Raw genomic sequence first — 72,089 nt, 5'->3', positions numbered from 1 at the left:
AGGGCAACCTCCTTAAGAATCCACATAACTTTTAAATAGAAGTCAGGGATGCATATGCGGTAGCATAATTCTCCCAATAGAGGTATGATCTTTGAGATGAATGAGGTCATAGGCATTGATCACTCCCGATAGAGGGTGGCAGCTCTCTTCTATCTAGAATCCTCGCAGGAACAAAAAATTAATCCACAAAAATTATCGACCCAAATTCAGATAACAAGAATAAACAATCAAACCTTTCAAAGTAAAACAAGGATCAACAAAGGCTGAAACATGTTACCACAAGATATGTGTGGTAACTCAGTATGTCCTATCAAACTTTCAAGTGTAACCCGGACATAACAGAAGGATGGTTACACTATCATTTCATTGTTCATTTATGAACACAGCAAGTTCCAAGCGATTTACGCAAGGAATCAAATCGAGGGGAATCTAAAGGTTTTGTAAAAGAATCAGCAGACTGATTATCTGTTGACACACAGTCTATTGACACAACCTTTTGTTCAACTAGATCTCTACCAAGATTAATAGTTCTTTTACCTCTTACATGTTTCTTAGTTCCATCACCAAGAGTTTCATGTCTACTTGCACATTTCTGATAGTCCTTCAAGTGCTTCGGATTACCTGTTATATACTTAGAACAGTACCACAAGTTACTAGCACAAGTATTAAGAGTAGTTGCAGCGGAAAAGCAATTAATGTCATCTTTTTTCACCCATTTTTGTTTTATATCAGAGTGTCCCATCTTAGGAACATGTTGCAACGCAGCGGAATTGGGTAAATGTTGAGACAAACTCTTATTTATCAACTTCCATCTTAAAAAACATTTTGGTCTGATGTGACCCAATTTATGGCAGAAGTGACAAGTTGGAACAAACTTTTTTCCATTAGTTTTACAAGAAAACTTTTGGTTTGTTAAGACATGCGAATTGTTAGGACAATCAGTTTTCTTCACAAAAGTGTTTTTAGGATCAACCTTTTTGTCAAACTTACACACATGTTTTTTCTTACTCGCAGGAGGTTGAGATTTTTTTAAATTTAACTGTTGTTTTAGTTTCTCAACATCTTTTGTAGCAGCATTCAATTTGAACAAAAGTACCTCTTTATCTTTCTCGAGCTCAGCAACTTGTGTCTTCAAGGACTTATTCATTTCATCTACAGCAAGACATGTTTTGAGCAATTCATCTTGTTGTTGCTGAATCATTTCTGCAGTAATCTCCTCTTCATCATCTGAGCTGGTTTCACCTGTATTAAAAGAAGAGTTTAGACTGACAAGGTGATCAGATAAAGAATGTTCATACCTGATGGATGATGTCTGCACAGGCACTGTAGCCTCAGCTATTGGTTGAATAATCGTGCTAGTTCCACAGAAAAGGTTTCCATCCTTTTTGTCTTCCTCCTCATTGGAGTCTTTCATGTCATCACTCTTGGCAGTAGTAACAGATTTTTCCCGCTTCTTTAGTCTATTGGTACACTCGTAATGAGTATGACCAAATCCTTGACATTCTTTACACTGAATTCTTCTTTTCTGGAGGCGTGTGTCAGCCTTTGAAGGATTCTCATTTACTCTGACCATCTTATCAAAATTTTCAGCAATACGTGCCATTAATTTGATAAGTTCTGCTTCAACAGCAGACACTGTTGGTACATCAGGAGAGGAAACAACAGTAGTCGGAACAACAGAAGTTGGAACATCAGTTGACTGCAGAGCTAAATTTCTTTCTTTGTCCATTCTACTCATACTCAGCTTGTTCTCAAATGTTTGCAAGTTTCCTATGAGCTCGTCAAGATGGAGTTCATCAACATTATTAGCCTCTTCAATTGCAGTTATCTTGTATGCAAATCGATCTGGAAGAGATCTTAGAACTTTGCGCACCAGTTTCTCTTCAGAATATGTTTCTCCAAGGCCATGAGCTTCATTAGCAATGTCGCACAACTTCGAATTGAAGTCAGCTACAGTCTCATCTTCTTTCATTCTGAGATCTTCGAAGCGAGTGGCAAGCATCTGGAGTTTTGACAGTCTTACTGAGGCTGTTCCTTCATACGCAGTTTGAAGAATATCCCATGCCCTTTTGGCACATTCACAACCAGATATCAATTTAAATTGGTTGGTGTCAACCGCATTAAATATAGCATTTAAAGCCTTTGAATTGGTATTTGCCACTGCCTGTTCTTTCTTGCTCCAGTTTTCTTCGTGTTTTTCATACTCAACACCTTCTCTGGTTTTGGCCACTGGTCTCGTCCACCCTGTTAGAACTGTACGCCATGAATCTTCATCCATTGATTTGATGAACATCTTCATCTTGGTTTTCCAATACGTATAGTTCGTTCCATCTAGCAACGGGGGTCGTGTAGTTGAACTGCCTTCCTTGTGAATACTCATCCTACAACAAGTAAAGCAAATAAATCAAATTCCCAAAATCAGACACTAAGTATATCTAGTGACCGGCTCTTGATGCCAATTGTTGATTTTAAATGCCTATGAAAGTCTGTTAACCGAAGTTGTAACAGTTGTTGTGGGAACAGTATGCAGTTACAACTACAATTCTTGTGTTAACACAGTTATAAACTACTGAAAGCGAGTAAACAAACACAAGAATTTAATGTGGTTCAGACACAAATGTGCCCTACATCCACGTGGACCTGCAAACACGATTTCACTAGTTCAGATTTACAGTGTACATTAATAGGACTTATTAAAAACACTAAAGACTCCCTCTTTATGTAATATGCCGTTCTTGTACACAACTCGAACTCCGTGTCTCTTCCAACAGCAGCTCCACACCGCGTGCCTCGAACTCCCTTCAGGCCTGAACTCCCTTCAGAAACGCGGCTGATCTCCCTTGAGATCTATACAGCAGATCTGTATATGTTGGCACAGTGCAACGATGGCACAGTCCTGCTCCGCAGAACGCCTTGGCAAAACTTCGATGCTATGAAGAGGTTTTTCTCCCAAATAATGCACACGGTTCTTGTATGTCTTGGAGGCTTATATAGCCACGAAAATAAGCCCTAAGACCTAACTTGAACCCCAAGAAATCTATTTAACTAGGTAATAAAATCCTAGTTGATTTCTAGTTCTATTCTAGATAAGTACAAAAGATACCTAACTAGAATAAAATACATGGAAATAAATCTAAGTCCTAATAGAAGTATTATAAAATAGGACTCTAATAATTTCCAAAATAAACATGGAAAACAAATCTTTGCCAATCTTTTAGTTCCAAAACTCGGCGGATTTCCTCGATCTTCAATACTCGGAAATCTGGCGCCAACAAAAATGAAATATAGTTCATATTTTTAAGGTGGCTAGAAATCGACCCCCAAGTTCCCAACAACATAAGAGAGCAAATAATAAGAAGGAAATGAAAAATGACAAATTAATTAGACATATGTAGGATAAAATAGAGTAAGAGATATTAAGTCTTTATTAGCCATCTTAATCGTCTATGTCATACCAGTCCTTTGCAACTCCAATTCATCATAAGACATAAGATTAGGTATTGTAAAAAATGTGTGCACCCACTTATTAAACTTGTTCCCAACTATCCGATTCTCGAATTATATAACTATTTCCACTAATTGAAATCACATTTAAATCTACATGATAACATAAAATATGTATAGGAATAACGACAATGATATATATATATATATATATATATATATATATATTTTTTGTTTTCTAAGCTTTATAAAACTATGGTCCATTTGATATACACCCCTAATATGGAAAATATACAGAGATAGTACACTCCTACAATTCTTCATTTGAGATACACCATTGGAGACGCAAAACTACTATTGTGCCCTTAGTGCAATTTTCGCCCAAATGCATTCAGTAATTTCGCCAGCTGCATTCAACATTCTGGCCAACTGCATTAGCATTTTCGACCTGCATTTATCATTTTTATAGATTTTTTTAATAAAAAATATAAATGTTTATTTTATTATTTTTTTTATATGTACCCTCTTTTTCTATTTTTTTTTTATAATTTTTTTATTATTTTTTTTAATTTTTTTTTAATTTTTTTTTTATTTCTATTTTTTTTTTAATTGTTTTAATTTTTGAACTTTTTTTCAAATTTTTCATAAATTTACTATACTGAAATTGACTACACATGACTATAGTATACCATAGTTATGTGTAGTTATATGTAGTCATGTACTATTTTTTGACCCCAAAGTTATGGTCGACCGATTATATAAAATGTTGATTATATAAAAAAATAATCTACACCAATAAATAAATTCAAGATTTGATTCTTCATATTATAAAGAATTTAGTGCCGAACAAAAAAGATGAAAAAAACACAATCATCAAGATCACTATACATCACAAAAGCAACATAGCTTGTATATAACTATATATAACTACATGGAACTATACATCACAAAAACAACATAGCTTGTATATAATATATAACGGGATAATTACAGTTTTGGTCCCTTAAGTTTGCACGTTTTTCACTTTTGGTCCCCCATTTACCGCTGTCAACAAAATACACATTAATGTTGTCACATTTTAACACATTTAGTCCCTCTGTCCATTTGACCGTTAAGTAGTAACAGTCAATGGTTGAATTTGAGGTTTTTTCTTTGAGAAAATTGCAATAAGACCCCTGTATTCTTTCAAAATATTCTAAAAACCTCTAAAATTTTATCCAACCATAATTTAACCCCAATTTCATCAATTAACCAATTTTACCAATGACCCCGATTTTTCAAAATTGGGTAATCCGACGTTGACTTTCTTTTTAACTTCGTTGACTCTTTTTTCGATTGATCTTTTTCTGCCGTTGTTGACCGATGTTGGATGTCGGGTTAACAAGGTCGACATTTCTTTTCTTGATTTTTATTTTATTTTTATTTTATTTTTATTTAAATTGTTGAGTAATTTGAAAAATATAATTTAACAAAAATTTCAAAGCTGATAATCGGCGAGAAAATAATATCATAAAAAAGGTCAAAATAAAGAAAAAAGGAAAAAGTCAACGCATCTCAATGACGGAAAATTTTTAAGACAAAAAAAAGATTAAAATTAACGGCCGGTGTTAGCCCAAAAAATCGTTGAACTAGAGTGGCTATCTCATTCCAAATTACCCTAAACATGCCTAATTCATCTTCTTCATATTTTTTTGGGAAGAAATTTGGGACGGACTGGCGGTTCCACGAAGAAAAAAATGAGGGAATAAATTATGGATTTTAGATTTTTTTTTCAATTGTATTTAGATCCTAGAACTTTAGATAAAGACTTTGTTAGAAATTTGTTAATATTACGATACTAGATATTAATATAGTATTATTATTGGGTTATACAGTAATTGTGTTGTTCGGAAAAAATAAGTCACATGAAAAAGTTTGAAAAAAATCAAGAAAAATAAAATTCAACATTGTGAATCGAGAATACAATGTCGGGGAATGGCGTCAAAAATAATATTAAAAACAAAAGTCAATGCCGAAAAAAAAACCAACGAATTTAGTGCCCAACAAAAAAGATGAAAAAAACACAATCATCAAGATCACTATACATCACAAAAGCAACATAGCTTGTATATAACTATATATAACTACATGGAACTATACATCACAAAAACAACATAGCTTCTATATAATATATAACTATATGGAACTATACATGACTATAGTTATCTCTACGACTAAATTTTACTCAAATCCCACTTGTCAGCATGAAAACCGCTTGTTTTGAACGACGAACACAATCCACTCCGCAAAAACTTACTACGTAGTAGTTCAAACATCAAGACCTGTGAAAAGGAAGAAGAGTTAAACAAACAATGAATTTTGCTTCAAATTGAATGTGCACACACACACACACACACACTATCACCTACTGATATACATATATACTCCCTACATAACTCATACATGACTACATGACTACATAGTTTATATATAACTATATATTACTACATGTTATTACACCATATATTAATGTATGTTACTACACGTGACTATATATGACTACATGTATATGACCACATGTGACTATATACATGTATGTTATCACTTTCAAGTACCTGACTTTGTTCTCTAGGCGATCCCAGACATAACTATATATTACTACATGTTACTACACCATATATTACTGTATGTTACTACACGTGACTATATATGACCACATGTGACTATATATACAGATATATGTGACTTTGTTTCAGGCGATCCGAGACAACTTATATTATCAAATTACAAACAGAGTATGCTAGTCATTGTTATTCGTATAACCAAAAGTCAAAGATCAAAGTAAGTTGAAGTGGAAAACCATAGATAAAATAATAGTTGAAACACAGGTATAGTAGTCACCTAATTCATTCTCGATAAATAAAATATCAATATCATATTACCAACAAAATATTCTCAGCACGAATCTACATATACTCCCAAGTATAAATGAAGGTAAACAAATCATTTGAGGACCAATAAACAGTGATTTAACATATTAAGAAGCACATTAAAATTCATCACCTTTTCTACGCCTTCAATGGATGAACTCTTCTGCTTCAACATAGTAAATACAGTCAGTTTTGTTGCACCACCACCAGGAACAAGTTTCGGGATTTTTTTTATTATGTTTCTTGCCACAGCAATCGCGTTTTATGTAAAAGCCTACTCCCAAAGTTAAACTCATAGCTTCACACCAAAAAAAGAAAAAAAATTAAAACAAAAACTCAAAAAATACCTGCAAAATTCGATGGTAGCGAGGACGTCGGCGACGGTGGTGGACGAAGAGAGGGAGCGGAACGGCGGAGGGCGTCGGCGACGGTGGTGCAGGATGAGTGGAAGAGAGGCGGCGGAGGTCGTCAGCGACGGTGGTGGAAGAAGAAAGGAGGTGGAACTGTGTTTTGCCCTAGGAAGATAGAAGATATGGAAATGCCGGATCTGGGAGAGTCAGACAGCGAGACGAAGATAGAGAGGGAGAGATTGGATTTGGGAGAGTTAGAGAGCGAGATGAAGATAGAGAGAGAGAGATTGGATCTGGGAGAGTTAGAGAGCGAGATGAAGAGAGAGGGTGAGATATAACGGCGTGTGAGTAAAAGAGAGTGTTATAGGGCTTAGGGCAAACTAAGGGAAAAACGGTCACTTCAAGTTGTCCAAGGGGGGTCTGCCAAATTAAGATAAAAAACTTAGGTTTTGTTCAAAAAGGTGAAAAAAGACCGAGATCTCCTATAATATGTTTTCAAAACTAGGGGGGTATCCCTCATTTTCCCATAGAACTAATTTTGAAGACAGCCGAAGGAACTTTACTCAATCTGCTTTGCTCTCGACTTTGCCTCAGCAGCCGAAACATGACCGATGATGTATCTCATAAATGATATCCATCCAATACTTTCGCACCAGTGAGTACTCACTACAAAAAAAAATCTTTTGAGTGACAACACCTATTTTTCACATAGTTAGGCAAAAAGTGTTATCATTATACTTGTCACTAACGGGGTGTCGTTAATGCTCTATAGTAACAATAAGTAAGGATTAAGTGACAGTAAAAAGAGCTATTAGTGACAATAAAACAGATGTTGTCACTTAATGTGTGTATTGAGTGACAACTTTTGCATTTGTCACAATTGGGGTGTTGCTAATGCAACTTTTTCTTGTAGAAATTAGGCTTGCCATTTCATCGTCACTACTCGAATCTATGACAAACGATATGTCTATAATCAAATGTAATATGTTTTATGTTCTTAAGATGAATTCGATTTCAAGATCTTGTTATTGAGTTTTTGCATAAAAAACATATGGAATAAAACTGAAGAATACAAATAGTTAAAAACCCGTGGAATAAAACTGAGAATACAAATAGTTGCAAAACCTATGAAATAAAACTAAATAATACAAATAGTTGCAAGCTTTTAAATAAAAGATGTACGTGCACCAACTGCAAAAATCAACAATTATTTGTTTATCCTTAATCTCAATTACTTATTGCCTTGAATGATTTTATTATAATAACTGTAGAGAATAAATAAATATAAACACAAATCAACACATGGACTATACAAAATATAGAATAGATAAAAATAATAATTTATATAACAAAATAATAAACTTATGATAGTACAAATAATTCTAGGATTTTTAAGACAGTGACATTAGTTAACCGTGGGACCTTAAAATCCACATAATTTTCTTCAGTGGAGGGTAATAGTTAGGCGTTGGATATGGGAGCACAGATAATGGGGTGGACTATATACCATGTATTTGTGAGTGTTACCGTTTATCATGCAACAAATACAAATGTTCTCTTGAAAAAAAGAAACCGTAATATTGGATTGAATGTCAAATTAAAGTTGTCATCAATTTGCAATTCCTTATATTACTTTTAATATTCTAGTGTGGATGGTGTCCATTTTTCTCTTTAATTAATACAAAAGAATCCCATTTTTCTATATTATCATTTATTATTAATTGTGTGTTAATCAAATGACATAATTGCCTTTGAAATCCTAATTATAAAGGATATTTTGTAGGGCAATTTTGTCCATACAAAAAAAGAAAAAAATCACATAACTATTCATACTTTTATAAGTAGTATAGACCTGTAAATTTGAATTGTGTGTAAGTAAGTGTGAGAAATGCACACTATTAATCACCTAATTAAGCAAATAATCGAGCAATTGATGAAATGTAAGCTTAAATTTCGTTGTTTTCTACACGGAACACTAGAGAAATTGCAGAAATATAAACGTTTCGTGTATATTACTGTTGAGTGTAGATATTACACTCAATACGTTTACTTTACGTGGATCTTTTGTTTAGATTTAATTGTATTTGTGCTTTAATTGATTGATTTTGTGTTTTATAAATGAAAAACGAGAATTAGGTGTCCATGAAGGAAAAAAGATCAAAAAGAAAGGAAAAAATTGCAAATAAGGAAACAAATCAAATTGGACGAAGGAATCTCGCCACAGCTTTGACAGTGTCCACCATTTCGAGCATATCTCTCTCCTAAAAACTCCGAATTAGGTCATTTTGACGGCATTGGAAAGCTAATTTCAAGGGCTACAATTCTTATTTACATAACATTCCAAAACTCGGATTCCGACATGGCACAAATCAACGAACAAATCTTGATGGGGGAAAGTGGCGGAAATTGATTCCTTTTAGGTTTCCACTACTTCCTTATCAAGAAAAGCCTAAAAAAGCAACATGTCTCTACACCATAAGGAAAAAAATGGACACCACAAAACGCGGAGAACGAAGATCAACGATGACTCAGGCATAGTTTTTCTTATTGATTTTATTTATTCTATTTTGTTTATCACAAGAATTACGAGTAGCTAAGTTTTTAATCTAGGATTTTATTTGAACCCCTATGCGGGGATGGTGATCCCGTTTTCTTGAGATTATGCAATTATGATTTTATGATTATTTCTTCTACTTGTTATGATTGTTAGTGCATGAACCTGATCAATTTATGTGCTTTATCTGTGATTATTGGGATTGACTCGACAGAGCTATTTTGATAATTAGATGGTAAGTAAAAGAACCTTCGAGTAGTTTTCACCGGATGAGTGTGTCAATTGCATGTGGTGTCGTAGACATACATATATCACCTTAGGTAGCCATTTACGAGACTTGTTAGTTAATGCTTTATTCATAATTGGTTTGCATAGACATATAGGGAACCGTTTATGAATAATAGACTCATAATACACGCGACAGCGGGTTATGAGTAAATTAGTGTCTCGGGTTAATAATCATGAATCATATATTTCATAATTGAGGGGTTTTGGGTGAGCAATTCTTGCATAGGGGGAAGATAAAATCCTAGATCCATTTTTATTGATATTTTCTCGTGTTTATTTGCTTTCATAATTAGTTTAATTATTTAGTTGATTAAATTTGACAACTTTGCATAGGCTGGATAAAAATCATAGTTGTTAGAATTTGGTACTTAGGATTAGCTAATTTGAGTATTCCCTGTGGGATCGACATCCGACTCTCACGAGTCCACTTTTACTACTTTTTTGCGATACGTGCACTTGCGTGTTAGGTATTTAGCCCAACAATTACAACGAAAACAAAGCTTTTATTTTGCAAGAAAACTTACGAAATATAAGCTTTAATATCGTTGTTTTCTACACGGAACACTAGAGAAATTGTAGAAATATAAACATTTCGTGTATATTACAACGAAAACAAAGCTTTTATTTTGCAAGAAAACTTACGAAACATGAGCTTTAATTTTGTTGCTATGTAAACAAAACAAAGTGGAAACCAAAAAATAACCTGCGCTTCTAGAAAAAATCACGAAAATAATGGTTTAATTTCGTGATTTATTGCCTGAAACGCATGTTTTTTCTCGGTTTCCTCTAAATCAACCTAAACCTACCTCTAATTAAAGCAATTTGTTACTAGACAACAATAAAACATTGGATTGACAAAATGAAATTCGAATTTCACCTCAAATGGTAGTCGGATTGCTCGTTTAATTTGCGGTAATTCGAAGAGGGTTTGAGAGAGTTTTGAATTTTTTTGACCAAAATTTACAAATGAAGAAAGAATGCACTACAAGGTAGTAAAATTTGCCCTAGGAATAGCATTTCAGTTTAGAATACTAGGGCTTTAATCTAATTCGTTTCTCCCTCCAACACAAGAAGGGAAAAACAGCAAAAAAACTTATATTATAGGTGTATGCACAACTGTTGGAGTTGGTCTCACACCCTCCAAATGATTTTCATTATTCACAGCACAACCTGAATCAAATAAAAAAAAAAAACCCAACTCTTATTTATGTACCGAGCTCAGGCCAATGTCATTCGCATATTCAATCTCTTCCACTGCAGCAAGGGCTTTTACAACCTCGGTATCAGCAGTATAATCAACAGCCTGCCAAATTTTCATTCACTTGATTTCTGAATCATTAAGTGCAACTGTAAAACTCACAGCCACAGTCTTTCTTAATTACCCCCAACTGCTATGTTTATGCCTCCTCAATAGCTTGCTAGACTTTTCCTTCGCCACCATATCCTACAAGCTCAACCACTCCGATTCCAATTAATTCCTCTTCGCTGATTTGATTTGGTTAAATTGCTGATAGAAGATGAAGATTCAGGCGATATATGGTTGTGTGTAGGGGTAACTTTTTATTAAAAAAATATTAAGAAATATAAAGGCTATTATTGGGGTTTTCAAGTTTCAATATTAACGGAAGAAAGAAAAAGGCGACCAAATTTTCATTCATGGGGATAAATTTGTGTAAAGATCATTCACTTGATTCTATGTGATTCAGATGCTCTCAGAGTTTTCTTAATTACCCCCAACTTTACTGATGGCGATCCAAATCTTGAAGAAACTCAGCCCCGCCGCCGCCGCCCCCTTTCTCCACCGCACAAAACCTCCTCAGCCGCATATGTCGCCTCCAGAGAACGAGACGCGATGTTCAAAAAGCTAATGGAGAAATACAAGAACCTCCTCAATGTAATCTCCATACAAGATCTAATCCTCGCCTCCCAATCTACTCCACCTTCCATCTCCATCGACTTCCTCCACCGCCTCTCTGTGAAACTCCACTAATGATTTTAAATGCCTATGAAAATCTGTTAACCTAAGTTGTAACTGTTGTTGTGGGAACAGTATTCAGTTACAACCTCAATTCTTGTGTTAACACAGTTATAAACTGCTGAAAGCAAGTAAACAAACACAAGAATTTATTGTGGTTCAGACACAAATGTGCCCTACATCCAAGTGGACCTGCAAACACGATTTCACTAGTTCATATTTACAGTGTACATTAATAGGAATTATTAAAATAATTATGACTCCCTCTTTAATTCTTTATGCCGTTCTTGTACACAACTTGAACTCCGTGTCCCATCCAACAGCAGCTCCACACCGCGTGCCTCGAAATCCCTTCAGGCCTGAACTCCCTTCAGAAACGCAGTTGATCTCCCTTGAGATCTATACAGCAGATCTGTATATGTTGGCACACACAGCGATGGCACACTGCAACGATGGCACAGTCCTGCTCCGCAAAACGCCTTATCAAACCTTCAATGCTATGAAGTGGTTTTTCTTTCAAATAATGCACACGGTTCTTGTATGTCTTGGAGGCTTATATAGCCACGAAAATAAGCCCTAAGAGCTAACTTGAACCCCAAGAAATCTATTTAACTAGGTAATAGAATCCTAGTTGATTTCTACTTATATTCTAGATAAGTACAAAAGATACCTAACTAGAATAAAATACATGGAAATAAATCTAAGTCCTAATATAATACAAGTATTATAAGAATAGGACTCTAATAAATCCCAAAATAAACATGGAAAACAAATCTTTGTCAATCTTTTAATTCCGAAAACTCGGCAGATGTCCTCGATCTTCAATAGTCGGAAATCTAGCGCCAACATCAGAGTGTCCCATCTTAGGAGCATGTTGCGATGAAGCGGAATTGGGTGAATGTTGTGACAATCCCTTATTTATCAACTTCCATCTTAAAAAACATTTTGGTCTGATGTGACCCAATTTATGGCATAAGTGACAAGTTGGAACAACATCTTTTATAGCAGTATTCAATTTGAACAAAACTTCCTCTTTATCTTTCTCGAGCTCAGCAACGTGTGTCTTCAAGGCCTTATTCATTTCATCTACATCAAGACATGTTTTGACCAATTCATCTTGTTGTTGCTGAATCATTTCTGCAGTAATCTCCTCTTCATCATCTGAGCTGGTTTCACCTGTATTAAAAGAAGAGTTCAGACTAACAAGGTGATCAGACAGGGAATGTTCATACCTGCCGGATTTCTGCACGGGCACTGTAGCCTCCGCTATTGGTTGAACAATCATGCTAGTCCCACAGAGAAGGTTTCCATCCTATTTCTCTTCCTCCTCATTGGAGTCTTTCATATCATCACTCTTGGCAGTAGTAACATATTTTCCCCGCTTCTTTAGTCTATTGGTACACTCGTAATGAGTATGACCAAATCCTTGACATTCTTTACACTGAATTCTTCTTTTCTTGAGGCGTGTGTCAGCCTTTGAGGGATTCTCTTTTACTTTGACCATCTTATCAAAATTTTCCGCAATACGTGCCATTAATTTGATAAGTTCTACTTCAACAACAGACACTGTTGGGACAACAGGAGTGGAAACAACAGTAGTCGGAACAACAGAAGTTGTAACATTGGTTGACTGCAGAGCTAAATTTCTTTATTTGTCCATTCTACTCATACTCAGCTTGTTCTCAAATGTTTGCAAGTTTCCAATGAGCTCGTCAAGATGGAGTTCATCAACATTATTAGCCTCTTCAATTGCAGTTATCTTGTATGCAAATCGATCTGGAAGAGATCTTAGAACATTGCGCACAAGTTTCTCTTCAGGATATGTTTCTCCAAGGCCATGAGCTTCATTAGCAATGTCGCACATCTTTGAATTGAAGTCAGCTATGGTCTCATCTTCTTTCATTCTAAGATCTTCGAAGTGAGGGGCAAGCATATGGAGTTTTGACAATCTTACTGAGGTTGTTCCTTCATACGCAGTCCGAAGAATATCCCATGCCCTTTTGGCACATTCACAACCAGATAACAATTTAAAATTGTTGGTGTCAACCGCATTAAATATAGCATTTAAAGCCTTTGAATTGGTATTTGCCACTTTCTGTTCTTTCTTGCTCCAGTTTTCTTCGTGTTTTTCATATTCAACACCTTCTCTGGTTTTGGCCACTGGTCTCATCCACCCCGTTAGAACTGTACGCCATGAATCTTCGTCCATTGATTTGATGAACATCTTCATCTTGGTTTTCCAATACGTATAGTTCGTTCCATCTAGCAATGGGGGACGTGTAGTTGAAATGCCTTCCTTGTAAATACTCATCCTACAACAAGTAAAGCAAATAAATCAAATTCCCACAATCAGACACTAAGTATATCTAGTGACCGACTCTGATACCAATTGTTGATTTTAAATGCCTATGAAAATATGTTAACCTAAGTTGTAACAATGGTTGTGTGAACAGTTATAAACTGCTGGAAGCAAGTAAACAAACACAAGAATTTAATGTGGTTCAGACACAAATGTGCCCTACATCCACGTGGACTTGCAAACAAGATTTCACTAGTTCACATTATAGGACTTATTAAAATAATTAAGACTCCCTCTTTAATTCTTTATGCCGTTCTTGTACACAACTTGAACTTCGTGTCTCTTCCAACAGCAGCTCCACACCGCGTGCTTCGAAATCCCTTCAGGCCTGAACTCCCTTCAGAAATGCGGTTGATCTCCCTTGAGATCCATACAGCAGATCTGTATATGTTGGCACACACAACGATGGCACAGTGCAACGATGACACAGTCCTGCTCCGCAGAACGCCTTAGCAAACCTTCGATGCTATGAAGTGGTTTTGCTTCCAAATAATGCACACAGTTCTTGTATGTCTTGGAGGCTTATATAGCCACGAATATAAACCCTAAGACCTAACTTGAACCCCAAGAAATCTATTTAACTAGGTAATAGAATCCTAGTTGATTTCTACTTCTATTCTAGTAAGTACAAAAGTACATAACTAGAATTAAATACATGGAAATAAATCTAAGTCCTAATATAATAGAAGTATTATAAGAATAGGACTCGAATAAATTCCAAAATAAACATGGAAAACAAATTTTTGCCAATCTTTTAATTCCAAAAACTCGGCGGATTTCCTCGATCTTCAATAGTCGGAAATCTGGCGCAAACATCCACCTCAACCGCGGCCCCCTCTCCTTCCTCCGCACCTACCCTCACATTTTCCACATTTTCAGCCACCCCGTTAACCTCCAACCCTATTGCATACTCATACCCGCCGCTCGCCAAATCGTCTCCCAAGAATCCAACGCCTTAAACAAATCCACGCCCCTCGAAGAACCCGATTGGTCAAGCTCGTATCAATGTCCCTCACCAGAAAGCTGCCCCTTCGAGCCATTTTCAAGGTTTGAAGAGAATTGGGTCTGCCCGATAACTTCGAGGACTCCGTTATTTCGAGGAACCCCGACATTTTCTCGCTCCAAGATGGAAATGAGCCCAACACTCATTATTTATTGCTCGGCGATACTGAAGCGTTTAAAGATTGTCTAATTCCCGTTGTTGAGAATTGGAGGGTCCTCGAATGCTGTTACAGAGACTACACAGTTGATAGGACTGAGCTACAGTACAGCTTCAAACACGGGTTTCCACCTGGGATGCGATTATCGAAGAATTTCAAGGTGAAAGTTAAGGATTGGCAGAGATTGCCTTACGTTGGACCCTACGAAGAGATAAAGACAGGACAAAAATCGGAGGAGCAAAAACCAGATGATGAAAATGGAGAAAAGGGCAGTGGGGATAGTGCACGAGTTCTTGAGCTTGACGGTGGAGAAAATGGTGGAGGTTGAAAAGATTAGCCATTTTAGGCAGTGGTTCAGAATTGATTTGAATGTGAGGGATTTGTTTCTGAACCATCTGTTGAACACGGCAAAGAGAAGAATAATTCTTGTACGTATATTATTAACCCTTAATAGAGGTACATATATAAGAAAAAATAATCAAGACTCCTACTCTAAGAAGGATAATCAGCTGTACAAGGAAAATAAATAAAATTCCCTACAATCTCGGGATCTATAGAAATCTTCTCGGCTAACACTCTCCCTCAAGTTGGTGCGTAGATGTTTATCATGCCCAACTTGTTTATCACGTTGTGAAATTCTTTGCCCGATACTGCCTTGGTGAGGCCATTAGCTAGTTGACTAGCAGATTTGACAAACGGAAAACATATGACCCTTTGATCAAGTTTTTCATTGATAAAGTGACGATCTACTTCCACATGCTTAGTTCGATCATGCTGAACAGGATTATGTGCGATTTGAATTGCTGCCTTGGTATCACAATACAACTTCATATGGACTTTATATTCTACCCCTAAATCCTTCACGACGCTCTTGATCCATAACAATTCACATAATCCTTGAGCCATTCCTCGAAACTCCGCTTCTGCACTAGATCGTGATACAACTTTCTGCTTTTTACTTCTCCAAGTAACGAGATTTCCCTCCACAAAGGTTAGATAGCCAGATGTAGACCTCCTCGTTTTGATCTCCCGCCCAATCTGCATCAGTATATCCTTCAACATTTAAAGCATCATTCTTCGAGTACAATAAACCCTTGCCGGGAGTACCTTTAAGATATCTCAAAATTCTATAGACCGCTTCCATATGCTCTTCGCCTAGTGCATGCATAAATTGGCTCACAATACTTACGGCGTATGCTATATCAGGTATGGTATGGGTTAGATAAATGAGTCTACCCACAAGCCTTTGATACCGACCTATATCTGTAGGAACTTGATTCGGAAAAATCCCAAGCCCATGATTCACTTCAATTGGAGTTTCAGCAGGTTTGCAAGCTAGCATCCCAGTTTCACTTAGTAAATCCAATACGTATTTACACTGTGAAAGGGAAATTCCAAATTTAGATCTTGCTACCTCGATGCCAAGAAAGTACCTTAGTTGTCCTAAATCTTTCATTTCGAACTTTGCGAATAAATATTCTCGTAGCTGCTTCATTTCTTCAGGATCGTCCATCACCTATCAAAATCATATCATCTACATACACAATCAATGCAGTGACTTTACCTTCTTTATGCTTCACAAATAAAGTATGGTCTGCATTACTTTGTTCGTATCCTATCTTTTTCATTGCCGAAGTAAACCTCCCGAACCAAGCCCTTGGGGACTGCTTGAGACCATAGAGGGATCTCTTTAATTTGCACACTTCACCTCCGTGCTTGGAACTTTCGCGTATTCCCGGTGGAAGTTCCATATAAACTTCTTCCTCCAAATCGCCATTCAAGAAAGCATTTTTTACGTCGAATTGTTGCAGAGGCCAATCTCGATTTGCAGCGACAGATATGAGAATGCGGATAGTATTGAGCTTGGCTACTGGTGCAAAGGTCTCTTGATAATGAATACCATATTTTTTAGCATATCCTTTGGCGACGAGTCTCGCCTTGTACCTGTCTATACTTCCATCAGCCTTAAGTTTAACAGTATACACCCATCTACAACCAATTGGCTTCTTTCCTATTGATAATGGAACAATCTTCCAAGTGGAATTCTTATGTAAAGATTTCATCTCTTCGTTCATAGCATTTTTCCACTTTGGATCTGCCAATGCATCTTGCACATTACTAGGAATAGACACTTCGGATAATTGATTAATGGTTAGTGCATAAGATTCCGAAAAACTATGAGTAGAGACATAGTTACTGATAGGATATTTCAACTTGGTATTAAGATCAGGCTCATAAAGTTTTCTGGGAACACCTTTATTAGTCCTTTGAGAATACCTGGGAATGGTTGGGGATGGACACTCAGCAACATAATCATCCAAGATATTTTGGGAAGAAGACTCTTTGGTTGGTGGTGTGGGCAACTCAACTATCTCAGCTTCTTCGACATTGAGATTTTCAATTTTTGGGTCATCACCACCATCTCCATCTTCACAAGATTCATTGCTTAAGCACTGATCATTATGCTCAATGCTATGCATAGTTTGGTCCAAGGCTTCCAACTCCATAAAGGCGTCATTCGCATTATTTTTATCAACAAAGGTATCGTCTTTATCCACATTCTCCCCCTGAAGACGAGAGCTAGAATTTGCGGCAGAATAATACGGTTCATTTTCATGGAAAGAGACATTAAGAGAGACATGCAATTTCCGAGTTTTAGGGTCGTAACACCTATGCCCCTTTTGAAAATCAGAATAACCAACAAATATACAACGTGCAGCACATGGATCAAGTTTACCGCGCAAAACTTTGGGTATATGAACATACACTGTGCAACCAAAGATTCTGGGTTCGAGGTTCGGTTGATGGGGTACGTCAAAAAAGGTCAGTATTTTTTTGTGTGGAGTTTGAAAACCAATAACTCGAGAAGGCATCCTATTAATCAAATAAACTGCAGACTTGACGGCTTCTCCCCAATAAAATCGAGGCACGTTCATTCCAAAGATAGATGCACGTACGACTTCCATAATTTGTCTATTTTTTCGCTCTGCAAGACCATTTTATTGAGGCGTATAAGTGCAAGAAGTGTGGTGTCTAATTCCTTGTTTTCGAAGAAAATCACCAAATGAACGGTCAAGGAATTCCATTGCATTATCTGATTGCCATACTCGAATTTGTTTTTGAAATTGGGTTTTCACCATGGTGTGAAATTCTTGAAAAGCAACACCAGCATCACTTTTCTGACGAAGTAAATGTATCAAAGTCATTGGAGTGCATTCATCAATGAATGTAATAAAATAACGAGCTTTAGAAATAGACGGAATTTTTGCAGGCCCCCAAATATCAGAATGAATAACCATAAACGGTTCAGAACTTTTATTAAAATAAGAGAAATACGGTTTTTGATGGCTTTTTGTAATTTCACAAATATCACACTAAAAATTCGAAAGATTCAATCCAGTAAACAAATTCGGTCTCAATTTTCTAAGAAAACCAAATGAAAGGTGTCCAAGTCTCCTATGCCACAACCACGCATCAGCTTGTACTTGATCACTCGTCGTCAAAGAAGCCTTGCTACACTGCTCACCTGTTGGGAATCGAACACGTGTGCGCAGCGGAAAACAAAAATTTTATGCGATTTAAACAAGTTTAAAACACATAAACACATGCCCGATAATTGAAAACAATTAATTGCGTACCTTTGCGCTTCCAGCGAAATTAAAAACAACATACATGCTTAATTACTTAATCGAAATTAAATCAACTAGAATGCTCGCGTTTAAATAAAATAATCATGCTCGCAACAAATAAACAATTTCATGTAGTCACATAAAATCATACAAGAACGAACATATATATTCAATTTAAACGTAACCGAATCTATCGACAATTGATTCGAAATTTACCTCTTCAAGCGTGAGGTAGGCGCACTAAGCAAAGCGAGATTGCTACGGAAACCAATCTGTACAATCCGGGGCAGCAGCGGCAAGACAAGCCACGGCGGCGCGTGTGGCTCACGCGCAGTCTTCGGGCGGCACGTGGGAATGCGTGCGGGTTCGGCTCATGAGCTGATCCTCGATTCTTCGATCTTTGATCTTCCTCCTCTCGGATTTCACCTCGTATACTTCGATCTACTAAACACGTGGCACTAGACACGTAATAGTTAGAAAAACGGAAGAATAGAAAGAAGGAAAGAACTACCAAAAGGTTCGGCCAACTGATGGCCGATTCCGGCGAGATAGTGGCGGCGACGGCGGTGGTGGCCGCGGGAGAAGATGGCCGAGCGAGAGAGGGAGCGGTTAGGGTTTATTTCGTGTATTGTGTGTGTGCAAGACCTATAAATCAAGTATTTATAGTGTCTTGCATAAAACCCTAACGGGCTTAAGTTGGACCGGGCCCAACAACTTAAGTTCGTTAGTTCTTTTACTTGCTCGTCTCTCTCAATTCAATGATTGGAAAATTGTAACGATTACATTTTCAGAATTATTATAATGTCCTCATCATTACGAGTGCCAACTCTCGATTTCCAACTTTCCAAAAGTGGAAACCCTAATTCAGTGCACTTTCCAAATTTGGAAACTTCCCGATTTAGAAAGTCCACTAATACGTTTGCCTATTCTTTTTTCCTTTTCTTATTATCATTCATAATTCCAAATTACGAATGTTGGACCCAATCATATTGACTTCCAATCATGCAAAGATAAACCATTTTATCTCTGACCGTTTATTCAAAGATCTCATGTGCACGAGCAGTGTGACCCTCGATGGTTCAGGTGTAAGCTAGCCGTGGGCCCACAACCCTTTGTGGTCAAAACTCGTCCCTTAGAGTTACGATTAAGATGAAGCTTGTTTCACCTTAATTACGCAACGAATCAAGATTGGCGTCTAGCAACTACGCGTCATGATTCCCAAGATACAAATGAAGTGACTGCAAGAACCTTCAGATATAGTTAACGTACAGTACGATCCCTTCGAGTCATATGTCCCCATTGAACTAGAGGCATTGGTTCGTCGAGACCTCTTTATTTGTTCAATGACGGCGCGATCGTGTTAAGTGTTGTAATCGTTACGTGCATGACTTAGAGAATCGAATTCTCTAATCATCACTTAGTCAGCTCTGGCCAGAGACTTAGAATGATTACAAACTATCAGCACACACAGGACATCCAAGACTATTCTAGCGATCGAATCCACAACTACAATGCACAGACGTCCCACTAGATTTCAGACTGCACGAACACTGGCCCTTGGGGCGGTCCTCGGTGGAACTTAGGGACAGGTCACGATACAGCTGGTCCTCTACTGAAGTCACGGTGATGTCTAGGTCATAAGGACTAATGGTGTACAACTATACCATAGATATCTCTACTCGATTATTGGGAACCACTTAGAGATTTCTAGGGTGAGGGAGTTCAGTGAACTCGTCAACTTACGAGCACCCACTTATGCATGCCGATATCGCAATACCGATTACTGATGTGATGCAGTACACATACACTAAGTGCTAGTCTCTTAATGGGAAAGGCCGATATCCTCATTGGTGGGGTAACCCTTCGACTAGGAACACGTTTAACAGTTATAATAGTTAAGAAAATATCTCACGATCCAAACGATCAATTACTAGTACTTGTAATTGTTAGAATAGGTGACCAACAAGCCAACTTGTGGCTGTGGTCTTTCTTTTTTTCTTGTAATAAAACAATCGTTTTTCGTTCGTAATAAAAAAATATTTCATTTGGCATTCTATATCTCTTATCCCATGCCAGTAGCATAGATATAGTCCTAACGAATTACTCTATTACTGTGAGTTGATCTAGTAGAATCGTGAGATTACTCAGCAATGTAATTTAACTTTTAAACCTTGTTCCTAGTCGATGGGTTACGCCAATAATGAGGATACCGGCCTTTCCCTTTTAAGACTAGCACTTCGTGTATGTGTATTGCGTCTCATCAGTCCTCGATGTTGTGACATCGGCATACTTGAGTGGGTGCTCATACTAGATGAGTTCACTGAACTCCCTCGCCCTAGAAATCTATAAGTGGTTCTCATTCATCGAGTAATAGGTTTCTAAGATATAGTTGTACACCATTAGCCCTTAAGACCCTGACATCACCGTGACATCACTAGAGGACCGATTGTATCGTGACATGTCCCTGAGTCCCACAGCGGACCACTCCAAGGGCCAACGTTCGTGCAATCCGAAATCTAGTGTGAAGTCTGTGCATTGTAGTAGGGGATTCGAGCGCTTGAGTAGTCATGGATGTCCTGTGTGTTCTAACGGTTTATAATCCAAGGAATCTCTGGCCAGAGTTGATAGTGGGGTGATTAGGGAAATGTGTTTCCCTAAGTCACACACGAATGGATTTATAATACGTAGAACATTCGCACGGTCATTGAACTTTATAAGAGGTCTCGGGACATGTGCTGCGAAGGGATCGTACTGTACGCTAACTATATCATAAGGTTCTTGCAGGCACTTCACTTGTATCTAGGGAATCATGATGCGTAGTTGCTAGGCGCCAATCTTGATTCGTTGGGCACCGATTTGATCGGCGATTAAGTAAAATGAGTTTTACTTTAATCGGAACTCTTGGGAGGAGTTCATATAAGAACAATGTGTTGTTCGAATCACAAAGAGTTGTGAGCCCACGGCTAGCATACACCTGAACCATTGAGGGTCACACTTCTCGTGTAATATAGATCCTTGATAAACAACAAGCATAGATTAATATGTTAATCTTTGAACGATTGGATGTCAATATGATTGAATCCAAGATTCGTAATTGTGGATTACGAATTGGAATGAACGTAGAGAAAGAGACATGCGGAATTTAGTGAACTTTCTAAATCGGGAAGTTTCCCGATTTAGCAGGTCCACTAAATTAGAAGTTTCCACTTTTGGAAATTGGAAATTTCGAAGAGACACTCGTATCGACGAGGATTTTGAGCTCGTCACAAATATAATTTTGTTATATTTTTGTGAAACGATCGTTTGTGAGAAACGAGGACGACAAGGCGATGGGCTTAATGGATCAGTGGGTCAGGCCCAATGACTTAAGCCTACAAGGGTTGAGAACCCTAGTATAAATAGACCTCAAACAAGAGTTTGAGTTAAGATTTTTTACTCCCACAACCCTAGCCGTCCAGCCCTAGCCGCCCAAGCCTCTCGGCCGCCGCTGCCCCGCCGCACCGGCGCCGTTCGCCGCCGAAAACCGCCGGTTTTCTCTTCTTTTTCTCTCGTATTTCCCTTGTTATCTAACCCCTTTGTATCTAGTGCTACAGTAGGGGGAGATCGGTTTATTCGAGGTGAAACCTGATTGGAGAGGAGCTGCAGCCCCGAAGACATCGTTGCACCGCCGCTGCACCGCCCCACGCGCCGCCGCCGCTGATTCACACGCGCCGCCGTCACCTTACCGTCGGACCAACTGCTGTTTGGTGGTATTCCTGCAGCCCCTAGGAGTGGTATAACGCAGCTTGTACGGGTTTGAGTTCGGATTTCGATTCGTCGAAATCTCACGCTACAAGAGGTAATTAAATCGGAACTTTCGTAAATTTGATTCGAACATGTTTGTGTGAATTTTAATTTACGAGCATGAGTAATATGTGATTACGTGTTTCGATTTTTGCAATATGATGAACAAGCATGTTTTATATTTTTTCGGTTTTACATGTTTTAATAAAATCGAAAATTACCATGTGTATGGCGGAAGCATTAAGGTACGTTGACTATGTGATTAGTTCATGCATGTAATCGAAACTAGTTCGATCTAAAAAATTTAAATTCCGCTGCGTATACACAAACGATCCCCAACAGTGGTATTAGAGCCACGGGTTAATCATTTATTTGTCAACGTGTTTATCGCTTTCGAAAGCATGCTTCGATTTGTTGAATTGTTGATTTTTTTGTGTTATCAAATTGGGTGGTTTAATATTAATTAAATATTTTGAATATTTCAGAAAATATAAAATTTTTAATTTTAAAACTCGGATTTTTTTTCTGCTGATTTTTGTCGGTTTTCAGCTGACCGAACCGGTCCGGTCAGCACACACAAAAAACAAAAAAAAACAAAAAAAAAATTATTGATTTTCTGATATTAATATTAAAATTAATTGATTTTTAATTTTTGAAATTATTTATCAATTAAACCCAATTAGATAATTGATCCATTAATTTAATTTGAATTCAAAGAATAGTGTGGGATTAATTATTTAATTTAATCGTTAAATTAGTTTAATTAATGGAACACAAATTAAATGGCAAATAATTAGTGGACTTCATTTTTATTTGATTGATTTATGAATGAAGGGAGTCCGTTAATTATATTTGCAATTAATCGTATTAATTAATTATTTCATGTGATGAATGATTGTTATTAAGTACGATGATGATCGTATGTCTCTCTTAGGATCAATATGCGTTTCCACATACCTAGAGACTATTCCACATACCTAGAGAACATAGTTGTAGGAATCACAAACGATCATAACCTAATACTTCCGATGAGCTAATAAGATTTAATAAATAAAATCACTCATTCTTAATCAAGAATAATTATCAAGCTATAAAGAAAAACCAAATTGTTGAATTTTTCTTTCCTTCTACCAACAATTAAATTATGTGTAGCCTCTCATAATAGTGCAATAAGCCGTGTTAGCGGGGAGTGCTATTGTGGGATAAGCTGTAATTTAATTGACATTAGATGGAGATACGGTCATACATAAAATTCTATTGGATTAATGTGGTCGGCTAGATTAACTAGGGATTGCATTAGTTTGATATAGTTGGATCTATGACATCTCATATTGGTAGGCTAGACTTGACACACGAAGATTTTGATATTCGCTAGATTAACTTAGGTCATTATCAAGTGTGAGGTAAAACAAACTTTAGGGTCACATAGTGATGTGATTGATAGTACTCTACCTTTAGGCTTATGTAATCGGGATAGATTAACTACGGGTTACATTAACGCTATTGGACCTAAAGCCCATTAAAGAAAAATAAGTTTTCTCGATTGTCTGCTAGAGGGTGGTGGAATTTGATAAAATTAGTGGGAGAACAATTAAAACATAAAAGTCCAAAATTTTAATTGTAACGATTATTACGAAATAAACTCTAATTATTGTCTTCTTAAAATTTTCTCAGCAACAATGTCCAAACATCCCCTTTTCTCTATCCTCGACCAAAACAAACTCACCGGTCCAAACTATTTGGATTGGCTTCACAATCTGAAACTTGTGCTCCAAGTCGAGGAGCATCTCTATGTGCTCAATGAACGTCCCCCCGCTGCTCTCCCTGCGACTGCTACTGCTGACGAGACTGCCACTTTCGAGGCATGGAAGAAGGACGACCTCCATGCGAGGTGCTACATGCTACCATCCATGGTGCCAGAGCTCGCGAGGAAGTATGAGTCTCACGTGCATGCTTATGATATCAAGCATCATCTTGAAAGCATGTACAGTGAGAATACTAGGGCATCGAGGTACTCAGCTACCAAGGAGTTGATCACCATGAGGCTGCGTGAAGGGGCTTCGGTCCACGAGCACGGTCTCAAGATGATCACTCTCCTTGAGAAGTTGGTGAGCCTGGATGTCACCCTCCCGGCCGAGCTCTCGGTGGATTTGATCCTACTGTCCCTTCCTAGTTCTTATGAATCGTTCATAGTGAACTTCAACATGAACAAGCTCGATCCACCATTGGATGAGTTGTTGAACATGTTGGTCAGCTATGAGTCCACGATCAAGAAGGAGAAATCTGTTCTCCTAGTTGCTCCTTCTGCGAAGAAAGGTTCTTTTCAGAAGAAAAGGAAGGAAAGGAGTTTCGGCCCGAGCAAGAAACATGAGAAGGGCGAGTCGAGCGGAGTGAAGAAGGACAAGGTCACCATGCAAGTTGATGACGCTTGCCATCATTGTGGAAAGAAGGGCCATTGGCGACGCAACTGCAAGGCTTACCTCGATCAGAAACGTTCTGAAAAGGGTACGTATTTAATTGAAGTTAATTTGTCCGTTAAATCTTCTTCTTGGGTATTGGATACTGGTTGTGGCTCACCTCTTTGTAATGATTTGCAGCTCATGACAAGAAGTGGGAGGCTTAATGTGGGTGAGACCTACCTAAGAATGGGCAACGGAGCAACGGTTGCTGCTGAAGCCGTTGGGACGATTTATCTTTCTGTTTTGGATTCTAGTTTTTCCATTGTTTTGAACAATTGTTTATTTGTTCCGTCACTTATTCGAAACCTTATTTCTATTCCTGTTTTGGATAATGAAGGTTTTAATTTTGTTTTTGGAAATTCGATTTGCATTATACAAAAGGATGAAAATATTATTTGTAAGGGACAACTTATAAACAACTTATATGAACTAAATCCAAGTGAAATACCAATAAACGTTATATCAGCAAAACGAAAAGATATAAGTCTTAACCCCGCACAACTTTGGCACGCTCGACTGGGTCATATTTCCTTGAGAAGGATGAACGAATTTGTAAGTGAAGGATTGTTCTCCTTGGAGGACGTGAAATCACTTCAAACTTGTGTATCCTGCCTTAAAGGAAAAATGACCAAAACTCCCTTCAAAGGGAAGATGGAACGAGCCGAGGGTCTTTTGGATTTGATCCATTCAGACGTGTGTGGTCCACTAAGCGTTAGTGCTAGGGGTGGTTTTAACTACTTCGTTACCTTTACCGACGATTATTCTAGGTATGGTTTCGTGTACTTAATGAAGTATAAGTCCGAAACTTTTGAAAAGTTCAAAGATTTTAGACACCAAGTAGAAACCCAACTTGGTAGACGTATTAAGAAACTACGATCCGATCGTGGTGGAAAATACTTAAATACTGAGTTTATAGACTATCTTAAAGAGAATGGGATTCTGTCTCAATTGACTCCTCCTGGAACTCCTCAACTTAATGGAGTTTCCGAACGTCGGAATCGAACACTGTTAGACCTGGTTCGATCTATGATGGGGTTCACCGAGCTACCGGCATACCTGTGGGGTCATGCACTCCTAACTGCCGTGTATTTGCTGAATAAGGTTAACACCAAAGCAGTTAACTCCACACCTTATTGAACTTTGGCACTCCAGGAAACCCACGTTTAAACATATTAGGATATGGGGTTGTCCCGCTTACGTGAAGCGGCTTGTGGGAGATAAGTTGGATAGAAAATCCGACTTATGCTATTTTGTGGGGTATCCCGAGGATTCCATGGAATACGAATTCTAATATGTTTCTGAGGCAAAGGTGTTCGTCTCGAGAAATGTCGTGTTCCTTGAGAATGAATTTCTATCGGATAGAAAGGGCAGTGTAGTTGATCTCGAAGAAGTTCGAGAACCACAATCTGAAGTTCAAGCACAACAATCAGATAATGAACCAATTCAACAAACCACTAATATACCTCCTGAACCGTCGCTGCGTAGATCCGAAAGAGTTCGGAGAGCGCCCGATAGGTTATTCCTCGTTGATGAAGTTGACTTTCAACGAAGCTGTATCGGATACAGACAAGGGACATTGGCTTAATGCCATGAAATCCGAAATGGACTCTATGTACGCCAACAAGGTATGGACCTTGGTAGATCCACCCGAGGGAATCGTTCCCATAGGCTGCAAGTGGATCTATAAGAAGAAAATTGGAGTAGATGGAAAGGTATCGACCTACAAGGCTAGATTGGTAGCGAAGGGTTATACTCAAAAGCAAGGAGTTGACTATGAGGAAACCTTCTCTCCGGTTCCTATGCTTAAGTCCATTAGGATTTTGCTGGCCATCTCTGCGTGGTATGACTACGAGATATGGCAAATGGATGTGAAGAACGCTTTCCTTAATGGGGACATTGAGGAAGAAATTTACATGGCGCAGCCGGAAGGCTTCATATCTTCTGGAGATGAGCAAAAGGTTTGCAAACTCCAGCGATCCATTTATGGATTGAAACAAGCATCCCGTAGTTGGAACAAAAGGTTCGACACAACTATCAAAGAGTTTGAATTTGTGAAAAACCCGGAGGAACCTTGTGTCGACAACAAGGTTAGTGGGAGTGCAGTGACTTTCCTTGTACTTTATGTTGATGACATACTACTCATTGGGAATGATGTAGGGATGTTACAGTGAACTAAAGTATGGTTATCCACACGTTTCTCGATGAAGGATTTGGGAGAAGCATCCTACGTATTGGGAATACGGATCTATAGAGATAGATCGAGGAGATTACTTGGCTTGTCCCAATCCATGTACATAGACACCGTTCTTAAACGGTTTAGCATGGAAGAATCCAAGAAGGGATTCTTGCCAATGTCCCATGGGGTTCGTCTCTCGAAATCCATGCGTCCTCAAACGCAAAAGGAAATCGAGGAGATGAAAAGGACACCTTATGCATCTGCTATAGGAAGCATAATGTATGGCATGCTATGTACACGACCTGATATTGCGTATGTTGTGAGCGTCACAAGCAGATATCAGTCCGACCCCGGCCCAGCCCATGGGAAGGCTGTGAAGGACATTCTCAAGTACTTGCGAAGAACTCGAGATTTGTTTTTGGTCTATGGGGATACCGAGTTGAAATTAGAAGGCTCCACGGATTCTAGTTTTCAATCGGATGTGGATGACTCGAAGTCAAACTCGGGGTATATATTCAAAGTCAACGGGGGTGCCGTGTGTTGGAAGAGTTCCAAACAAGGAAGGGTGATGGATTAGGAAATTCATCCAAGAGTTGGGTGTATTTCCGAACGCTAGCGATCCAGTACAGCTGTACTGCGATAACAATGGAGCCGTAGCGCAAGCTAAGGAACCAAGAGCTCATCAGAAGTCGAAGCACGTGTTGAGAAAATACCATGTGATCCGAGAGATCATAGAGAGAGGTGAAGTCAAGCTAGACAGAGTCACCTCGGAGGACAATATTGCAGATCCCTTCACCAAGCCATTGTCAGGATCAGTCCACGAGAAACATCGAGAGTCGATGGGACTTAGATTTATGAGAAGTTGGCTTTAGGTCAAGTGGGAGATTGTTAGAGTAGGTGACCAACAAGCCAAGTTGTGGCTGTGGTCTTTCTCTTTTTCTTGTAATAAAACAATCGTTTTTCGTTCGTCATAATAAAATATTTCATTTGGCATTCTATATCTCTCATCCCATGCAAGTAGCATAGATATAGTCCTAACGAGTTACCCTATTACTGTGAGTTGATCTAGTAGAATCGTGAGATAACTCAGCAATGTAATGTAACTGTTAAACCTTGTTCCTAGTCGATGGGTTACGCCAATAATGAGGATACCGGCCTTTCCCTTTTAAGACTAGCACTTAGTGTATGTGTACTGTGTCTCATCAGTCCTCGATGTTGTGACATCGGCATACTTGAGTGGGTGCTCATACTAGATGAGTTCACTGAACTCCCTCGCCCTAGAAATCTATAAGTGGTTCTCATTCATCGAGTAATAGGTTTCTAAGATATAGTTGTACACCATTAGTCCTTAAGACCCAGACATCACCGTGACTTCACTAGAGGACCGATTGTATCGTGACCTGTCCCTGAGTCCCACAGCGGACCACTCCAAGGGCCAACGTTCGTGCAATCCGAAATCTAGTGTGAAGTCTGTGCATTGTAGTAGGGGATTCGAGCGCTTGAGTAGTCATGGATGTCCTGTGTGTTCTAACGGTTTATAATCCAAGGAATCTCTGGCCAGAGTTGATAGTGGGGTGATTAGGGAAATGTGTTTCCCTAAGTCACACACGAACGGATTTATAATACCTAGAACGTTCGCACGGTCATTGAACTTTATAAGAGGTCTCGGTGAACCAATGCCTCTAGTTCAATCGGGAAATGTGCTGCGAAGGGATCGTACTGTACGCTAACTATATCATAAGGTTCTTGCAGGCACTTCACTTATATCTAGGGAATCATGATGCGTAGTTGCTAGGCGCCAATCTTGATTCGTTGGGCACCGATTTGATCGGCGATTAAGTAAAATGAGTTTTACTTTAATCGGACTCTTGGGAAGAGTTCATATAAGAACAATGTGTTGTTCGAATCACAAAGAGTTGTGAGCCCACGGCTAGCATACACCTGAACCATTGAGGGTCACACTTCTCGTGTAATATAGATCATTGATAAACAACAAGCATAGATTAATATTTTAATCTTTGAACGATTGGATGTCAATATGATTGAATCCAAGATTCGTAATTGTGGATTACGAATTGGAATGAACGTAGAGAAAGAAAAATGCGGAATTCAGTGAACTTTCTAAATTGGGAAGTTTCCCGATTTAGCAGGTCCACTGAATTAGAAGTTTCCACTTTTGGAAATTGGAAATTTCTAAGAGACACTCGTATCGACGAGGATTTTGAGCTCGTCACAAATATAATTTTGTTATATTTTTGTGAAACGATCGTTTGTGAGAAACGAGGACGACAAGGCGATGGGCTTAATGGATCAGTGGGTCAGGCCCAATGACTTAAGCCTACAAGGGTTGAGAACCCTAGTATAAATAGACCTCAAACAAGAGTTTGAGTTAAGATTTTTTACTCCCACAACCCTAGCCGTCCAGCCCTAGCCGTCCAAGCCTCTCGGCCGCCGCTGCCCCGTCGCACCGGCGCCGTTCGCCACCGAAAACCGCCGGTTTTCTCTTCTTTTTCTCTCGTATTTCCCTTGTTATCTAACCCCTTTGTATCTAGTGCTACAGTAGAGGGAGATCGGTTTATTCGAGGTGAAACCTGATTGGAGAGGAGCTGCAGCCCCGAAGACATCGCTGCATCGCTGCTGCACCGCCCCACGCGCCGCTGCATTGCCCACGCGCCGCCGCCGCTGATTCACACGCGCCGCCGTCGCCTCACCGTCGGACCAGCTGCTGTTTGGTGGTATTCCTGCAGCCCCTAGGAGTGGTATAACGCAGCTTGTACGGGTTTGAGTTCGGATTTCGATTCGTCGAAATCTCACGCTACAAGAGGTAATTAAATCGGAACTTTCGTAAATTTGATTCGAACATGTTTGTGTGAATTTTAATTTACGAGCATGAGTAATATGTGATTACGTGTTTCGATTTTTGCAATATGATGAACAAGCATGTTTTATATTTTTTCGGTTTTACATGTTTTAATAAAATCGAAAATTACCATGTGTATGGCGGAAGCGTTAAGGTACGTTGACTATGTGATTAGTTCATGCATGTAATCGAAACTAGTTCGATCTAAAAAATTTAAATTCCGCTGCGTATACACAAACGATCCCCAACAGTAATAACTGTAAGGACTATATCTATGCTTGTGACAAAGGGACAAAGATATAGAATGCCAAGGTGTTTTATCATTAATACGAATAGAGGTTCGTTTATTACCGTAATAAATACGAAAGACCACAGCCACATGTTGGCTTGTTGGTGACCTACTCTAACAATCTCCTACTCTAACAATCTCCCACTTGACCTAAAGCCAACTACCCATGAATGGTAATCCCATCGACTCTCGATATTTCTCGTGGACCGATCTCGGTAAAGGCTTCGTGAAGGGGTCTGCAACGTTCTCTTCCGAGGTGACTCGTTCTACTATAACTTCACCTCTATCAATGATATCTCGGATCACATGATACTTCCTCAGAATATGCTTCGACTTCTGATGAGATCGCGGCTCTTTAGCTTGCGCCACGGCTCCGGTGTTATCACAATACAACGGTACTGGATCACTAGCATTAGGAATGACACCCAACTCTTGGATGAACTTCCTTATCCATGTCCCTTCTTTTGCAGCTTCGGACGCTGCAATGTATTCCGCTTCGGTAGTGGAATCGGCCGTCGTGCTTTGCTTGGAACTCTTCCAATACACGGCACCACCATTAAGCGTGAATATAAATTCCGAGTTCGACTTTGAGTCGTCCACATCCGATTGAAAACTAGAGTCGCTAAAACCCTCTCATTTCAACTCGGCACCCCCATAAACCAAGAATATATCCTTAGTCCTTCGTAAGTACTTGAGGATATCTTTCACGGCCTTCCAGTGAGCCGGGCCGGGGTTAGACTGATATCTGCTTGTGATACTCACAGCATACGCAATATCGGGTCTCGTACATAGGATGCCATACATTATGCTTCCTATGGCAGAAGCATAAGGCGTCCTTTTCATCTCCTCGATTTCACTAGGTGTTTGAGGACACATAGATTTCGAGAGACGAACCCCATGGGACATTGGCAAGAATCCCTTCTTGGATTCTTCCATGCTAAACTGTTTCATAACGGTGTCTATGTATAGGTTTTGGGATAAGCCAAGCATCTTTCTTGCTCTATCTCTATAGATGCGTATTCCTAATACATAAGATACTTCTCCCAAATCCTTCATTGAGAAACGTGTGGACAACCATGCTTTCGTTTGTTTCAACATCCCTACGTTATTCCCAATAAGTAGAATGTCATCAACGTAAAGCACTAAAAATATCACTGCCCTCCCACTAACCTTCTTATACACACAAGGTTCCTCCGGATTCTTCTCAAAATCAAACTCTTTGATAGTTGAGTCGAACCTAATGTTCCAACTTCGGGATGCTTGTTTCAATCCATAAATGGATCGCTGGAGCTTGCAAACCTTTTGCTCACTTCCAGAAGATATGAAGCCTTCCGGCTGCGCCATGTAAGTTTCTTCCTCAATATCTCCATTAAGGAATGCGGTCTTCACATCCATTTGCCATATCTCGTAGTCGTACCACGCAGCTATGGCCAGCAAAATCCTAATGGACTTCAGCATCGCGACTGGCGAAAAAGTTTCATCATAGTCAACACCTTGCCTTTGAGTGTATCCTTTTGCTACCAATCTAGATTTATAGGTCGATACCTTTCTATCCACTCCAATTTTCTTCTTATAGATCCACTTGCAGCCTATAGGAACAATTCTCTTAGGTGGACCTACCAAGGTCCACACCTTGTTGGAGTACATGGAGTCCATCTCGGATTTCATGGCAGTTAGCCAATGTCCCATGTCCGCTTCCGATACGGCCTCATTGTATGTTCTTGGATCTTTTCCAAGATCAACATGATCTTATCATTTTCGAGGAGGAATAACCTATCCGGCATTTTCCGAACTCTTTCGGATCTACGTACCGTAGTTCAGGAGGTATATTAGTGGATTGTTGTATTGGTTCGATTACTTTTTCTTGCGCTTGAACTTCACTTTGCAGTTCTTGGACTACTTCAAGTTCTATCATGCTGTCTTTTCTATCGGATAGAAACTCATTTTCAAAAAAGGTGGCATTTCTCGAAACAAACGTCTTTGCTTCCTTGACATAATAGAATTCGTATCCCATTGAGTCTTCGGGATACCCCACAAAATAGCACAAGTCGGATTTACTATCCAACTTGTCTCCCACTAATCGCTTCACATAAGCGGTACAACCCCATATCCTAATATGTTTGTAGTTGGGTTTCCGGGAATGCCAAAGTTCATAAGGTGTGGATTTAACTGCTTTGGTGTTAACTCTATTCAGCAAATACGCGGCAGTGCGAAGTGCATGACCCCACAAGTATGCCGGTATGTTCGTGAACCCCATCATTGATCGAACCATATCTAACAAAGTTCTATTCTGACGTTCGGAAACTCCATTAATTTGAGGAGTTCCAGGTGGAGACCATTGGGATTGTATTCCATTCTCTTTTAGATAGTGAATGAACTCGATGCTCAAGTATTCTCCACCACGATCGGATCGTAGCTTCTTAATACATCGCCCGAGCTGCTTCTCTACTTCGGGTCTAAAATCTTTGAACTTTTCAAATGTTTCGGACTTGTACATCATCAAGTACACATACCCATACCTAGAATAATAGTCGGTAAAGGTAGCGAAGTAGTTGTATCCACCCTTCCCACTAATACTTAGTGGACCACATACGTCTGTGTGGATCAAATCCAAAAGACCCTCGGCTCGTTCCATTTTCCCTTTGTAGGGTGACTTGGTCATTTTCCCCTTAAGGCAAGATTCACAAGTTTGTAGTGATTTCACGTCCTCCAAAGAGAACAATCCTTCACTAACAAAATCGTTCATCCTTTTTAAAGAGACATGACCTAATCTAGCGTGCCAAAGTTGTGCGGGGTTTTGATCCATCTCCTTACGTTTTGCTGTTTTCGCCTTAGGGGGCCCCACTACCTTCACCCACTTCGAACTTGCTGTTTGGGAAGGGAACTCTTTCATTTTTCTTCTTTTGGGAAGAACTCTTCTTTCCAGAAGTAGCAGCAATGAGAACATACTTCTTTCCAGAAGTAGTAGCAATGAGAACATACTTCTCTTTCTTAATGGTGGACTCGAAACTGACCAACATGTTCATTAACTCATCCAAGGGAGGATCTAGTTTGTTCATGTTGAAGTTCACTATGAACGATTCATAGGAACTAGGAAGAGACAACAGGATCAAATCCAACGAGATATCGGCCGGGAGGGTGACATCGAGATTCACTAGCTTTTCAAGGAGATTGATCATTTTGAGAGTGTGCTCGTGGACCGAAGTCCCTTCGCGCAGTCTCGCCGTTATCAACTCCTTTGTAGCAGCGTACCTCGATGCCCTAATATTCTCACTATACATGCTATCGAGATGAGCCTTTATATCGAAAGCATGCAAGTGAGACTCATATTTCCTGGCAAGCGCGGGCTCCATGGCGGCTATCATATAACACCTAGCATGAGTGTCATCTTTCTTCCAAGCTTCATAAGTTTCTTTTTCAGCATCAGTCGTTGTGGCATGTATAGTGGCGGGAAGTCTCTCGTTCAGAACATAGAGACGCCCCTCAACGGTTAGCACAAGCTTAAGACTACGCAACCAATCTAGGTAATTAGGGCCATTGAGTTTATTGTTGAGGATTGATATTATGGGATTCTTAGACATGATTATCTGAGAGGTATAGAGAAGAGGATTATTAAAGATTCGTGTTAAATGATTGTTTACAATTAAATGTTTGGCCATATGTTATTTAATTTTTCTCCCACTAATTTTATCGAGTTCCACTTCCCTCTAGTAGACAAACGAGAAACTGATTTTTTTTTAATGGGCTTTAGGTCCAATAGACAAATATAACACGTAGTTAATCTAGCCCGATTATATTTGCCCAAAGGTAGATCACAATCAATCATATCCACAATATGACCCTAAATTAATTTTCCTCACACTTGATAATGACCTAAGTTAATCTCACGAATATCAAAATCGTCTTGTGTCAAGTCTAACCTACGAATCAAAGATGCTCATATTGTGGATATGATTGATTGTGATCACAAAGGTAGATCACAATCAAAGATGCTCATATTGTGGATACGACCACGTTAATCTAGCATAACCCTTTTCTATGGATACCTTCATCACTATGTCAATTGAATTACAGCTAACTTTACCATAGCACTCCCCGCTAACACGGCTTACTGCACTACAGTAAAGGGCTACACATAATTCAACCGTTGGCAGAAGGAAAGAAAAATTCAACAGATTGGTTTTTCTTTATAGCTTGAAATAATTGTTAATTAGATTAAGAGTGAGGGATTTTTATTAAAAAGTTTTATCTCATCAGAAGGTTCGGATTGGTCTATGTGATTCCTACATCTATGTTCTCTAAAGGTATATGGAAACGCATATTGTCCTAAGAGGAACATAGGACCTAACTGCATAATTAATTACATTAATTAATTATCGAGTTTTTCAAAATAATTATAGAACCTCAACTAGCATAAATCATTCAAATAATGTTGAGGTACTATTATTTAAGTTGAACTATAATCAATATTATATATTGGTTCTATTAATTGAAATCAATTTAATAATTTAAATTAATTCATTAATCTAACACATATTTACTAAAATAGATGATTGTTGACTCGATTATCTATTTGGGATCCATTGAAAATAATTTTCCGAAAATTAAAATCAATTTTTTTTAAGTTTAATTTTAGAAATCTGAATATTTTTTTATTTTTTTTATTTTTTTTTCAGCGAACCGGTTCGGCCGACCGGTCTGACCGGTTCGGACCGAAGCGGTCCGGTTCTGCCTGGTCCTGTTGACCCAAATCAGTGGGCCGGGTCAGTCGGACCAAGAACCGGTCTGACCGACCCGAATCCATGTGGATTCGGTCAATTGGATCGCAGAGAACCATCGAACAGGCCGGTTTGACTGGTTCGATCCCATTAAACAAAAACCGACGTTTTAAAAAATAATTTCAGATCCGATTTTACAATTTTAAACAATTTTAAAGATGGAAAAATTCTAAACAATATTTCAAAAATATTTTAAACTTACGAAAACTCCCAATTACATAATACAACAATCGCTACTTTAATAAATCGAACATGCATAAAATCATAGCATATTATAACGAACGCAATTAATTGCGCAACGAGCTCTGATACAAATGTTGGGAATCGGGCATGTCTACGCAGCGGAAAACAAATATTTTATGCAATTTAAACAACTTTAAAACACATAAACACATGCCCGATAATTGAAAACAATTAATTGCGTACCTTTGCGCTTCCAACGAAATTAAAAACAACATACATGCTTAATTACTTAATCGAAATTAAATCAACTAGCATGATCCCGTTAAAATCACATAATCATGCTCGCAACAAATAAACAATTTCATGTAGTCACATTAAATCATACAAGAACGAACATATATATTCAATTTAAACGTAACCGTATCTATCGACAATTGATTCGAAAGTTTACCTCTTGAAGCGTGAGGTAGGCGCACTAAGCAAAGCGAGATTGCAACGGAAACCAATCCGTACAATCTGGGGCAGCAGCGGCAAGACGAGCCACGGCGGCGCGTGTGGTTCATGCGCAGTCTTCGGGCGGCGCGTGGGAATGCGTGCGGGTTCGGCTCGTGTGCTGCTCCTCGATTCTTCGATCTTCGATCTTCCTCCTCTCGGATTTCACCTCGTATACTTCGATCTACTAAACACGTGGCACTAGACACGTAATAGTTAGAAAAACGGAAGAATAGAAAGAAGGAAAGAACTACCAAAAGGTTCGGCCAACGGATGGCCGATTCCGGCGAGATAGCGGCAGCGACGGCGGTGGTGGCCGCGGCAGAAGATGGCCGAGCGAGAGAGGGAGCGGCTAGGATTTAGTTCGTGTATTGTGTGTGTGCAAGACCTATAAATCAAGTATTTATATTGTCTTGCATAAAACCCTAACGGGCTTAAGTTGGACCGGGCCCAACAACTTAAGTTCGTTAGTTCTTTTACTTGCTCGTCTCTCTCAATTCAATGATCGGAAAATTGTAACGATTACATTTTCGGAATCATTATAATTTCCTCATCATTACGAGTGCCAACTCTCAATTTCCAACTTTCCAAAAGTGGAAACCCTAATTCAGTGCACTTTCCAAATTTGGAAACTTCCTGATTTAGAAACTCCACTAATACGTTTGCCTATTCTTTTTTCCTATTCTTATTCTCATTCATAATTCCAAATTACGAATGTTGGACCCAATCATATTGACTTCCAATCATGCAAAGATAACCCATTTTATATATGACCGTTTATTCAAAGATCTCATGTGCACGAGCAGTGTGACCCTCGATGGTTCAGGTGTAAGCTAGCCGTGGGCCCACAACCCTTTGTGGTCAAAACTCGTCCCTTAGAGTTACGATTAAAATGAAGCTTGTTTCACCTTAATCACCCAACGAATCAAGATTGGCGTCTAGCAACTACGCGTCATGATTCCCTAGATACAAATGAAGTGCCTTCAAGAACCTTCAGATATAGTTAACGTACAGTACGATCCCTTCGAGTCATATGTCCCCATTGAACTAGTGGTATTGGTTCGTCGAGACCTCTTTATTTGTTCAATGACGGTGCGATCGTTCTAAGTGTTGTAATCGTTACGTGCATGACTTAGAGAATCGAATTCTCTAATCATCACTTAGTCAGCTCTGGCCAGAGACTTAGAATGATTACAATCTATCAGAACACACAGTACATCCAAGACTATTCTAGCGATCGAATCCCTGACTACAATGCACAGACCTCCCACTAGATTTCGGACTGCACGAACACTGGCCCTTGGGGCGGTCCTCGGTGGAACTCAGGGACAGGTCACGATACAGCTGGTCATCTAGTGAAGTCACGGTGATGTCTAAGTCATAAGGACTAATGGTGTACAACTATACCATAGATATCTCTACTCGATTATTGGGAACCACTTAGAGATTTCTAGGGTGAGGGAGTTCAGTGAACTTGTAACACCCTCCATGTCGTTTATATAATTAAGAATAGTTTTTAGAAAAATGGACTTTATTAAAACCTTCGGATCCTATTTGATCCTTTAGAAAATAAGTTTGGAAATCGTCAAAGCATTTTTCTTTCTTCAAAACATAACCCACATTTGAAAGATATAATTTTCATAAAGAGTGCTACTTCAACATAGACGGAGTTTTAAAGCAATACTTGGAATACAGCGGAACACAAAATAACTTTATTTTACATACACCCCGGTTTAATAGACTAGATTCCTAAATAGAGTACATTATAATTACAACTATAAACTTCTCAAGTTAAAACACTTAAAAAGAAAGTGACTAATAAAATCTTTGAAAATAGTCGGTTGATATAAAAGCTCGCGATTCCTCGAACTCCGCTCCACCAATTTCCATAACCGCTTCGAGAAACTCAACCTTGACATGGGCGAAGAGCTTCCCCTGCTTAACGTATACTCACAAGGTTTTCTCACGTATAAACAAAATGTTGTATTAACATGGGGATGCAACGACCGAATAGCTGTAATACACATAGACATAAAGTCCCCATAGTCCGTATTAACAATTTAAACATATAGATGCAATATGACGGGATACCTATCAGATTCATAACATGGTTATCGGTAATAGACGTCAATATTCTGAGCCCGTTTATTAATGGAAGCTATCCACTCTATAGTCTATAGTACCGTAGTTGGAATACCGGCCCCTCCGTATTTCCGTGTCTACTCGACCGATAGCCATTTAAGATTCTGACTTCCTATACTGACCATGCAATATCATAAATGACAAATCATATAAACAATTCAAAACGTATAAATAAACATACTCATACTTATGTCAATACAATTACTATAATGTGACGGTATCCCCATCAGATTCATAACATGATTATCGGTAATAGACGTCGATATTCTGAGCCTGTTTTGAGGGGAGCTACCCACTCTAGTCTATAGTACCGTAGTTGGAATACTGGCCCCTCGTATTCCCGTGTCTACTCGACCGATAACCATATTAAGATTCTGACGTTCCTATACTTGACCATGCAATACCATAAATGACAAATCATTCGACTCCAATAATATAACCATGTTAGATCAAACTTACACTTAGCATAAAACGCATAACCATATAACACATAACCAAATAGCTAACAAACATAGTCCAACCATTTTCTTCCTAGAGTTTCTACTTCAAATAACTCACATAATCAATTCAAATTGTATAAATAAACATTCTTACAATTCACATATATTATGCAACGTACACGTACCACATAGAAGAGATATCACATACAAGAGAAGGGAATTATCATATTATTTCATATAACCACTTTCATAGTTATAACATACCAACGTGATTATCTTAAATGCATCATTCATACGTTTTCTAGGTTATACATTTATGTTAACATATAAGCATACGATAATCACAATAGCACATACGCACATAATATATGAAGTTCCAGTCCACATACTCTATTCCAAAGAACTACAAGGAAATCTGGCAGCTTCGGTACTTCAACTTTGAAAATTCATAACTCTTAAACCGTACATACAAACATTATGAAATTTTAACACAACGTTCACATATATGTGATTTATACCATATTAAAACAGTTCAGTAAAATACCTATCCATGGGAAAGAAATAATTCATTTAGTACAGTAACACCAGCAGAATTTCAGAACAGAGCATTCAACTTTAAAAATACTAATTAAATCATTCTTTCAACGAAACACCATGAAATTTCACGGAGAATCAGATTTATCCGTCTATAAACATATCCAGTTGGAATCGCATGAATCGGAACAAGATAAAATATAATTTATCACATAAATCATAGATAACTCGGAAATCCTGCAGTTTCAGAAAACGGTTCATAACTTGATCAATATAATTCCAAATTATGCATACCGTATATCAAAACGAAGCTAACAGAAATATCTACATGCACAATTAATTTCATAATTTTAAGAAAATAAATCATCGATGAAACATGTACTGGAACCTGAGGCTACGAATCTGGAAATCGAATTAGGGTTCATTGAAATCTATGTTTCATGACCTAGATCCCTAAATCCGATTCCTAAGCATATTAATCAATTAAATCACATAAACATCATCTTATTATAATCATGAATTCATTTAGTACCAAAAGTCTTTACCTCTTTGAAGAAAATCGAATACAAGGAAGAAGAGGAAACCGAAGGATTCTCGGAGCTTTGGCTGAAGGCTGTTGGGGCTGAACTTGGAGCTATCCCCTCCCTGATCCTCTCGATAGTCTCCGGATTATATAGGGAAATTAATCCCATTAATTAGATGTGAAACTTCCCAAGAAAGAAGGGGAAACTTTGATGAGTTCTCGTTACGTCTTCGGGAAAGGTAGCCGATAGTATGAAGGGAAGGGGATTCTGCTTCCGTGTGTTAGCTGCCGTGAGGTGAGAGGAAGAAGAGTGAAGGGAAGTCGTAGGGAAGTTGGGAGGAGAAGAAGAGGAGTCTTCCTTGGTTGACTCAAAAGAGGAGAAAAGAGATTTTTGTGTGTGGGGGGCTTATGCTGCCGTGAAAAACCAGGAAAGGAAGAAAGGGTAAATGGCAATTTACCAGTTTATGCTTGGAAAGTCTTGAGAAATTTACATGAGGGCTATTATGCAATATCTAAAACCATGGGGGTCTTAATAGCAATTAATCAAATATTTGCAAGTCAAGAATTTCATTAATCCTGTAATACATGTCAACTTAATACATATATACAGTACCCCACATACACAGCACATGTACACACTACACACATAAGGCACACACATGATATATATATACACAACTTTAATAGATATATCTCTGCTCATTAATTCATAAAACGATTAGAGATAAATTGCATAGATTAATTACAACATCATAACTCACGTAGCATATATGTACACATAACATTCACATATATGTATCTACATTCATTAAACCATAAATCGTAAAACAATTAAAGATCCATTGCATAGATTAATTATCATATCATAATTTTCATGAGGCCATATAAATTATAGTTAAGCATGTACATCAGAGAAATCAATATAATCTAAATTTAATATCAATATTAGAATAGATTAATTATTCATTTAAAGCACATAATTCATTTAATCACATAAATAGAATTACTCCATTATTTAACCAAATCGAGTTGATCACATTAAATCAAATATTATAGATCATATAAACAGTTAGGATGCAATAAACATTCACTAGATAATTCATGAAATGGACATCATCGATTTACTCAATATAATTTCATATAATATGCTTATGAAAATGCGGGGCGTTACAGAACTCGTCAACTGACGAGCACCAACTTATGCATGCCGATATCACAATACCGATTACTGATGAGATGCAGTACACATACACTAAGTGCTAGTCTCTTAATGGGAAAGGCCGATATCCTCATTGGTGGCGTAACCCTTCAACTAGGAACACTTTTAACAGTTATAGTACTTAAGTAAATATCTCACGATCCTAACGATCAATTACTAGTACTTGTAATAACTGTAAGGACTATATTTATGCTTGTGACAAAGGGACAAAGATATAGAATGCCAAGGTGTTTTATCATTAATACAAATAAAGGTTCGTTTATTACCATAATAAATACGAAAGACCACAGCCACATGTTGGCTTGTTGGTCACCTACTATAACATCACCGAGTTTCGTTAATTCTAAGTAGTAGAGATTGCCACGTTTAACACCACAACCAAGAGTCTTCCGGGTCAGAATATCCTGAAAGACAAAATGTTGGCCAAAAAGTAACGATACAATTTAGTGCTGAGGTAATTTGGCTTACAGATAACAAATTATATTCGAGATTAGGAACAATTAAAATGGTATCGAGTGTTATGGCATTGGATAGGAAAATTGACCCTTCTCCTGTAGTAGGAGAAGTACCACCATTGGCAGTAGATATGACCTGTTGGGATGAAGGGCGAATTTTTTTCAATATACTTGGGTCTCTAGTCATATGTTCGGATGCACCAGTATCAATAATCCAAGTATTATTCTTAGTAATGGCAGAAAAAATTCGAGCTTTAGCAACACTACCTGGTTGAGTTACATTGGCACTAGGTAATGAAAGTTGTTCCCGAGGTTGAAGATCTTCTTCTGATATAGCCACTGCAGCTTTGCCAGTAACATTCTTCCTCGGTTTTTTTGAAAAATCCCACAATTCGGGGTATCCAATGAGCTCATAACAACTTGTTTTAGCTCACCACAATGAGTGCAAGCGTAGTTACTCAATTTTCCCGAACCTTGACCATTTTTTGCTTTGCCATAATTGAAACTTTCCCCTCGCCGATTTCGATTAGCTATCATAGCCGTATTTTCATAGATCAGTTTAGACGTTCCCATGACTTGTCGTTGTTGTGACTCTCTTCTCACGCATGCGTCGGCTCCTTCCAGGTCCAACTTCGGGTCTTTTCGAAGAATTTCTCCTCGAATCTGATCATATTCAGAATCGAGGCCGCTTAGAAAAATATGAACTCGCAAACGCAACATTGTCGAGTGAACTTGTAGGAGCCCTTCAACCAATTCTTCTTGGGCGGTGTTTCGGTAATCAATTTCTTGGAAGATTGCAACCAATTCATTGTAATATGTAGATACAGGCCTCCCATTCTGAGTTGTCGAAAAAGATTTTTGATTTAATTCGAATAATCGTGTTTCGTCAGATCCATCGTAGAAAGTCTTTGACACTGCCTCCCATATTTCCTTTGCTGTTCCAAGACGAATAAATCGTTGCATCAGGTGAGGGCTCATTGAATCGATGAGCCAACTCTTCACTTTGTGGTTTTCGGTACATGTATCATAATTTGGATCTTCAAGTATGGGTTTTTTCGTTGCTCCTGTAAGATACCCAACTTTGTTGCGAGCTCCAATTCGCATCTCCATCAACTGCGACCATAATGGATAATTAGTTTCATTCAAAACAATACTAACAGGAAAGCCGGAGTTTTCTTGTTGGATAATAATCGGGGTTGAAGCAATTGAAGTTTTTTCTTTTTCAGTCATTGTAATTTCCTGTGAAGATTCGAAGTTATTCGAGAAAGGTATAAGGAATCAATAATGGTGACAAAAGACATTGATTCGTAGAAGAAAAAAAATTGGATGAACCATGCTCTGGTACCATGTTGAACACGGCAAAGCGAAGAATAATTCTTGTACCTATATTATTAACCCTTAATAGAGGTACATATATAAGAAAAAAGAATCAAGACTCCTACTCTAAGAAGGTGAATCAGTTGTACAAGGAAAATAAATAAAATTCCCTACAATCTCGGGATCTATAGAAATCTTCTCGGCTAACACCATCCATGAATGTTCTATTTGTCGACAAAAGGAAAGATGCACACTGTTTTTGAGGGAGGCGTATGAGAGAGGGCAGGGCCAGCTCAAGCTTATGGGGCCCTAGGCAAATAAACTTTTTGGGGGCCCTTATATTAATTTTTTAATTCAAAATTAAATGTTTTTTTTGGTATTTTCTTATTATTTGAAAAGGAAATATTAAAATTAGTAGATCTTATGTTATATTTTCTACAATTTGGCTTTCATATAAAATATTTTTGTTTAGTTTTATGAAAATATAAAAAAATATTTAAAATTTGGGGGCCTTAATTTATAAGAAGTCATTACAAATAAGTCCATCAACGGGTATTGATTCACAAGATTGTGAAAAGCGGTAATCGGATCGGTGGCGGTTAGGGACCGACTCACGATTAATCGGTGCGGCGGTGATTAATCGGTGATAAATCGGAAATAAATCGGTTTTTAAAATTTAATTTAATATATTTGTAGGTATTATTTATAAATACTCAAAACATAGATAAAAAAATATTTAAACATAGTTATATCTCCATCATGTATAAATCCTAATAACATAATAAAAATTTAATAATAATAAGATCATAATTCATAAATATCCTTATAAAATATAAATAAAAACACATTTTTTTTGAAATTACATACATTTCTCGCATACATCATTAGTTCTTTAACAATAATAGTTAAAATCCCAAATTTTATCAAAATAAAGCATAGCTCATATTTTTTTTTATAAAAATCCCAACTTTTATTTTGAATTATATTAATAAAAAAAAACCGATTTTTGACCAATTTTTTGCCGATTTTTTTGCGGATTTTTTACACCGAAGTTTGACCCGCCTTAAAGGTTGGACCGCCTCGGACCGCCTAAAACCGCCTCACTTCCAAACCTTTATACTAAAATCGTAAAGGTTTTGGACCGCCTCGGCCGATTTTTGGAATACTGCTTATTCATAAAGAGATCCAGACAAAAAACTCCTTTACCAATAAGTCCACACATGGTCCAAGTTTTTGTAAAACACTAAAATAGCCCATCATACTTTAATATGCTCCAATTTCATCCTTAACTTAATTTAACCTCAATTTGACCCCAAATTTTACAAATTGTTCAATTTTGACCCAAAGCTTTTTGTTTTTCGAAAAAACAAAAATTACAAAAAAAAAAAAAAAATCGCCGGAATCCGGCGTTGACTTTTCATTTTGTTTTTCTTTTCTGTTTTTTTCTTTTTGTAACATTTTTTTTCGTTTAAACAGCAATATTGTTGTGATTGACAGCAATATTAACTATATTACTGTTAAACACAGTAAAATTAACTAAACTACAGTTTAACACAGTAATATTGCTATACTAATCTCTAGCATGGTAATATTAACACAACAAAACTCATTATTATTGTGTAATAGAGTAATATTACTATGTTGACCGTTCAACAAATGTAAACATAATAAAAAGCCAAAAGAATTAATATTACTGTGAGTGACAGTAATATTACTACAACAACAGTAATATTACCGTCAACCACAATAATATTACAATAATAAACAGTAATATTATTACGTTACTCCGTGAATAACTCCAACAAACAAAAAAATCCAAAAAAAATAATAATATTGATGTGGTTGACAGCAATATTACTATAACAGCAGTAATATTACCGTCAACCACAGTAATATTATTGTGTTTACAATAATATTACAATAATAGACAGTAATATTATTACGTTACTCCGTGAATAACTCAAACAAAACAAAAAACCCAAAAAATAATAATATTGATGTGTTGTTGACAGTAATATTATTGTGTTAACAGTTATTTTACCGTCACCGACCGTAATATAATTACGTTGACTTGTCAACAAATCAAACTAAATAAAAAAAATAACAAAAAATAAAAAATAATAATATTACGTTAATTTATTGATAACGGCAAAACAATTACATAAATGTATTGTCAACGGCAGTACAATTACGTTAATTAATTTTCATTGACAGTATAATTACGTTAATTTACTGTCAGTGACAGCACAATTACGGTCAACGTTTAGCGGCGGAGGTAAAAAAAAAAAGAAAGAAAGAAAGAAAAACTTAAAATAACACTAAAAAAAAGTCAACGCCGCCGGAAACCGGCGAAAAAATCCGGAAGAAAAAAAAATCTAAAAGTCGAATTCGGCGGCAAAAACATTTGTTTTGAATTTTTTTTTTTTTTGAAAAAAAAAGGTCAAAATTGTATTTTTGTGGACAAAATTCATTAAATTGGGGTTACAATTAAGAATTGGGTATAAAGGGTTAGGGGTAATATTGGCATATACATGAATGTTTTCATTATTTATAATAAATATTAAAGGGATGAGCTTATTTGTGAAAGAGATATAGCCCCTAAATCTAGAATAATAAAGATGTTTGGTTGGGGACTTATGCACTAAACCCTCAATTTATAATACACATAATTTAGGGGGCCCTAGGCATGGCCTAAGTTGCCTATGCACTAGAGCCGGCCCTGAGAGAGGGTGCTTGATTGAGCCCAATCCTATTTATGAGGTTAAGAGGAAGCTTCTTAATCTTGTTCTTTTTGGGCGTCGGGGTTTGGACAGAGGTCGTGCTGATAACTCGAAGAGTGAAGTGGAAGAATTGCGCGATGATTGAGGTGTGTGATAATGTTTTCTTCACTTGCTACGCTACTTGTAAAGTTGGAAGCTTCGTACGAAGCAATTGGATAATGTTAGCACTTGGGGAGGCGTCACAAGGTATCTCTACTTAATTTTCTTTTCGTCCATGGTTTTTTCGTGCATGTGACATTGATTAGATGCTTGGTTTTTTGTTATTAGATTCATATTGATGGATATTGCATATTGAATAGCAATCACCATTGATGAAAAGAGATGGAAGAGTTTTAAGTGGCGCAACTAAATTTATTCAAAACTCGTATAATAATTGTTATCATTCTCTTGTTCTTGATTGGCTTGAATGGAGTAACCCAAACATTCATGCCGCTTCTTTTTTTTGATTGAATAGGTGAAATCGATAAGGGCTTTGTTTGGCAATGTCTGAACTATATGCACTATGGGTATCTCTTTGATTTTCTTGTCTCTAGATTTATAAATCGAATGCCATTGGGTCAAGACATGTTAGAGATCCTTTAATAGAAATATGTGTATCTTTGCAGGTATTTGTAGCAATGCAGTTATTTCACTGTTCAACTAATCAAGCTATGAAGAATTATGGGCATATTATTATGTACATGATGAGTTTAAAAAGTTAGAACCCGATGAAACGACTGTGACCTCACTAAGTGCTAATTGTGAACTTGTATCCCTTGTCTAATTGGGAAGATCCACTCTCATTTATTTTGCCAGCTAAGCGAAATTCCACATTATTTCACCGGAGGTATCATGATTCACACATTTGTATTTGATCAGCAAGATATCTTATTAATAAAAGAAAAGTTGCTTAGTGAAACCCTAGGAAAACTTATCCCCGCCTATTTTAAGGTTGAATTTTTTATATTACTTAATGAAACACGTGGATTATTTCCACATTTTGTTTTTAACTTTCTTATTTTCTAACTAAATTTTAGTTATGGAATAAGTAGTGCTTAGTGGGTTAAGTATAGTGCTTAGTGGGCTAAGTATAATACTTAGTGGGCTATGTAGTGCTTAGTGGGTTAAATTGTGGATATTATCTTAACTACTAAACTAACCCACTAACCCATGTTCTTGAGTGCTCTTGTAGTTGGTTTTCTTGCAGATCATGGGCTGAGGAGTGGAAGCTTGGAATGTCTATAAATACCGACTTCAAGACTCATGGAAAATCATCGATTCTAAGAAACAAAAACCGAGAGCTGAAAATAATACATGAGTGTTTTAGAGTGGTTTTAGAATCGGTTGTTTGTACTCCTCATGAGTACATTCTTTGTAGTCTAGATTGTTTAGCATATAGTTTTTATGTTTCTAGACTTGGTTGTAAGAATGATCAAGATAGTGATTCATTCATAAGAAAGAAGTTCTTTACGTACTCCTCACGAGTACATTCTTTGAAATCTAGAATTTTTAATATTTCTCTTTTTGTTTCTAGATTTGAATGTAAGAATGATCATGATAATGATTAATTCATAAGGAAGAAGTTTTCGTACATCTTCTCTTTGTATTCTTGGAATACTGTTTTAATACAATTTTTCCGTCCTGTAAAGGACAAGTTCACAAGTTTTACTTGTGAACATTTTTTAGATCTGAGTATTGTCTTTATATTTCCGCTGCATGTTTATTTAAGTGTCATAACACTTAAGATAACACCTCTGTATTAAACGAATTCGGGACCATAAACTCTTTCAATTGGTATCAGAGCCAACACTTGACGAATACCAAGTGTTTGTTCCTATTTTTTTTCAGTAACGAATTCGTGATGGATACTCAGATGATTGCCTCTATGCGACCTCCTGTACTTGATGGCACAAACTACACCTACTGGAAAGTCAAGATGAGGGCGTACATCAAAGCCATTGATGAGAGAACCTGGAGATCTATTCTTACTGGATGGAAGCCACCAACTATAACAGATGCGGATGGGGATGTATTTCCAACACCAGAATTACGGTGGACAACAGACGATCTATCAAATGCCAATCAAAACTCAAAGGCGTTAAATGCAATCTTTAATTCAGTAGATTTAACAATGTTTAAATTGATCTCAGTGTACACTTGTGCGAAGGATTCTTGGGAGGTTCTTCAGCTACATTGTGAAGGATCAGGCAGTGTCAGAAGTACTAAGCTCAGATTACTCTCTTCCAAATTTGAGAGACTGAGAATGGAAGAAACTGAAACGATTTCTCTGTACAATGAGAAATTGATTGATTCACCTAATGAATTTCAATCCTTAGGTGGTCCTTTGAGCAATGAGACACTGGTGAATAAGGTACTGAGAACTCTTCCAGAAAGATTCAACATGACAGTGACTGCAATTGAGGAGGCCAAAGACACATCGTCTCTATATTCAACATGACAGTTACAGGATTTGGACATTATGCTAATGAATGTGCAAATACCTTGAGAATAAGAGGAATGAGCCTGATTTGTGCTGTCAGTGATGAGGAGGAAGAGCAACCTGAACAGACAGAGGAGCAGCAACCCACTAAACAGGCTCTTTCTGTCAGATATATCACTAAAAATTGTCCTGTAACAGAATCACATGGAGTTTCTCTAGATGCTGCAACACTTTCTGAAACACTTTCAGTAACTCAAAATTCTAAGTTAGATAATAGTCATTATACATGTTTGAACTCTATTTCTTTGAATGCTGCAGAATACAGTAAAGAAGCAGTGGGAGATGAGGAAGAAATGTATAAGAAATTGTTTAGTGACTTGGAGAAGAAGACTCATGCTCTAGATGCAGCCAACAAGGAAAATTCTTCCCTTAAAGACACAATCACTCATTTGGAGGTTGGTATCACCAAGAAGGATCTTGAGCTGGCAAAGGTTAACGATGAACTCAAAGAAGCAACTCTAGAAACCAAGAGGATGAATACCGGCACAACTAAACTCGAAGAGATTGTGTCACTAGAGAAGTACAAAAAAAATGAAGGTCTAGGGTTCAAAAAACAAGTGAAGAAACACAAGCCAGTAAAGAAGAAGGAAATTGTCTTTGTAAAAGAGAAGGGTTCAAATGGAAATGAATGCAGAAATTCCACAGTCACATCACTCCAGGTAACATCTCCAAGAAAAAGGTAGAATTTACCAAAAAAGAGTGTAGAATATGGACTCCCAAAGGTAAACTTATATGCAAAGCAATATACACTTCTTTAAATGCTAACATTTCAGGTTCATGGTACTTTGATAGTGGATGCTCTAGGCACATGACTGGAACTAAAGAATTTCTATCAAACTACCATACACTCAATGGTGGACGTGTAACCTATGGAGGAGGAGCTAAAGGCAAAGTGGTTGGACGTGGAACACTCAGTATTGAGGGACTTCCAAAACTTTCAAATGTCTTGCATGTTGAAGGATTGGGGTCAAATCTCATCAGTATTAGTCAATTGTGTGATGATGATCTACGTGTTCAATTTGATAAATACTGTTGTTCTGTGTTTGATAATCAAAATCATTGTGTACTGACAGGTTCCAGGTCAATGGATAACTGTTATCAAACAGGTGACACCATCTCATGCAAGAGATCAAGAGTAAGTGAAGTAGAGTTGTGGCACTAGAAACTAGGGCACACAAACTTCAAAAATGTGAAGCTGCTCAACAAGTACAATGCCATAAGAGGAATTCCAGATCTCAAGATCAAGGACATTCTTATATGCGGAATGTGTCAGAAGGGAAAGCAAACTAGAGTGCCACACAAAGTGTTACAACACGTTGGTACCACGATTTGTTTTGAACTTGTACGTATGGATCTTATGGGTCCTATAGAGGTAGAAAGTCTAGGTGGTAAAACATATGTATTTGTGTGTGATGATGATTTTTCGAGATATACTTGGGTGTATTTTTTAAGAGAAAAATATTATCTAGAATACATGCATGTGTTTGGATGTGTTTGCTATGTCCTAAATGACAGAGATCATCTAGCTAAATTTGATTCAAAAAGTGATTTGAGTTTATTTGTGGGATACTCTAATAACAGTCATGCATATAGAGTATATAACTTAAGAACTCGAACCATTATTGAATCTGTAAATGTGGTATTTGATGATTTTGCTGATCTCCGCCGTAAAACATCTGAAGATGAAGTTGATGACCTGATTGCTAAAGGAGAAATAACCGGTGGAGACACTACTGCCACATGTGCTTCAGATATAAACAGTCCAGTGTTAAGAGAAGAGGGTGTTGAGCCAAGTGTCAACACATCTGACTCAATACTTTCTACGGAGAACACAGAAGCTGAAGCGCAGCCAACTCATGATTTCTGCAGAAAGGACCTTTCCAGTAGAATCCAGAAAAATCACCCCTCTACTCAAGTTATGGGAGATATCTTTGATGGGATAAGGACCAGAAGAAAAGAGAGGGTGAATTACAGAGATATGGTAAGATTTGCAAATTTATCTTCTGAATGTGCACTAACTGGAACTACTTGTTTTGTATCTTCAGTTGAACCAAAGAATATTGCAGAAGCACTGAAGGATGAGTTTTGGATCAATGCAATGCATGAAGAATTGAATCAGTTCATCAGGAATGATGTTTGGTACTTAGTTCCCAGACCAAGTCATATATATGTGATAGGAACTAAGTGGATCTTCAAAAACGAAACTGATGAAAAAGGTACAGTTGTTAGAAATAAGGCTAGGTTAGTAGCACAAGGTTACACTCAGATAGAAGGTATAGATTTTGATGAGACCTTTGCTCCAGTAGCTAGAATTGAATCTATTAGGTTACTTCTTGCTACAACCTGTTTTCTTAAAATCAAATTGTATCAGATGGATATCAAAAGTGCATTTCTAAATGGTGTTTTAAATGATGAAGCATATGTAGAGCAGCCCAAGGGTTTTGAAGATTCTGCCAAGCCTAATCATGTGTTCAAGCTTAAGAAGGCTTTGTATGGTTTTAAACAAGCTCCTAGAGCTTGGTATCAAAGACTCACTGACTTCTTACTTGAAATACAGTTTACCAGAGGAGAGGCAGACAGAACTCTATTTGTTAGAATAACAAATAACCATATCATTATTGTAAAGATATATGTTGATGATATTGTTTTTGGTTCTACTTTTGCTAACCTTTTACAGTATTTTGTAGATTATATGTCTCACACCTTTGAAATGAGCAGGGTAGGAGAGTTGAATTACTTCCTAGGACTCCAAATCAAACAGACATGTGAAGGAATTTTTGTAAATCAAAAGAAGTATGCTCTCAATATGGTCAAAAGGTTTGAGTTGGAGTCAGCCAAGCCCATGAAAACTCCAATGGGTTCAAGTCAGAAACTGTCCAAGAACGATGTTGCTGAAGATGTTGACAGCACCCTATACAGAAGCATGATTGGAAGCCTTCTGTATCTAACTGCAAGCAGACCGGATATTATGTTTAGTGTTTGTGTGTGTGTCAGGTATCAAGCTAATCCCAAAGTCACTCATCTTAAAGCTGTGAAGAGGATTATTTGGTATGTTGCAGGTACAGTAGACTTAGGCATTCAGTTTTTCAAAGACACTAATACTAATTTGATAGGTTTTAGTGATTCTGATTGGGCTGGGGATATTAGTGATAGAAAAAGCACATCAGGTGCATGTTTCTTTTTGGGGAATAATCTGGTTTCATGGTTTATTAGAAAACAAAATTGTGTATCACTTTCAACAGCTGAATCAGAATATGTAGCTGCTGGAGGATGTTGTGGTCAACTAATTTTGATGAAACAAATGTTGGGGGATTATGGGTTAAACAGTGACACCTTGACCATATATCGTGATAATTCAAGTGCTATTGATATTTCAAAAAATCCTGTTCAACACTCAAGAACTAAACACATAGATATTAAACATCATTTTATTCGTGATATAGTTGAGAAAAATATAGTGTGCTTAAAGTACATTCCTACAGAAGATCAGTTGGCTGACATCTTTACAAAGGCATTAGATTATGAGAGGTTCTCTAAACTTAGAAAATCTCTCGGGATGTGTACTCAATAAACATGTCCTGAAATATGTTGCAGCACCTCATCAAACATCTTAAGCTGCAACATAATTTACTGAAGCTTAGCTTCTTTAAACAATGGCTTCACTGTGATATAATATTCTCTAAATAAGTAACTGGAAGTCTTTCACCTTGAAACGTGATCATGCTTCATGTAAACATTCAGAGAACAATTATAATCACATAAGTCAAACTCCTCTATCTGAATAGTCATATCTTAGTAACTGAGGAACTTTCAAACTGAACATTTGATCATGTTCCATGTAAATTGTTTGACTTGAAAATAAGGGTTTAAAAAAAAAAATTATATCTATATATTTATAGATATACATATCTATGCATGTTAGCCATTTTTTTTCACACTATTAATCATTAAAAGATGTGTTTATTATTTAAGTTTAAATTTCGTGAGTGTTATTATTTTTATCACTATTATTATTATATTATTATTGAATTATCACTATTTATATGGGTCATGGAGTACATGGGTTAGTCTTTTATTTTCCACTAAGTCCACTCCTTATTGTGCCATGTGTCACGTTTTGTCTTAAACTGCCAAATAAACATTTATTCTCATTAATCACACTTTCTCCAAGAAAAACGCACACCACTTCTTCACCTTCTCCACTTTCAATTTTTTTTTCAGCAAAAATTAGGGCTTATAAATTTCGTGCTTCTTTTTCGAAAAATTCACACTCAAAAATCAAAAGCACAAGAAGCAATTTTTTATCTACTGTATCATGGCATCTCCTCCAAGAAATCCTCTTCCAGCCGTTGGTAACGATGATGCAGCACCTGAACCAGCAGACCCAAATCTAGCCATCATCATTCATCCTGTCAACTTTGAAGCTATGCCGATCCGCTTTATTGAGCCCGGAGACGAGCTGAATCCGATTGACCCAGACAACTTCCAGAACGTGGATCCCTCTTCCACCGCAAGAAGGTTTTCTACTCGCCGGTCCAAGCGCATGAATCCCTTCCCAGATCTGAATGCATCTGGGTCACAACGTCGGAGGGGAGGAAATTCTCCCAACAGAGGTGGAAGAAGAGGCGGCAAAGGTGGTCGTACTCCAGTTAGGCCAAACCCACCAAGAGGCCTTCACTTGGTTGATGAAGAAACGGATGACAAAAAGGAGATCCTACCTTTGCAGAACCAGAAGCTCAAGCTCTTTCTTCAAGCTCCACGGAGTTATCCTCCAAAGACGCACCTCCACCAGCATCAACTTAGGGGGAGACATTTCAGCCCAACATGGCAGCAACTTCCTCAACATCCTGTTTCTGAAGATGTTGCTGCCCATGTTCCTGAAAATGCTGCTGCACCTACTGCCTCAGACAATGTCCCTCAGAGTGCTGTTGAGGATGCTGCTCCCTACCAAGATGAGGAAATGCCTGATTTTTCTTGGATGTCCTCTGCTGAGCATGTAGATATTCCCACTGTTGATGCTCAGGAATTTACCACCACTGAAGAAACACTCTCAGTTCCACCTGAAGATCCTCTGGAAACTCTGGCAGAGGCAGCTGTTCAAGTGGATGCATCACCTTCCCAGGCTAAAGAAGAAAAGAAAAGTGATGACAGCTGGGAAGTTCCACTTGCCTCCTTCCGAAAAAAATTGCCAATATAGGTAATCTTGCCCAGAAAATTTCTTCCTCCACTCATCTTCCTTATCGTTCTCTCATCTACTCCATTCTGCTTTCTCAAAATTTGGGCCAAGATGAATCAGAATATTTTCACACTCCACTTGGCATGATAACTATTTCTCAAAATTTTCTCAAAGCTCCTCATGTCCAAGATCTTCCCTGGAATGGAGATAATTTTCTCTCAAAATCAGGTCAAAATAATCTTGGTACTGAAGGTGTTGCTCCTCATGTTGACAACACCCCTAACATCCTTGTTTCTGTTCCACGAGATCTTTTGTTACAACAGCTTACTCACTCCCTAGCTCAGATCACTTATCATCAGTGCATGGTGGAAATGCTCCAAAAAGCTCTTTCTGATCAAAAAGGGGGAGAACAAGCGCCAGTCATGAAGTTGAAGCAGGGAATTCTCATCCTTTGGATGCCAGGGGCAGAGAGCATGGAGTTAATGAAGAAGAAGAAAAGAATGAGGGTGAAGCTGAATGAGAAGAGGAAAGCAGTGGGTCCAGTGCTAGTGATGGAGGAACAACAGCTGATACTGAGGAGACCTTGGATATTCTACTTTAATTTTTTTTTATGAACAATATTCGGTTTTGTTCAGTTTTTATTTTCCCTCTGAACTTTTATGTTAATGTTGGTTGTCAAATTCAGGGGGAGTTCAAGCAATGACTCAGGGGGAGTTAAGCTAAAATTTAGTTTTGATCAGAAAGTTAAAAAGGGGGAGTTTGAAACACGTGGATTATTTCCACATTTTGTTTTTAACATTCTTATTTTCTAACTAAATTTTAGTTATGGAATAAGTAGTGCTTAGTGGGTTAAGTCTAGTGCTTAGTGGGCTAAGTATAATACTTAGTGGGCTAAGTAGTGCTTAGTGGGTTAAATTGTGGATATTATCTTAACTACTAAACTAACCCACTAACCCATGTTCTTGAGTGCTCATGGGCTGAGGAGTGGAAGCTTGGAATGTCTATAAATACCGACTTCAAGACTCAAGGAAAATCATCGATTCTAAGAAACAAAAACCGAGAGCTGAAAAGAATACATGAGTGTTTTAGAGTGGTTTTAGAATCCGTTGTTTGTACTCCTCATGAGTACATTCTTTGTAGTCTAGATTGTTTAGCATATAGTTTTTATGTTTCTAGACTTGGTTGTAAGAATGATCAAGATAGTGATTCATTCATGAGAAAGAAGTTCTTTACGAACTCCTCACGAGTACATTCTTTGAAATCTAGAATTTTTAATATTTCTCTTTTTGTTTCTAGGATTTGAATGTAAGAATGATCATGATAATGATTCATTCATAAGGAAGAATTTTTCGTACATCTTCTCTTTGTATTCTTGGAATACTGTTTTAATACAATTTTTCCGTCCTGTAAATGACAAGTTCACAAGTTTTACTAGTGAACATTTTTTAGATCTGAGTATTGTCTTTATATTTCCGCTGCATGTTTATTTAAGTGCCATAACACTTAAGATAACACCTCTGTATTAAACGAATTCGGGACCATAAATTCTTTCATTTAATATTAATTTTTGGATCATTATTTTCTGTTCAATTCAAATATCGATTTTTTTTGGTGCGGGTGGTTTTGGGGATTTTGCGTACATTAATCTGGCGAACTTTGAATTCGAAAATATCTCTATATTATCCTTTTTAAATCAGCCGCATAATAAAATTCGGAGATTTATGCACTGATTGTTAATGTTCTATTTACGAGTTCTAAATGTAGATTTCGTTCTTTCTAGTTAGGTATCTTTTTTACTTATCTAGAATTGAAGTAGAAATCGACTAGGATTCTATTACCTAGTTAAATCGATATCTTAGGGCTCAAATTAGGTTTGAAGGCTTATTTTCGTCCCTATATAAGTCATAAGAACCTGTGAAGTCCTAGGTAGCTTTAGTCGAAAAATTCTAGCATAAAGGCTTTGAAGAGTGCAGCCGGTGCTGCAGCCCTGTCTGCACATCAGGTGTGGCAACAGGACGGGTTTCTTCTACCAGGCCACAAAGAAGATCGGCGTTTCGAGAGAAGTGCTTAAGACCTCTCCCGCCGTCTGAAAGGAGTTCAGCATTGGAGGGAATCCAAGAGTGCGGATGGAGGAATTGTTTTGATAATCAACAAGTTCAAGTCGTAAGCAAGAAGGGTGTATAACATAAAGAGGTATTCTGTAGTGTTTTATTAACTCCTATTAATGTGCAATGTAAGTCTGAACTAGTTTGCAAGTTCTTGTGGATGTAGGGTACATTTGTATTCGAACCACATTAAATTCTTGTATTTTTTTATTCTGCTTTTAGTAGATTACTTCTGTAGACACACAAAATCAACATGGTGCATTTCATGTTGATTTTAATTTTTTTTCTCTCGTTTTTCTTGATATTGCTGAACTGATTTGTTTGTTGGATGGGAAGGCTTCATATATAAATAAATAAATAAATAAATAAATAAAAAAAAAAGGAGAAAAAGACTGATAAGTTATGAAACCCGCATGTTTCATCTCTGTAATTTTGACGAAAATTCTAAGCTATATGTTGCTCTTCGAACCAATATTTTGCGACATCTATTTTTCTTTCCAGAAAAATGAAAATCTGACGGCTATGTCATAGTATGAATGCAAGAGATTGTTGGGTGCTTCATCGCAGTCTACCCAAGAATCCTGTTTTCCTTTTGTTTCACAGCTATATCCCTTTAAACGACATTTAGTCAATGAATGTGAGAGAAATTTTGTTTTTTGTTTTTTTTTATGTTGTATTTAATTGAATAATCTAATAATTTTATGATGTATTAGGCTTTTTACCTATTTTTAATTTCTCTAAAAGGAATGGTACTGTAAATCTGGGGACGTCTGCTAGATCATGTATATGCTTAAATTTTGGAGAGATTGATAAAGCAATTGTTGTTTGTTAATTGCCTTGGAATGGAGTTTTTCTTCTTTACATACACTCTATAAAATGGGGCTCTTTGAGAAAACCCCCTCACTACTTTTTTTAATTGAGGGAGGCCCAAAATATTTTAGTCCGTTTGAGAAAAGTCCACACCCATTTCCAGCCATTATGTTTTCCAGCTTTACCCCCGCCCGCCACCTCATCCGCGATTTTTTTATTATTTTCCGTTTTTTTAATCGACTATGAAGCATAGTCGATTAGTCTTAAATCGACTATGCTTCATAGTCGATTAAGGAAAATCTTTAATTTTTTAATTTTTTTTTTGTTTCTAATTTTGTTTTTAATTTTTTTTTTGGTTTTTTTAATTTTTTTTCTCTATCAGGTTTATTAATGCATAGTCGATTAAAATTTTAGCTATTAAAAATAACAAATCACAATTACAAAAAAAATGCAAAATCAATTATATTTAAAAAAAAATACAAACATTGTAATTGATTTATACATTGGAATCAATAAACAAAAAATCAAAAAAAAAAAAAAAATTGAACAACTAGAGTCGGTTAACTTAATCGACTACTGAACATAGTCGATTAAGCCTTAATCGACTATTGAACATAGTCGATTAAACCACGTAGTCGATTAAGGGCCCTGCCTGCGCGAATTTGTTTTTTCTGCGCGAATTCAGCAAATCCATCGGAATCTTCCACCCAAAACCACCGCCGCCAGCAGACCCATCGCAATCCTCCACCCATATCATAAATGCGACAAACTTTAAACAGTAATTAAACCATAAATCAAACACCACTAATTCTACAAACACCAAATTAAACAAAAACGAAGGCCGTCGTCGGGCTTCAAACAAGTGAAAGCATGGTTGTTAAATTGCAAATCGAATCGTAAAAACACGAAAATCATTTTGCTATTTAAGAATTGCAAATCACCGAACCGTAAAAAAAAACTGTATAAAATCACGGTAGATCGAAAAGGCAGAAGACTCGAAACGAATGGCAACAACAAAATTTCAAACCAGAAGAAAAGGGAAAAAATACCTCAGCTTCTGCTGATTTTGTGTGTGTAATTTGTGTGTGTGTGTGTCTGTGTGTTTGTGTGTGCGAGAGAAAGAGGAGAGAGATAGAGAGAGAGAAGAGATAATATTTGTGTGTGTGTGTGCCTGTGTGTTTGTGTGTGCGAGAGAAAGAGGAGAGAGATAGAGAGAGAGAAGAGAAAGAGGAGAGTGAGAATGTGACGTGGGTTGGTTGGGGAAGAGGCCACAATGGTACAACTTAGTCAATGGCTATAATTTAGGGGTAATAAGGGTGGTTTGGGAATTATTAAATAATATTTGGGAAGAATATTAGGTAAGGGGGTTTTCTCTAATTAGTTTTGGGAGGGGGGGTTTTGTTAACTCATTTACCTAGATGAGGGGGGTATTGCTAATTATCCCCTATAAAATTGCTAACCTCTCTCTCCCCTTGGACACTTTCCTCGGATCTGCTACATTTTTTATCTTGTCTATTTATTTATTTTTTTCACAAAAATATTTATCTTACATATAAAAGAAGGGATCTTTACAAATAAACCATCAATGGGTACTTATATATAAAGAGATTTAGGCAGTAAACTCCTTTACAAAAAAGTCACACATGGTAAAAGACTATAATAGCCCCTCATACTCTAATATGCTCTAATTTCATCATTTAATTTAGGCGCTATTTGAGAAAAACCCCTCATTACTTTTTTTTAATGGAGAGAGGCCCAAAATATTTCTCTCCATTTGAAAAAAGTCCACACCCATTTTCCGCCATTATATTTTCCAGCTTTACCCCCGCCCGCCACCTCATCACTGCTTTATCCCGCCCGCCACCTCATCACTGGGTCATGCGCTCAACAATTTTTTTCCCGTTTATTTTGTATCAGTTTCCTTAATCGACTGTATGCTTTATAGTCGATTAAGGAAATTCTTTAATTTTTTAATTTTTTTTTTTGTTTTTTATTTCAGCTATTAATAGTCAGAATTTGCTAATAAACATAACAAATCACAACTGCGAAAAAATACAAAATCGACTATATTTTACAAAAAACAAAAAATATATAAAAACGTAGTCGACTATATTTGCTACTAACACTTAATCGACTACTAGAGCGTAGTCAATTAACTTAATCGACTATAAAAAAACCTAATCGATTAACTTAATTGACTATCAAAACGTAGTCGATTAACCTACTCGGACATCCTCTGCACGCGTCATCTTCCATCCAATCTATCCAAAAAATCCTAAATCAGCCGCAACACACCATCACCACTTTCGTATGACAAAATCTTCACTTTTACCATCACAATGGGAAACTGTAAGAGCATCTACCTTTCATGTGATTGTGTGCGCCTCTAGAATAATTAAAGTGATCATAATAATAACTTGACTTATTAAAATATACGAATAAACAGTTGCTGTTAGTTTGTTCTTTGTTCCCAGGCCTTGGTACAACGAAACTACTTGGCCTGTGGATATTGCATTCCACAATACATCCGAAATATTCCTGCCCAAATTATATACGCAAATCAATTTCAAATTATATATATACACACACATATTCCCCAAAATTCACATAAAAATTATTGAAATTGAACACACACAGACAAAATTAGAAGAAAGAACCTGTATTTGTGTGGTCGAGAAATGTTCAGCCTGTTTAGCCTCCCCAAATCTCCTCCGCCGATTCTCGTTGCTGGAACACCGGCGCCGGAGGTAGCCCTTCCGCTCTGACATGGCATCGACTGGAGTGCGCTAACCTGCGCCTGCAGGAACTTGATGTATCTGTACGCCTCCTCTAGTACTGTCGCCATATTCATCTTCCTTTCCCCATGAGAGCAGCTTATGTAAGCACCGCGTCTTCTCGCCTAGCTTCTACGGCTGATGACGCGTCGCTTCCCCCTCTGCGTTCTGTACGATGCCACATTTTTTTAGATCTAGAGAAAGAGGCAGGACGATAAGAGATAATGACTAGTGTTAAGGAAAGTTATAATTAAATAAGGGAATTATGCTGCCTTTTAATATGTCAAACTATTAACTAAAGATGTTTTCTCTAATTATTTTTGGGAAGACGTGTTTTCTTAAGTATATTTCCTAGATGGGGGTTTTCTCTAATATTTCTTTTAATTTAATCTAACCTCAATTCGACCTCAAATTTCGTAAACTATTCAATTTTGACCCAAAACACATTTTTATCGACAATTTTGTTTATCACTGTCGGTCTCCGACGTTGACTTGTTTATCTATTTATTTTTTTTTTCTTCTTCATGATTTTTCCGCTATCGGTTTCCGGTGTTAACTGGCGGTCAACGCCGGTTTCCGGCGTTGATTTTTTCGATTATTTTTAACAACAATATTGTTGTGATTGACAGTAATATTAACTATATTACTGTTAAACAAATGCAAACATAATAAAAAGTCTAAAGAATTCATATTACTGTGAATAACAGTAATATTACTATAACAACAGTAATATTACGGTCAACCACAGTAATATTACAATAATATACAGTAATATTATTACGGTACTCCGTGAATAATTCAAACAAAACAAAAAAGCCCAAACAAAAATAATAATATTGATGTGGTTGACAGTAATATTACCGTCAACCACAGTAATATTATTGTGTTTACAGTAATATTACAATAATACACAATAATATTGCTACTCCGTGAATAACTCAAACAAAACAAAAAAAAAACCAAAAAAATTAATAATATTGATGTGGTTGACAGTAATATTATTGTGTTTACAGTTATTTTGCTGTCAACGACAGTAATATAATTACGTTGACTTGTCAACAAATCAAGCAAAATTAAAAAAAAAAAAAAAAAAAACCAAAATAAAAATAATATTACGTTAATTTATTGTCAACGGCATTACAATTACGTTAATGTAGTGTCAGTGACAGTATAATTAAGTTAATTTATTGTCAGTGACAGTATAATTACCGTTAATGAGAGCACAATTACGGTCAACATTTAGCGGCGGACGTAAAAAAAAAAAAAAAAAAAAAAAGTCAACGCCGGAATCTGGCGGCGGAAAAAAGCAGACTTGAAAAAAAAATTGAAAAGTCAACGCCGGAATCCGGCGGCAAAAAAAGAATTTTGAAAAGAATCAAAATTGGATTGTTGTGGTCAAAATTGATTAAATTGAGGTTACAATTAAGAATTGGTTGTAAAGAATTTGGGTGTAATTTTGTCATATACATAAAATTTTCCTTTATTTATAATAAATATTAAAGGGATGGGCTTATTGGTGAATGATATATAGCCCTAAACCTAGAGTAATAAAGATGCTTGGTTAGGGACTTATGCACAAAAACCCCATAAAAGAAAGATATTTTGAATTTAAACCTAGACCTAAACCTAGGGGGAATTTTATAAATTAATAAATCTCTAATTTAACAAAATCTAATATTTAAATGGTAATATTTTCCTATTATCGTGTTTCTAATTTTTTTAGTTTTTTTTTTTAATTTTCCTTCTCGACTCAGACCACCCACTAACTCATCATGGTAGAAGTTAGAACACCATGATCTCAACCTCATTACCACTTTTAGTACAACTAGGAAGGTGCACGTGCGCTGCACGTGTTGTATAATTTATTTTTTTCTATATTTCTTAATTATGTATATGCGTGCTCTATTTTATCAAAATAATATTATTACATTTATAAAATGTATAAATATCTTGTTAAATTAATATTTTCTTGCTGTAGATTCAAATTTCATTAGATAATGAAATGTATTAACAAATTTGTACTTTTTGTTCTAATTCAATTGACAATTACTTTACGTGTTTTGTTAATTGTTAAAACTTTCTTTTTTGTACCTTTCTTTTTCGATTCTTGCACTAATTTTCTTCATTGTTATGAAAATTTTGGATGATATTTACATGTTTTTGTAAGCGGTTATCCTCAATTTTTCTTGTAACCTATTCTTTATTACTGACCTATTTTCAACTTCAATTATCTCATTTGCTATAAACACGAAACCTTTGCGTGTGTGGAGCCGATGAAAATTATAACCTTTTTAGTTCTTTTTTAAGTGTAATATTTCTTCTGTAATTATTTAACAATTATTAAACATTCCTTCTATTTTGTATTCTTATAAATATTTTGTACTTGATTTTTTTTAAATATTGTGTAGTTTTTTTTTATCTAAATATTTTTAAAAAAATACTTTGTACTAATATATAATATATATTTTTAATAAATAGACTAAACATAGGAACACGGTCAATTAACTAATAAATGGCCGAATGATAAAAAGGCCCATCACACGAGACTTAAATGCATTTTGGTCCACAAAAAAAACAGTCTCTCAATTAAATCCATCCCCATGTCTTTAGTCCAAAATACCCTCCATAATATAATTCTTATCAATTCCATCCATTATGCTCTAACTTCCTTAATATTACACATCGACCCCGGATTTAAACAAATATATCACATTAACCCCCGAAATGTTTTTTTTTCATAAAATAATTTTTTTTATGAAATTTTTTTTTCCGGCAAGATTACGGCGTTGACCTTTTTTTTTTTTTTTTGTTTTTTTTGAAAACTTTTTTTTTACCGGTCGGTCAACCACCGCTGACCGTCGGTCTCCGGCATTGACTTTTTTTCTTTTTTTTATTATTTTTTTTGAATTTGGTTTTTTTAGAAAAAAAAAATATTTTAATTAATATTACTGTCTTGGCTACTAAATTACAGTCTTAGACAGTAATATTATTGTTTGGGACAATAATATTATGAATATCATTTTCCCGAACAGTAATATTATTAATATTATTGTCTAAGACAGTTAAATTACTATTGGAGATAGTAATTTAGCAGCGAAGGCAGTAAATATTAATTAAAATATTTTTTTTGTAAGAAAAAAAAAAGTCAATTAACAGTTAAATTACTGTCTCCGACAGTTAAATAACTGCTGGACACAGTAATTTAGCAACGAATACAGTAATATTAAGTAAAAATATTTTTTTAAGAATAAAAAAGTCAATTAACAGTTAAATTACTGTCTCCGACAGTTAAATAACTGCTGGAGACAGTAATTTAGCAACGAATACAGTAATATTAATTAAAAATATTTTTTTTTAAAATAAAAAATTCAATTAACAGTTAAATTACTGTCTCCGACAGTTAACAAAAATATTTTAATTAATATTACTGTATTCGTTGCTAAATTACTGTCTCCGGCAGTTAAATAACTGCCGGAGACAGTAATTTAACAACGAATACAGTAATATTAATTAAAATATTTTTGAAGAAAAAAAAAAGTCAATTTACAGTTAAATTACCGTCTCCAACAGTTAAATAACTGTCGGAGACAGTAATTTAGCAGTCAAGACAGTAATATTAATAAAAATATTTTTTTTTAAGAAAAAACAAAATGAAAAAAAAAAAGTCAACGCCGGAGACCCGGCGGTCAACGGTAGTTGACCGGCCGGAAAAAAAAAATCTGGGAAAAAAAAAAGAAAAAAAGAAAAGTCAACGCCGGTCAACGGCGGCCTCCGGTGGTGGCGGGTCAAAATTGAAATTAGGGTTAAAATTGGTTAATTGATGAAATTGGGCTAAATTGGGGTGTAAATCATGAAATTGGAGTTGAATTGGGTTTTAATGAATTGAGGGTAATTTTGGTATATATAAATGAATTTTCCTTATTTGCAAATAAGCTTGAATGGGCTGGATTTATTTGAAAAACAAAAAAGTTGGATGTCCCTCTTTTAATTAAGTGCCCTTGTCATGTGCCTATTTGTCATTTGCCCATTAATGTATTAATGTAATAATAATAAACAAATGATGGAATATGCATTTACTTCCAGAAGTGTGGTCTATTGCAACTTCCAGAAATAAAAAAAAAAACGACACGGTTACAAAAATTCAAAGTATGAAACAAAAGACAATATAAATTAGGGGCTATTACAAATAAGCTCACCATGAGATACTTATTCATAAAGAGATTCAGATCAAAAACTCTTTTACAAAAAAGTTTAGACAAAATTCAGAGGATTGTAAAAGACTAAAATATTCCCTCACATTTTCATATGCTCCAATTTCATCCCTTTAACCTAATTTAACCTAAATTTGTCCCCAAATTTCAACCATTATTCAATTTTGACACTAACCTAATTTAGACTCCAATTTTGATAGTTGTCCTTGACCATCGGTCATTAGGCGTTGACTTTTTTCCCCTGACAGACGACGTTGGCCTTTTTTTTTGCCCCCGTGAAAAACAGGTTTAACATTATCATATTGCTATATTACTATCTAGCACAATAATACTAACACAACAAAATCACTATGATAAATTATTGTGTAATAAATTATTATTATTATGTTGAGAGGTCAACAAAGACAAAAAAAATAAAAAACCCAAATAAAATATTGATGTGGTTAATAGTAATATTATTATAATTTTGCAGTAGTGTTACTGTCAACCGACGGCAAGAAAAGGAAAAATTTTGAGATAAAAAATTGAAAAAGAAAAAGTTAAAATTGGATTTTTTTGGGGTCAAAATTGATAAAATTGAAATTAAATTGAGGTTATAATTAGTAATAGGGTTTAAATGGTTAGGGTAATTTTATCATATACATTAAGTTTGCATTTATCTATAATATATATTGAAGGCTACATCTAGAATAATAATGATGGTTGGTCATGAACCTCCTTCTCAAAAATAAATTAAAAATAAAAGAACCATGAATTAAAGAAATAAAAGAACGAATCTATAAATTTAAAGATTTTCAAAATAAAATATATGGAAATTTAAAGATTTTCAATAAAATATATACCAGAAATATTTCGAAATTGATTCATTTCAGAAGCGAGGTTATGAGTCTGGTGTTCCAATATTCTTGATGTTGTTATCCATTCTTCCAGGCGGGGGAGCAGTTTGTTTCGGCTTTGTGCATTTTTTTGTATTTTTATTATAAATAGACATGCATGTGTAATTAAATTTATATGAATAATATAAAATAAAACAACGAAAAATATACATCTGAAAATTGTCAAAATAAAATATATGGAAATCACTGAAACACCATAACCATACATCTTTAATTCAAACTTATAAATTTAATTATATAGCTCCCTATGTATAATATCATAAGTGGTTCACGATTCTCAAATATGGATTGCGCAAACCAAATAACCATAACGCATTTGCATTTGGCCAAACTGCTCACGTCTTGCAAAATACTACAATAAATATTTTTATCTTCACTTGCATCTTTTGCCTCATAGACTGGACCTAAAGTATTTCAAAATATTGATTCGTTTTAGAATATTTACGAGGTTATGAGCCTGGTGTTCCAATATTCTGGATGTCGTTATCCATTCTTCCGGACGGGCGAGCAGTTTGTTTCGCCTTTGTGTATCTTTGTGTTTTTATTATAAATAGACATGCATGTGTATTTGTATTTATATATATGTATTATACCTTCCTCTAATACAATATTCTTGCAGTATAAGGCCACATATAATATTATATTGTTCTCTTCCTCTTTAAATTCACCATGCTAGATGTTAGGTCTCAGGTGATTCAGCCATCTCAGCCAACAACTCTGCACACATCTTTATGTCCCTGTAAAACAAATCCATCAAATAATCGTGGCACCGAAAACTCAAAATTTAGACTAATTAATAAAAAACTTGATTTTGGAGGTGATTTTATATATATGTAGCTATTTTTTTAAGAAAGATAAAATCAAATTTACACCTTTCCTAATTGTAAAAATTGAGATTTGGCAATAAAGTAAATTGCCATTTCTATAGCAAGACATGTTGGAGTTGAGGCCCGATGGTAAGCATGTAACTTCTCCAGAACATGGCTAGTACTTAAATAACTAATGTTTAAATTTAATTTTATCCATGATAAATTTAAGTATTTAACTTACTAAATACTCCTTCCGTTACTTACTAAAATGACCTTATCTTATAATTAATAAGAGTGAAAAATAAATTAACAAAAAAAAAAGAGTATTATAAAGAGCTTCTTTATATCGAGGGATGAGGAATTCTCCTTCGGATAAGCCTCCGGAACTTGATTGAATAGTACAATGTTGGCATTTTTTTCCAAAGGGGCTGAGTGAATATTAATACCAGTTACTATGTTAGTCTTAGTTTGGGACTCCTACTTGCTTGCAACTGCTTTTCTACTCGCTCAGTCTTCAATCGATTCCTTGGGCAATTCAAACCCATCTCTGTTAAGTATTGAGCCCACATAAAATGATCTGTTGTGATCTGGGCCAATAGCTATATTAATTCAAAGCCCAACTTGTGAAATCGGGCCCAACATTACTTAAGCCCACTGATCAGTCAAACATAGATCTGGACCGTCGGATAGAGGGCTTCAATCTGAGCCCTCCATTTACCCACTCCTCTATCTTCTCTCAACCCTAGCAGCTTTCTTTTGCTGCGCCGTTTCTCTCTCTTCCCTTGTCCCCTTCTCTCTCTACAGTGTATCGTCACCCCTTGTCGTTTTCCGGCGACACCTTCGCAGGTCCGGCCGGACAATGGGTGTCCTTACCGTCGCAGCACATTTAATGCTGAAGACCGTTGAAACTCCGTGTATTTATACTGTGGTGAGAGAGAGAGACAAGTGTGATTCACCTTTTATTCAAACCCTTTCATTTCCGGTCTTAATCCTCTTCTGTGAGGGTTTCGGCTTTGTGAGTGCAGAAAACTGGGTTTGTGCTGAGTGGAGAGGGTGAGTTATCACCGAGTTGACTGTGCATGTGTTGGTGAGTCAACTCGGAGTGAGGTTGGGGTCAGATCTAGGGTTTCGATCAGTGGCAGTGCTTGGTGCTTGTTTTCGGTTGGTGTTACCACCAGACCTTGGATCTACAGTTGAACACTAGAAAAGGGAACTGAGCCGTTCTTTATCGAATACTCTTTCTATTTCATTTTACCTTCTCTGTTATCTAACTGTCTTTGCAGATCTATGGATGTGTTTGGAAGAACCTGTACCTAACAGTGGTATCAGAGCATCAGTTGGACACTCGTTCTTTTGCAGACTCGTGCTACGGATTTAACTACTGTGACTCACTCACTCTGTTTCTGGGTAAAATCCTGGAAAACCTGTGGTTGACCTTGTGTGGTCAAAACTTGCTTCCGCTGTTCTCTTGTTCTGGGCCAACTCAGGCTACTCGCCACTCCAAACTTCCCTTGTCCGGACCGCTTAGTGTCGCAGGAATCTGGGGAAGGGGGGTAGTCTGAGACAGCCCAGCCTTCGACCGGTTACTTTGGTGCTTTCTGGGCCAACTCATACTATTTGCCAACACCAAACTTCCCTTGTCCGGACCGCTTAGTGTCGCAGGAATCGGGGAAGGGGAATAGTCTGAGAAAGCCCAGCCTTCGACTAGTTATCTTGTTGCCTTCTGCAACACTTGGCTCTCTGTTGGGCCTCTTGGGATCATCTTGTGTGTTTATTTTTCCAGTTGCTGTCTGTGTGCAGCTTGTGTGTTTAATTTCAGTTGCTGTCTGTGTGCAGCTTGTGTGTTTCTTTTCTGTTGCTGTCTGTGTGCAGCTTATTTGTTAGTGTGCCTCTTACTTGTGTCTGAGCCCTTGTTGTGTTCTCTTCTGTGTGAATATGAATTCTTATCCTGTGGCTACTTTTGATGGTAAGGGTGATTTTGCTATATGGAAACAGAAAATGAAAGGTGTTTTAGTTCAACAGAAATGTTTTAAGGCTATAACTCAAACCTATGATGATAAAACCACAAAAGAAATGAAAGAAGATCTTGATGAACTTGCTTACTCCCTGATTATTCTGAACCTATCTGACTCTGTGATTAGAAAGATAGGTAAACTTGATACTGCTAAGGATTTATGGGATAAGTTAGAAGAGCTTTATACTGAAACCTCTTTACCCTCAAAAATGTTTTTACTGGAAAAGTTTTTTAGATTTAAACTTGACTTGCACAAAGATATAGATGAAAATCTTGATGTTTTTACAAAACTTGTGCAAGACATAAAGTTAACTGGGAATAAAACTATTGATGAATATACCCCCATTGTTCTTCTAAATGCTATTCCAGATTCTTACAGTGATGTCAAATCTGCTATTAAGTATGGCAGAGACAAAGTGACTCTGGACACTGTGATAAATGGTTTGAAAAGTAAGGAACTTGATTTGAAAACTACCAAAAGCAACAAGTCTTTGGGTGATGTAAACTTTGTGAAAAACAAGCCTAAAAACAAGTTTTCAAACAAGGCTTCTTCCTCCAGTAACCAAAATTTCCAAAAATTTGATAAGGGTAAAGTAGGGAGTAAGAACAAGCTCAAACATAGGAAGTGTTACAACTGTGGCAAGTCTGGTCATTATGCTAATAGGTGTGCTGAACCTAAGAAAGAAGTTAAGTCTAATAATGAACAGGCTAACCAAGTTGCTGAAAACATGGGTGGTGTGTTTATGATTACTGATGAGTATCTTGATTTTGTGAATTCTGTGTCTGCATCTTTGACTGATAATGACTGGTTAATGGATTCTGCTTTCTCTAATCATATGACACCTCACAGAAGCATGTTCTCCTCCTATGTTGAATTGAAAAATGGCTCTGTGTCCATGGCTGATAGCAGCAAAAGACATGTGCTAGGTATAGGAACTGTATGTCTGAAATTTCAATCTGGTTTTGTGCTTAAACTGAAAAATGTGAGACATGTTCCTAAGCTGAGTAGCAATCTGATGTCTTGTGCTATCTTGGAGGATTCTGGGTATAAGGGTACTTGGGGTGATGGGGTTATGAATATTATGCATGATGGTTTAATTTCTTTCAAAGCTGTTAGAATGCACAATATGTATGTTGCATCTGCATTATCTGTTTCACATGTTAATTCTGTCCAGCATGACATGACTGATCTTTGGCATAGAAGATTAGGTCACATCAGTAGTAAGGGACTAGGAATCTTGCATAAGAACAAGTATCTGAGTGATGACATTGTTGTTGATATGCCTTTGTGTGATTCATGTGTTATGGGTAAACAGTCTAAAGTGAAATTCCCTAAATTTCCCTTCCCTAATACTTCTAAGTGTACAGAAATCCTTGAATATGTTCATGCTGATGTTTGGGGTCCTGCACCTGTCTCCACACCTGGTGGAAACAGATATTTCTTGTCTGTTGTTGATGATTTTTCAAGGAAAGTGTTTGTTTTCTTACTTGTGCAAAAGTCTGATGTTTTTGATAAGTTCAAATCCTGGAAAACCTTTATTGAAAATCAAACTAACAAGAAACTTAGAACCCTTAGAACTGATAATGGCACTGAATTTTGCAATCATGAATTTGATTCTCTGTGTGCTGAATTTGGCATTAGAAGACATAGGACTGTTGCATATACCCCTCAACAGAATGGCATAGCTGAAAGAATGAATAGAACATTAATGGATAGGGTTAGATCCATGTTGCATGCATCTGGTTTGCCAAAAGTTTTTTGGGGTGAAGCTGTCTTAACAGCTGCTTATGTGATAAACAAATCTCCATCTGTGCCTTTGTCTGGAAATTTGCCTGAAACTTTGTGGACTGGGAAACCAGCTGATTTGTCTAATTTGAGAGTTTTTGGATGTTCTGCTTTTGTGCACCATAAAACTGATAAATTAGAACCTAGATCCTTAAAATGTGTTTTTATTGGATATCCTGAAGGGGTAAAAGGCTATAGATGTTGGCTAAAGAATGAACATGGTTTTAAAACTATCATTAGTAGAAATGTTGTTTTCAATGAAAATGAATATCCATGTTTGCCTGTGCCTTCATTTATTGTTCCTCCCTCTGCTCCAATTGGGGTGGAGAATCCTCCTCTTGAAAATGAGGAAATTGATGATAATGATGAGTCATCTTCTGTGCCTGAAAATGTGTTTGATCAAAATGTTGAGTCTGATTTGCCTGATATTGATGATTTGCATGATTATCAACTTGCTAGGGATAGGCCTAGAAGAGAAATTAGGAAACCTCAGCATCTTGACAATTTTCAGCTTGCATCTTTTGTTTTCAATGTGTTTGATGCTTTAGATGGAAATGAACCTAAGTGCTACAAAGATGCTTTAAAATCTTCTGAATCTGCTATGTGGTTATCTGCTATGAAAGAGGAAATTAATTCTTTACATGTCAATCATACCTGGATCCTTGTTCCTAAACCTGCTAAGTGCTCTGTGATTGAATGTAAATGGCTCTTTAAAATTAAGCATGAAACTGATTCTGTTAGATATAAAGCTAGGCTGGTAGCTAAAGGTTTTACTCAAAGAGAGAGTATTGACTATACTGAAATATTTGCTCCTGTTGTTAAATTCACCACTGTCAGAATTTTACTTGCTCTAGTTGCTCATCTTGATTGGGAACTTAAGCAAATGGATGTTAAAACTGCTTTTCTGCATGGTGATCTTGATAAGCAAATTTTCATGTCTCAACCTGAAGGCTTTGTTGATTCTGTTAATCCTGATTATGTCTGTTTGTTAAAGAAATCTCTTTATGGCCTTAAGCAGTCTCCCAGACAGTGGAACAAAAAAATTGACTCTTGCATGCATTCTTTGAAATTTAAAAGAAGTGAATTTGATCCTTGCTTGTATTTCAAAGATGACTGTCAATTTCCTGTGTTCCTATTAATCTATGTTGATGACATGCTTATTGCTAGCCCCTGTTTAAAGGCTATTGATCATGTGAAGAAGTGCTTAAGTGAAAACTTTGACATGAAATTTCTTGGTGATTCAAAGAGAATTCTGGGTATGGACATTATTAGGAACAGAAAAGATTGTTCTTTGTTTTTGAACCAATCTGCCTATGTGGAAAAAATCTTAGATAAATTTGCCATGAAAAATGCCAAGTCTATGTCTGTGCCTTTAGCTGCTCATTTTCTGCTAAGTAAGGAACTGTCCCCAAAGACTGAACCTGAAATGTGTGACATGCAATTTGTTCCTTATGCTAATGCAATTGGCTCTATTATGTACTTAATGGTTAGTACTAGACCTGACATTGCTTATGCTGTTAGCTGTTTGAGTAGATATATGGCTAATTCTGGCATGCCTCACTGGGAGGCTGTAAAGTGGTTAATGAGATATCTAAGAGGGTCTGTGAAAACAAGGATTGAATTTTCTAAGTGTGAAAAAGGAATTGTCTTATGTGGTTATGTGGATTCCAATTATGCCAATAACAGAGATAATAGGAAGTCCACCACATCTTATGTGTTTACTTTGTGTGGTTCTTGTATTTGCTGGAAATCTCAACTTCAAAATATTGTAGCCCTTTCTACCACAGAGGCTGAATACATTGCAGCCACTGAGGCTATAAAAGAATCTCTCTGGTTGAAAGGGCTGCTCTCAGAAATTGGTTTTTTGAAAGATAAAGTTGTTGTGTTTTCTGACAGCCAATCAGGTATACAATTGTGCAAGAACCCTGTTTTTCATGACAGAACAAAACACATTGAGATCAAATACCACTTCATCAGGAAAGTGGTGGAAAATGGTGAGATAGACCTGGAGAAAATTCCTTCTGAATTCAACCCTGCTGGCATGGGTACTAAGTGCCTACCCGTGGAAAAATTGAGATCATGTTTGAGAACCTTGAACATTGTCTCAAAACATGATTGAAACATACATGTGTGTATGTGCTTACTGTGTGCAAGCTTATTAATGCTTTCTATGTGATAGCTTGTGTTATTTGTTTAACTTCTGTGTGATGTTAAATTGTGTTTTATCTTGGTGATTACCTCCTTTGTGGAAAAAATACTTTTTGAATCTTCTACTACAATCTGTGTGATTAAGGTTTAAGATTCAAAGTTACGGCAATGATGATCCCAGTCCATTAAGTGTGTGTCATACTGATCCTTTTATTGGTCTCAGGTGGAGAATTGTTAAGTATTGAGCCCACATAAAATGATCTGTTGTGATCTGGGCCAATAGCTATATTAATTCAAAGCCCAACTTGTGAAATCGGGCCCAACATTACTTAAGCCCACTGATCAGTCAAACATAGATCTGGACCGTTGGATAGAGGGCTTCAATCTGAGCCCTCCATTTACCCACTCATCTATCTTCTCTCAACCCTAGCAGCTTTCTTCTGCTGCGCCGTTTCTCTCTCTTCCCTTGTCCCCTTCTCTCTCTACAGTGTATCGTCACCCCTTGTCGTTTTCCGGCGACACCTTCGCAGGTCCGGCCGGACAATGGGTGTCCTTACCGTCGCAGCACATTTAATGCTGAAGACCGTTGAAACTCCGTGTATTTATACTGTGGTGAGAGAGAGAGACAAGTGTGATTCACCTTTTATTCAAACCCTTTCATTTCCGGTCTTAATCCTCTTCTGTGAGGGTTTCGGCTTTGTGAGTGCAGAAAACTGGGTTTGTGCTGAGTGGAGAGGGTGAGTTATCACCGAGTTGACTGTGCATGTGTTGGTGAGTCAACTCGGAGTGAGGTTGGGGTCAGATCTAGGGTTTCGATCAGTGGCAGTGCTTGGTGCTTGTTTTCGGTTGGTGTTACCACCAGACCTTGGATCTACAGTTGAACACTAGAAAAGGGAACTGAGCCGTTCGTTATCGAATACTCTTTCTATTTCATTTTACCTTCTGTGTTATCTAACTGTCTTTGCAGATCTATGGCTGTGTTTGGAAGAACCTGTACCTAACAATCTCAAATATTCCCCCTAAGCATGTGTAGGTAGTTGACTTCCTGTTTGGCCAACATAATAAGTTATTAAATGAAAATTAAGTAATTAATGCAGTATTGGAAATCTAAAGTGACAGATAATATGAAACATTTTTTTTTTAAAAGAGAGTTATTATGGAACAGATGTAGTAGTACTTAATTAAATAATTAATACTCCATGAATATGAAAAAGGGAAACGGATAAGTTACGTTACAAGGCCATGAATGTGGAGAAGGGAAACCAATATGTTATGTTAAAAAGGATTATTACGAGAGTAACTCATGAACTATACTAAACTGATGACCTTCTACATTGAAACTTTTTTTAAGATGATCAAAGGATATATTAAATTTGATTTGTTATATATAATGAAACCAATCATATAGCAATTATTTGGACTAATTAATTAATAAAAAAAAACATTTTGTTTTGGGAAGATAAAGATTAATGAATAATTGATAGGTTTATTGTAATTTTCAATTGTGCCAAGTTGAAATTCCCTAAAATATTGAACAATTGTTGAAATTCCCTTGAATATTTTGTTAGTAATCTTCATTTTTGTATGAATTGAAAAGTTGATGTTTTATTATTGTTTCCGTAACTATTCATTCAGTGAATTTTAGAATATGAAAAATGTAAAACATAGGAAGAAATTTAAATAATTAAGTGAAATTAATTAGAGTATGAAAAATGTAAAACTTAAGAACAAGTTTTAAATAATTATTGGATTCTTTATGTTAGATAAAAGGTATAAAAAGGGT

At 36.8% G+C, this 72,089-nt stretch overlaps 1 protein-coding gene, 2 long non-coding RNA genes and 1 pseudogene across 3 annotated transcripts; 1 reads left to right on the top strand and 3 right to left on the bottom strand.

The window, feature by feature from the left end:
- The first annotated feature begins 14,224 nt into the window (after positions 1–14,224).
- LOC105954842 (protein ROOT PRIMORDIUM DEFECTIVE 1-like) lies at positions 14,225–15,644 on the top strand (annotated as a pseudogene).
- Positions 15,645–37,358: 21,714 nt separating this feature from the next.
- On the bottom strand, positions 37,359–39,692 carry LOC105959891 (uncharacterized). Its single transcript, XR_016033408.1, has 3 exons — positions 39,350–39,692; positions 37,780–37,942; positions 37,359–37,702 (listed from the first exon to the last, which is right to left on the bottom strand). It is a non-coding gene; the product is annotated as an uncharacterized LOC105959891 (long non-coding RNA).
- Positions 39,693–41,277: 1,585 nt separating this feature from the next.
- LOC148767994 (uncharacterized) lies at positions 41,278–42,231 on the bottom strand. The gene has a single exon (XM_088822726.1). The coding sequence runs from the start codon at positions 42,229–42,231 to the stop codon at positions 41,278–41,280; it is 954 nt and encodes a 317-aa protein (XP_088678852.1).
- Positions 42,232–56,105: 13,874 nt separating this feature from the next.
- On the bottom strand, positions 56,106–57,087 carry LOC148767993 (uncharacterized). Its single transcript, XR_016033407.1, has 2 exons — positions 56,718–57,087; positions 56,106–56,437 (listed from the first exon to the last, which is right to left on the bottom strand). It is a non-coding gene; the product is annotated as an uncharacterized LOC148767993 (long non-coding RNA).
- Between the last annotated feature and the right edge of the window lie 15,002 nt (positions 57,088–72,089).

Source organism: Erythranthe guttata, chromosome 9 (assembly GCF_056151865.1).
Source record: "Erythranthe guttata isolate IM_541 chromosome 9, IM_541, whole genome shotgun sequence".
Lineage (NCBI taxonomy): Eukaryota > Viridiplantae > Streptophyta > Magnoliopsida > Lamiales > Phrymaceae > Erythranthe > Erythranthe guttata.
Note: the sequence above shows the minus strand (reverse complement) of the source record. Positions and strands in the feature narration are given on the sequence as shown.

Coding starts and splice junctions, on each gene's coding strand:
- LOC148767994 (XM_088822726.1), bottom strand. CDS start 42,231: ATGACTGAAAAAGAAAAAACTTCAATTGCTTCAACCCCGATTATTATC.